Raw genomic sequence first — 55,523 nt, forward strand, 5'->3', positions numbered from 1 at the left:
CAGAACCAGACTGAGGACCATGGGAGATAGGGCTTTCTCTGCTGTTGCCCCATGCATGTGGAATGCCCTCCCTGACACCCTGAGGGCACCACAATCCATACAAATATATTTGATTTGATTTTGATTTTATATATATATATATATATATATATATATATATATATATATATATATATATATATATACACATACACACACACACACACACACACACACACACTCACTCATCTTGGCCATGCCTCTACATGCCTAAATGCTTGTTGCTGCCATGTGATTGGCTGATTCGACATTTGCGTTACATTTTAACATCCATTCTGGCCACTTTATTAGGTACACCTGTCCAACTGCCCGTTGACACAAATTTGATCCTCCTTGAGATGGTTCTACTCCTTCATTAAACTGATTGGACTTGATTAGGAAAGGCACACACCTGTCTACATAAGACCTTACAGTTCAAAGTGCATGTCAGACTGTGGAGATGACAGGGGACTTCAGAAGAAATTCCCCACCAATGATTCCCCTCACTATAACCAATAGCAATGTGACGACTGTGGAAACCTTCAATTTCCTAGGAACCACCATCTCCGAGGACCTGAAATGGGAGCTCAACATCAGTTCCATCCTCAAAAACACCCAACAGAGGATGTACTGCCTGCGCCAACTGAGGAATTATGGTCTACCACAGGAGCTACTGAGGCAGTTTTACCTGTTTTGTGCTCTTCTATTACAATTTGGTTTGGAGCAGCAACAAAACAAGACAGGAATAGACTGCAGAGAACTATTAGAACTGCTGAGAAAATCATTGGTGCTCCTCTGCCCAACCTTCAGTACTTATTCACTTCCAAAACCAGGAAACAGGCAGAGAAAATCATTCATCACAGACTCCGCACACCCTGGACATAGTTTATTTCAGCTCCTTCCATCAGGCAGAAGATACAGATCACTGTACATAAAAACCACCACTCCTCATGCCATCATCAACAGCTGATCAATAACACTCACCTCTATTTATTTATTTATTAATAGCCAATACGTATGTATATTGTATATTGTGTATTTTGTGTGTTTACTGTACAACATTTAAGCTAAACCATAGGTCACTGGATATTACTAGACACACCATCAACTGGAACTAAATTCCTTGTGTGTGCAACATACTTGGCCAAATAAACCTGATTCTGATTCTTTAGGACCTCTCTTTTGGTTTAAATCTCGCTCCTTTCATCGTTTGAGTCTGCCTCTCCTTGACACACTCATTTACATCCTGATCTACACCCAATTTGAGAGGCCTGAAAATGGCTGTCCACCAACATTCACCATCCAACCTGACTGAACTGGAGAGGATCTGCAAGGAAGAATGTCAGAGGATTATTACAACTATTACTTGTTCCCTTTTTGTGTTACCTTAGAATGTTTATTGAACAGTCAGCAATAATGGCCTATCATCTGTAAAGCCTGTTGATGGCCGATTCCTACTTTCAGGTAAAGTAGTTTCTTAATCATTGCCATTGTTACGTTTCTTCATGGATGTGATTACCATCTTTTGTTTAAATTGAGGAATAGCTAATCGATTGTAGATTACTATGGCAAAAACCACTACATTTCCCTCTCAAAATCAGTTAAATAATAACTTTGAAAATGAATTTGAATAAACTGTATTGATCCCATGAGTGGGAAATTCAGTTCTCCCAGGGCCACGATGTAAAGCACCGAAATCCCAGAGTGGCCACTGCATCAAGAGATGCGCCGCCGTTCACAGATTGGGGGGAGAAACATGGAGAGTGACAAACCTTAGAAGGAGACAAAAAAAAATGACTACAGATTATTCTCGCAACAGAACAACAGTCTGTGAGCACGCAAAAAATCCTCATAGCACTTACAAGCATTGATAACACAGACAGTCAAGTAGTGAGAGGTGTGATTCATCTAGACGGGAGAGGGGAGCCAGAAGCCTGGCACACAGTTTTTGTGTTAAAGTTTGCAGTGGGGAGCGAGGGCCGTCCTCTGAAAATCTCTGTGGAAGACGACCTTCAGGGAGAATTTTGTTTGGCGCCAATGTAGATAAATGAGACTGCAGAATTTAGTAAGGAGTCTGTCCTTGAGCATGTGAAACTCCTCTTAAGTCAGTGGTCTCCCAACTTATTTAATTTCGCACGTAGAGCAGTGAGACCCTCCATGATCTAATCCAAGCCTTACTGACAGTCCCAGTCATTTTGAGAGCTCTACCCATCGCATCAATCAAACTGGACAATTTTTGTGGGTGTTCAATAACTGACCTCACTCTTTTAATTTCCCGATACTCCAGGGCAACGCCTAATCCAATCAGCAGAAACCCAGTGATCAAAGTTCCAAATAGATACACATCCTCAACATCTTCCATGAAGAGAGGCGCAAAACACAAACCTCAGCTGGATATGTGTTTGACTCGTGGGGGATGTGGGTTATCTCACACCATGACTCTTCGTGAAAAAAATACTATCAATTGGATTGAGAGACCACTTATTCAGTTCCATTTTCTTTGCTTAAAATTCGAAGAGCAGGAATTAACCTATTATCTCATACACTTTACACATGAATAAATGTGACTCCATAGTTCCAATTTTATCCCTAACTATTCTATTTTAAATTAGGAACAAAATCTTGCACTACTAAATATGCATTAGTATGTCACAAAGTGAATGAGGGAGTAGGAGGCGAGGCAGGTAAAGGCACATCTTTACTGTCCACAAAGTCACATAGTGAGAATCATAACAAAGGATAACACAGTGGCGGTAGCCTCTCATGATGCATTTCCATCCATCTTTTTTTATTATTAAAAAATGCATTTAGTCTGGAATGTTCAAACCTTTGACTGGTAGTGAAATTAAACAGCTAAACATTTTCAAGAGCACAGTCAGAAAAATGTAAACAGTGCCTGGGAGTAGATGAACCGGTAACATGACACTGACTGGTGGTGGTCCTATTTCATTAAACATAAAACACTAAAATCTTGGTTCTATGCAGCAAGTCACTGGACCCTCGAGGAAACTGGCAAAGTTTACATTAGAGCACTCAGTAAGCAAAAATACATATGGTATGGTACTTTTCCTCCTTGCTAACACCATTTTGTTATACAGATGCATGCTCATTTACAGCAGTCAAGACACCCAAAAAGAATAATAAGTTGAAGCCTAAACAACAGAGGTGTTTTTTTTTTTGTTATTAATTAAAGGTGTGAATTCTCTGTTACACAGCTCATGGAAAACCAATGACTGCAACAATAAGACAGCTGAGTGATTATTGAAGGTGTTAAAACTATATATATATATATATAAACTGAAGTCACTGTGGAAGAGATTTTCTTTGCAGCTCAAGGACGTGAGCAGTGTGAATTAGGGGGCCTTTTAAGGTTGTTCACACAGGGCAGGATGGGATACCTCAGGATTTTTTATCTATCTGCATGTTCCATTTTACTCACAGGTAATCATTATACCTTTAACACTCAAAATGTCAAATACTTCAAATATGTACTTCTAAACCAAATGGTGATTTCATATTACACTTGTTTTCAAATATGTTTTAGCTTCAGTTCAACTGCTTCATTATATGTTTTCCTTTTAGCTTTTAGATGATTATGTATGTTTGTCTTTTAAAATGCCATTCAAAATGCTGTTCAAACAGCTGTATCCATCTGTTGATATGGATGTATTCATGAAACCATGATCAATCCATAAAATAATAATCATAATGGACTGTTGGTTAGAGGTTTTTAGTGACAGAACAATATTTTAATGATACCATAAAAAAACTGTACTTACAGATCATTGCTAATATTTGGAATCACAAATGGGCAAAAGATGGGTCATGTAACACCTATATACATATACACCTGCTTATAGAACATATGGAAAAACCTGCTTTTGCACTCAGCTACTACACTCAGCTACTCCGAACAGCAGATACATGTATCCATTACTCCAAATAGCTCTTACTGACTGCTCTCCATTTCTGTTTTGTAGCATCACTGAGTCTGTGTGAGCTAACCTGCCAAAAGGGACACAGTGGGCCCACGTATGAGTCTCTACAGGAAGTGTTTGACAGAAAGCCATTCAGACCAGCTGTGAACCTCAGCAACCCCACGACTGCAAACATCTCATTCACTCTATATGCTGTGCTTGGGGTGGTGAGTTGCCACAGGACCGCCGGGACCATTAAATGTATGAGAGTTGTATGTGGGTCATGTTGAAACCTGCTTGATTTCTTCCACAGAATGAAAAAACGCAGATTCTTACAACTTTCCTTTGGCTACGGCTGGTAAGAGTCCAAGTTGACCTCAGAAGGTGGTGTCATAGCATTGTCATGACCTGATGTGTTTTCTCTTACTACAGTACTGGTTTGATGAGTTTCTTATCTGGAATCCTGAGTCCTGTGATGGAATTAGTAAAATCTCCCTCCCTGTGAACAACCTGTGGTCACCTGACATTATTGTTTATGAGTTGTGAGTGAACACCATGGAAATCGATTCAGCAAGCAGTTCTAGGAATTAGGCAGAAAAACCCATCCAGTCTGACTTCTGTCCAACTCTCTTAATTTTTCTCAGCGTTGATGATGACGTGTCGCAGGCTTGTCCTTATGTGTACGTTAACCACACTGGGTTCATCCGATATGACAGGATGCTCCGGCTCGTCACCGCCTGCAACCTGCAGATCTTCAGTTTCCCCTTTGATGTTCAGAACTGCACTTTCACCTTTGGATCCTACATGCACACCAGTAACTCATAACCCTGCTTCATTTAGTGCACTTTTTCTACATTATCACCTTTAACACCAACTTAATTGAGTCACTTTGGCTCTGAGTGGCCAGGTACTGTCTTGCAGACACTTAGGCCTTAGCATGCATACCACAGGCATGTTGAGATTTTAAAATAGCCTTTTCTCTTGTTTCTGCAGTCAGAGATGTTAGAGTTAAAACTGCTCTGCCTTTCGAGGAGATGTCTGAGAATTCAAAGCGCTATCTGGAGGCCAGTGGAGAGTGGGAACTGGTGGTTATTTTAGGAGAAGAAGGAATTCTCAGATTTGGCATTGATGAATGGGACATCATTACGTTCTGGGTGAGAATGCAAAACTGCTTTTTTTGGTATCATGGGGCTGGACTATTTGTGGCCCCAATATCCCACTGCAAATGCTTCTCTCATTCAGACATGCACCACAAACATGTTATAGCTTTAAAAATAATGTGCATATGGTGCAATAATGTAATATCCGTTATTGTTACCTGTTGCAATGTTCTTGTGCAAGATAACACTCTAAGTGTTAAGATTTAATTTAAGATTCTTTTCCGTGTTTATTTTCTAGGTGGTAATAAAGAGGCGTCCAATTCTCTATGTGGTCAACCTCCTCATACCCAGTTCTTTTCTTATGATTATTGACATCCTGTCTTTTTACCTGCCGCCACATAGCGTTGACCGTGCCTCTTTCAAAATGACCTTGATCCTAGGCTACACAGTGTTTCTACTAATCATGAATGACCTTCTACCCAGCACAGCAAATGGCACCCCTATCATAGGTAAACTACAGCAGAAACCCATGTAAAAATCAAAAGTATTGCTTGAGGTTCTATATCTCCAAAGAACAGGACTGAGTGACTTACTGAAAGGGTATTGTCTTTTTAGTAAATATTATTGTTTCCCCATGTGTTCAGGTATCTATTTCTCCGTGTGCCTGGCTCTCATGGTAATTAGTCTGCTGGAGACAGTCATCATTACCAGTGTGCTCCACCACAACTCTAGGAAGCATAAGGAGGTTCCATATTGGGTCCAAGTGATTGTGCTGCGCTACATCGCTTGCCTCATCTGCTACAGGTGGCCTGATGATCCTTCAGCTGGCACAATAACAAAAGACGGCAGTGTCGCCTGGACCATCCCGCCCACGAACACAACCTCCAAACCACCCGCAGCCAGCTGCAGTGAGACTCCCAGCATACCAGAACTTACGAATACCTACATACTCAAGCTCTAGATTACAGCCATTTCAAAACCATTTCAAAGATGTTAAAATCAGGAGAGCATGAAAGTGCAAAGTGTAATTAGTATCAGATTAATATTATCTCTCCCCCCCCCCCTCTATCTATTATATATATATATATATATATATATATATATATATATATATATATATCTGCAAGCGAGTTAAATTTAATTAGTGGTGGGCCGTTATCGGCGTTAACGCCATTAACAGCACACCACTAATGAATATATTTGTTTAAAGGTACACAATTATATACTCATAGAACAGTAAGAAAGGCAGAAACCTGCACTTTCCTTTAACTTATACTACTGTTCTACTAATCCCGATTTACCATAAGCTTGACACTGCTTCATAATTGCATCAAAATCAGAAATAAGAAGCACTAGAAAATGAAATAATTGGCCACATTTGAAACTTATTATTTAAACGCAAACTGTTTCTAACTTAATTCACTAGTTTCTGGAACATGAGAATATCAATACAAAATGCAGTATTGGCATCCTGGGTAGCCACGGTTAAACAAACTACTTGCATTAGTAATTGTATTACTAATCTAAATATAATCCTAAAAACGCTGCTAAGACACTTTGCTCTCTAATCTCAGCATCTGGGAGCAGTGGCCTGACCGTACCTGAGCTCACAGAAATCTGTCACGACCTGAAAGCAATGCGAGCCCACCTGACTCTCCTCCAGACTGAGGCTGAACTGCAGGACCAGTGGTGCCATGTTGGATACATCCTGGATTTCTTGCTCTTCCGCATCTACCTGCTGCTCATCACCTGTTATGCCTTTGTCATCATCTCCATGTGGTGCATCTGGATATACCACTGAGTTTTTGTTCACTGTGCAGGCACAACAAATGCAGCTATGTAGGAAAATAGGTACAGAATGTTCCTCTTTTGTTTCCAACGAGTAGGCATTTAATTTTCATAACAGCAAAGTAGATTTCCTTGTTAATATATTAATAAATATGAGTACATTTGACGTGACTGAAATTACTTGGTTTTGTTGATTATAAGAATAAGTATAAGCACTAAAGCATAAGCACCAAATCAAAAGTTTAGTTACCAAAATGCTTAATTTTTTGGTTATTCAATTTAAAATGCAGTACTTATTCTTAAATGTATTTCAAATTTATTTTATATAACAGAGTAAATTTTATTTACATTTTCTCAGTAGTGCATTTTTATACAACCACAAACCTCTACACAAGGTCATTGCAGGCATCTGACACACCCAATCAAAGAGATTATCAGAAATTGTCAACAGGTTTTTAAGAAATCCATTAACAGCCACTTCAAAGCAGGTCTGTCCTTTCATTTCCTTTTGTCACACTGGGTCAGTGCATTCAGGTTCTATTTTCTTAGTGGCAAAAGAGACAAAGTGCATGCACACTTATTGCTGAAAACCCAACCCAAGAAACAGGTTTGAAAACTATATTTTTTAAAGTTCAGGGTTAATTTATGTGACATCTGAAACAAAACTGATTTAGATTTATGGGGTGTTGCTGTTAAACTTGTACACGGAATCTGAAGCAGTTTGAATCTGTACACATGAAGCTGGCTCGCTAATGCAGTTTATAAAATAAAAAAAAGTGATGGCCAGGTTGACAGTCAAAATTAGCAAATTTAGCAAAGTCCAGTATCAAAGCAGTGCTTAATAAAGTAATGCAGGCTAATGAGAAGTGCAGCAAAGAGGCAGCATTATAAAAGTATTTCTGCACTGTAAAAAGATACTCCTTCAAAAGACTGCAATTAGTAATGCTCTAATTTAGCAAAATGTACATAAAAAAAAAAACATTTCTACTAGCAAATGGTCCTTTTTTCCAGTTTGTCATGTTAATTGATAGGTTCCATTTCATTTATTTTAAGAACATGACAAACAGCTGTATAAAAATTTATAGAAGTATGTACCTGAATCTGTTTTATCAATCACACCTGGCAAGAATTACGTCGATCTGAATGTTACTAAATATGACTGCAACAGTGTCCTATATATCAACATTAAAACTAAGATTAAGAGTCAACCACCTCCTAACACACAGGATACATTGGTGCAGCCAGATCACATATGAATACGCACAAGAGAGAAGTGCTATTTCAGGGGGTGAGGAGGGTGAAACTTGGTTTCTTACCCGATTAAACTGACACTCTTCTTATGAGCAACACCACAGAGGTGCAAACGAAATAATTATCCCAAAAGGACAAACATGGTCATTTTGAAACAGAAACACAAAGTGCCGATTTAGTTTGGTATAAAAACAATTCAAGGACATTTCTCCACCACATCTCATATGGTCTTAAAGCACCTGGCTTCTCTATCTAGCTGTCTTGCTGCCTGTAGGCAGGCATTACCTTATACACCATCTGCAAACACAGATACTGTGCAAAACAAATATGTTCAGTCCCATGAGTTCCAAACATCATCATGAGTAGTGGGCATGACAGAGGCACACAGGTGTTAAAAATATATAAAAATTAACAACTACATTTACAAATAAATATCTTCAGTAGTTTAACAATCATTTCTAACTTTTCAATGACCCACGCAATCTCCAAGGTTCCTGTCAAAAAAATAATACACAGGCAGAATACAACTTCTGCAATACCACAACTTCAGTGACACAATGATTCATATTTCAAAAGATAAATCACACACAAAATTTTTGCATTTAAATAAGCCATTAAGGAGACAGACCTTTTGTTTTACTGCATATCTCATAGTCTGTACAGTCACTATGTGCTCTCCCTGTTGCTCTGTGTTTATAATTCTCCCTCATCCTCCTGCTGCTCCTCCATGTTCCTGCGGGCCATCCTCTCCCTTCTCTCTGCTAGCCGCCGGCAGCGTGGACACTCTTTACCATTTCTAAAACAGGCTCTGTGGTAGCATGCACTGCACTCTGAAAGACAAAAAGACAAATAGGCCACCTTGAGGGCCTCAAAAGAACAACAGTTTTTAACTTTGGGCCGCAGAGGGCAGCAGGACTGCTTTGATTTAGAACCAGGTAGTTTATTTAATTCATAACATTTACATTGAACCTTTTGAGCTTATTTATTTTATGACGACAATTTTATTTATTGAATTGTCTATTTTTGTTATGTTTAAAAAAGCTATTTTTGTGTTGATAAGCCTGAGTGGTCTGTTTAATGACCATTGTATTTGTTCAAATAATTGTTTTGGGCAGGTTACAATATAAAAAAATGTTTGTTATAATATAATCATGTCTTGTGATTAATTTAACAGGAGTTTTACTTTTAAACTGTAAGTGTATTTAATTTAGTTATAATGCAAATACAATACAAACTAAACCAACATTTAGAATAATTATCATTTTGATTCGTACATTGTAATATCTGCCAGGGCCTTGTGCCACTTTATGTTCAACAAATTGGGCCCCGAGCTCAAAAAGAACCCCTGGTGTAGAATACATTTGCTTCCAATCTAAGCTGCTCTATGTTACTCTGAGTAGAAAACTCCAACAGCCCTGTACTCTCTCTTCACTGCTTTACTCTACCCTCTGACTGACAGCACTGTTGGGCTGTTCTTAAAGAGTTGCCAAGGCATATACTACAGGATTAGAACACGAGCAGTGGCTCAGAGTGGCCGCAGAACCAGAGGACCCTCACCTTCACAGCGCTGGCACTTGGTGAGCTCATAGGCAAAGATGATGTCCTTGTCATTGCCACAGAATTCACACACAAACCCCTTGGCCTGACATAGCTGGGGAGAAGGCAGAAAAAGGAGTGAATTTGGTTGAGCATGATCAATTTGTCCCCCTTTTAACATTTAAAACAAAGCAGAGGATTATAAAGAGCAAGCTCACAGTACATAACCAAATATCTGCTCACCACACAGTGAGCAACATGTGTAGATCCTACGCGAAGAAGCTCTCGTAGCTTGGGGGTCATGTCACCAGAGCGCACTGCTATGAGGTCATTGAGGGAGAAGAGGTGCAGGTCTTCAGTCAGGTGACCAGGGATGGTGTCAAACTGTTCCAGCACCCTGACACAACACCAGAAATAGAGAAAAATCTGAATTTGCATCTCTCCCTCTCTCACACACACACACACACACACACACACACACACACACACACACACACACACACACACACACACACACACACACACACACACACACACACACACGTTGACGCACTTGATTTATTTATTTTTTTATATTTTCTACATTCAAGAAAAACAGTGAATGTAACAACACAAGACTATGCTATGTAAAGCCAAAACAGATGGTGTAGTGTATATATACACACACACGCACATATATAAAAAATGCACACAAATCACTCACACACACAGCCCAGCAAGAGTGCACCTACTCTTTAGCCAAGCGACAAGTTTTAAAAAGATTCTTCATATGGAACAGCTGGACTCTCAAGACCTGTAACAAAATAAAAGTTTTTATTATTATGTGCAATGAACATGTGAGTAGTACAACTAACTGGTTCTCAAATACTTCTGCCAAAGGATTATGCATATTTATAGTCTACCCCTCCACCCTGTTCATCAGAGGCTGAGAGCAAAAGAGAGCAAGAAGCCTTAAAAGATGTATATCAAAGACTGGAACAGCAACAACATAACAGCCAGCAGTATGTTTTGATCACACATTATGGGAGATCTGTATTAGCCCTGATATTAATGATCAAGTTGTAACTATATTTGATCATATACATTTCTGTGCAGACTCAGCTTTAGGTATCGTACAAATTAATGAACTGTATAATTTAGAAGACAGAAATCATGATGGAACAGCTAGAAGGGACATACAGAGATATTAAAAGACAAATTGCAGGACAAGTACAGCTACAAAAAAGACAGGCCACTCTGGCATCTAGTGATCATATCACTAGACCCTTAAATCTAGAATTAATGGCTCTTAACTGAACACTTGATTAAATAGGTGAGACTTAAGTCAACTACTATTAGAAAAATGTATTATTTTTTCACAAATGGCAGCTCATTAGTAAGTCTAATTTTTCATTTGGATATCTAGAATGGCTCCTGGTCTATGCTGTGAGCTAGTTCTCCATTCCACCACTGTAGTAAGCCTACACAAATTGAAAGATATTTCACCGGTGATGACTGTGCGCATTATCATTTTATTGGAAACATTATATATTCTTGTTTTACTCAATTGTTTGTTTATTTTCTGTTTAATGTTTAAGCTATGCCACTGCAATGCAAATCTACACAAATTGAATGATATGTGTTTTTAATAAAAGTAAAATGACTGTCTTACTGCATCCCACCTCAGCAGTAATGGCCTGCTTTGAGAGACCTTGCTTATGCAGCTCAACAAATCTACCATGTTCAAAGTCGGTGAGCTTTGCCTTCACAAGGTCTTGACAGTGTGAATACTCGACAGACAATGACACGGAATCCAATTTTTTGTGCAGATTTTGACTTTTAAAAGGTACACTTGTTGTTTTAAAAAAATTGACTACTCAAAATCTTTTGTCTGTTGCTCTCATTTTTTCTTTTAGCCTTTTGAAGCTCTACTTACGTGCAAAATTTAAATTCTTTAACTGTAAATTTAAATTGGTGTTAAGATTTTGATCAGGAGTGTGTATTAATATGATTAATAATTACAATAAACTATGGAAAACAGTCAGAACACTCCAGGCAGTCTGCTTTAGGAGAGGGAGTGAGTATTGCTTCACCTGAACTGGGACTTTCCGGCTATACAGACACAGTCCAAATCACTAGGTTATCTGACCTCATGTCAGAGTGTGTGGTCCATCGTGTTTCCAAGAAACTCAAAAGGCAAATAACTTAAGATAGTAGGTAAAATAGACATCTAGATATAATCCAACTCAGAGTCTCTTGCAGAGATCTGGAACAACTTGAGGACAAGGCTAGGGACACCACCCAGGAGTACATGGGGAGGAAAAAGGCAGCCTTAGAAAAACAGGTTGAGCAAGAGATCACTGAAGCAACTGAGCTCCTTACCTAATCTGACTTAATTACAATAGCTAATGGTGCAGCAAGAAAGCACCAAGGAAGAAATAGCAAGAGGCAAATATTAGTTAGGTGTGTCCCAACAACAGTTGAAGGCAGAAAGCAAGTTAGTGGAAGACAAAACAGTGGGGATGTCCACAACAAATGAGACAAACTCAGAAAAAAACTGATCAGTATCAACATAGAACTACTGCACTTAAATTGTAGTTTATTTTGGATAAAAGTGTTGGATAATGGGAAATTTAAATAAGTTGGCTTTCACTTTAGGTAGGCAGTGTGACTTCACACAGTTCTCATCTGGTTATGACAGTTTACCAGCATCTTCCTGAATCCTGGCGTGTCCTGACACTTATGAATGCAGAACCCTTATTTATGTGAATGACAGCCTGATGCAAAATCCTAATAATGCAGCACACTAGTTAGTGTTTTTAACTGAAATTCAATAGGAACTGCAGAAAAGCAGAGCTGTTTTGTATAAATTGCATTTGAGAAATTCTGACATAACCATATTAGAAACAAGACAGAAGATTTGCAGTGAAGCTTACCCGCACCACCTCTAGGGCTTTGACCTTCTTGTACAGGCCACTGTTTATGTCGCTGGGGTTGAAGAGAGGGTCTCCTGCTATCTTACCAAGCAGGTCCCGTGCAAAGTTACTGACAGTGTACTTGCTGAAGTCCCACTTCCTGAGGATGCGGCTCGGAACTACAGCAACAGCATTCTCATGGCAGCACTGGCAGAAGTAGCGACCCAGATATTCACAATACCGCAGTCTCTTTATATAGTCTGTAAAAGCAACAGAGCATATTAGGGTCCATATACATTTTGACCATTCACAATGGTGTGCATGGGGTTAATGGTTCAACGCAGATACATATAATGTACCTGGATCAATGCGTGTTCCACATCCTGCACACCTATAGTTCTGCTTGGCCACCACCACTTTCTTCCTGAGGTACAAATAACAGATACAGTAAGAAAACAAAACACACAAACAAAACAATAAATCAATCATACTATATAGAGCTCTGATCATCAAAAACACCATATTTACTCAAGCATGGCACAGTTTAGAACTGCAGTACAGCTGATATCCTGGCGTTGTACTGTATCCCCCCCTATAAATATGCAAATTCATTTAAATTTGCCCTGCACCAGAGGAGTTTCCTCTCTGATCTATCACAAACCATGTCTAAACGGGGAAAGAAGAGGAACTTCACCGAATGTGAAGTGGAAACGCACCTGAATGAGGTAGAGGCACGCAAAAAAATGTTTGTTTACCACGTTGTCCTCTAGCATTATGGCAAAGCGCAAAAGGTCTGAGTGGGACAGCGTGTGTGAAGCTATAAATGCTGTGGGGTCAGAACAATGCACACTGATATTTTTAGGTGCATTATATAATTCTGCCAGTGATGGGCTAACTAGCATCAGCAACTCAATAAAAGAATTGGTTAAAATTTGAATGCTGTCTTTTACCTTTTTATATTGTAGCTATGATATGTTGCATTGCTTGGATGGCACCTGGATTAGGCTGCGCATTATTTTGTCCTGGATCTGGGTCCGCTTGGTTGCTCCACCACCTCTAACAATGGCACGGCATACCTGTGCTCAACATTGTGCAGGACCCCACATGCCCTCACAATACGACACCACTTCTCTGGCAGATACAGAAGCATTCCCCCGGTCCTGTCCAGACAGCGCCACCAGCTTTTCAGCTGCCCAATCGCCCTCTCCATGACTGACCGGGTGCGAGAATGAAGAGAATTTTATCTCCGTTCCCGGTCAGTCTGTGGATTACAAAGGGTCATCAGCCACGTCTTGAGCGCGTAGCCAATGTTTCCAAAGTAATTTAACAATGAATTATTCTAAGCTGGAAATGTCAAATGCTTTTATTTAAATGCTTTAAATTTGTTGCTTACCAAGAAGCCACCCATCACGCACTCTGCTAGCTTGTAATCTTATCCCAAACATGCTGTTTGTAAGGATATACGAATCATGGGTTGAACCAGGCCAACGTACCACTACATTAGTAAGGAACATTTTTGCATCACAGATTATTTGCACGTTTATGGAATTAAAGTGCTTTCTATTCACATAAGCAAATTCCTCCTCAGATGGTGCCTTTATAGAAATGTGTGTGCAGTCGATCGCTCCGATTACATGAGGAAATTGGCTGTCGCTGCAAATTGTGCTTTAATGTTTGCCTGGTCAACCGCTTCATATGGGTACTTTAGATAACTAGCTGGCATGCAGATGTTCCCATCCAAAACAGCTGGCATGGCACGGCTCAAAGATGACTGGGATATCCCCGACCTGTCAGTTCTCTTTGAAACGAGCCAGTCGCCAGGAAGACTTAAACTTAGACAATCTTTATTGTCATTCATTGTACACAGGTGTACGCAGAACGAAATTCTGCTGCTGTGCACTCTTAACCAGAGACGTGGTGTTGGCAGACCAGGTGAGGTTGTCTGTTATGTGCACCCCCAGGAACTTCACGCTGTTGACAACTTCCACAGCCTTGGAGTCGATGCAAAGTGGAGCGTGGCTGGGCTGGTTCTTCCTGAAGTCAATGATGATCTCCTTGGTGTTGTCCACGCTCAGGATCAAATTATTGGCCCTGCACCAACCCACTAACCACTTGACTTCCTCTCTGTAGGCCAGGTCATCATCATCCTTGATGAGGCCCACCACTGTAGTGTCGTCCGCGAACTTCACAAAGTGATTAGTGTTAGAACTGGGGACACAGTAGTGCGTCATCAAGGTGAACAGTAGGGGGCACAGTACGCATCCTTGAGAGGATCCTGTGCTGAGGGTGATGACACCGGACATGTTCTGACCAACCCTTACTGACTGTGGTCGTTCAGTGAGGAAGTCTAGCAGCCAGTTCCTCAGGGGAATGCTGAATCCCAGGGATTCAAGTTTGTATACCAGATGTTGCGGAATTATGGTGTTAAATGCTGAACTGAAGTCTAGAAACAGCATCCGCACATGCGTATTCTTCTCCACCAGATGTTCAAGGCTCAGGTGAAGAGCAGAGGAGATGGCGTCCTCCGTGGAACGGTTTGGCCTGTAGGGAAACTGGAAGGGGTCAAAAGTGGTGGGTAGTCTGGAGGTGATGTGCTTCTTGACCAACCTCTCAAAGCACTTCATCACGATTGGAGTCAGTGCAACAGGCCGGTAGTCATTTAGAGATGAGATCTGGGGTTTTTTTGGCACAGGAATGATAACAGCGGACTTGAAACATGCTGGGACTTTGGCTAGATCCAGTGAGATGTTGAAAATGTCAGCTAGAACATATGCCAACTGGTCTGCACATTCCCTAAGCACCAGACCTGGTATGTTATCAGGGCCTTCCGTGTGTTTACTCTCCTCAGAGTCCTGCATACCTCATCACAATCAAGGAAGAGCCTCTCTTCATCTTGATGGGAAACAGCTCTTACTGCAGGGGTGTTGTTCAATGCCTCAAATCTTCCAAAGAAGTTGTTTAGACCATTTAAGAAGTCCACGTCGTCATCACTCACCGAGGGGGCTGCTTTGTAATTTGTGATGGTTCATATGCCGTGACACATTCCTTTGGTGTCAGTGGAATTTTGGGAGAGGTGCTGAATTTTTTTCCAGTGAGCACGCTTTGCTAATTTGATAGCCCAGTTTAGGCTGGCTCTCGCTGATCTCAGTGCCTCTTAGTCACTGGACTTAAAGGCTGCGTTCCTAGCTTTCAACATTCTGCGTACTTCATTGGTCATCCATGGTTTTTGGTTGGCATGGGTGGTGATGGTCTTTGTGGTGCTGACGTCTTCCATGCATTTGTTTATGTAGGCTGACACAGTCATGGCGTACTCATCCAAGTTGACGTGGTCACTGTAAGTGGCAGCTACCTTGAACACATCCCACTTAGTGCGTTCAAAACAGTCCTGTAATGCCTCCATAGCCCCCTCAGGCCACACCCTCACCTGCCTCACAGTAGGTTTTTCTCTGATTAGCAGGGGCTTATATGCAGGAATTAGCAGAACGTTGTCAGCATCAGTAAAGGAACTGGCAATGTGCGACTCCTCGTGTTTCTCTCTCCAAAAATGGACCCAACTTAGCACACAGAGTTCCAGCTTTTGGAAATCTGGAACGGCTTATAAGCCAGTCATCATCATGGGCCAAACAATCATTAAGGTCACGAAAAACACACTCTCAGCAAATTCGGCCATTAGCAATATCTTCCAGTAATGCAACATTTAATGCATGTTTATATAATCTAGGCTAAGTGGAAACACGTTGAATGATTATTTCAGTAAGGCAATGAAAATGTCTGATTAATTTATTTTACACAATAAGGGCATACTACAATGTGTGCGTAAAGGATATTTTGTAATTTCAATACATCACCTCCAAGTGTCGCTAAATGACAAAAACACATTAGAAATATGCGTACGCTTGAAGTGAAAGTGTTGTGGGGGTACGTACTTTCTCACGTTCAAATCACATTTAGTACATCTGACCGTTTGCGTGAAACATAGCGTATGCGATGTTTTTGTACATACACACCGTTCGTACATGAGGCCCCAAGTAACCATGAAGACGACCTTCAGGGAGAATTTTATTTGGGCGCCAATGCAGATAAGCAAGAATGAAAAATTTAGCAAAGAGCCCGTCCTTGAGCACACGAAACTCCTCTTAAGTCAGCGTCTCCCAACTGATCCATCTTCGCAAGTAGAGCATTGATACCCTCCACAATCGAATCCAAGCTTTTACTAACAGTCACAGTCTGCATTCTGACAGCTCTACCCACCACATCAATTATGTTGGGCAATTTTCATGGGCATTCGATAACTGACCCCACTCCTTTAAATCCTAATCCAATCAGCAGAGCCACAGCGATCAAAGTTCTAAATAAGAACACAACATCTCAACATCTTGCAGGGAGAGAGGCGCGAGATACAAACCACGCCACGTCCCCCACGAGTCGAAAACATATCTAGCTGAGAACATTCTGTGCCGACATGTGGGTACTCCCACACCATGAATCCTCGTGTCAATTGCGTTGAGAGTAGGCTTGTCCCAATCCGATATTTGCAAAAAATTCGTATCGGTATCAGATCGGCAGTCACGAGAAAATGCCGATCCAGACTCCCGATCCAGTTTTTTTTTTTTTTTTTTTGAAAGTCCGATCCAGGTTTTTCAGCGCACCCATTTGGATAATCCATTCCAGTTTTTGCTGTGTTTTCGTCAGGGAGGGTAAAATCTGGTCCGCATTTCCCAGCACACCTTCAGCATACGAGCATAGCATCTCCCCAATTTAGCTAAGTGGCATCTCCTAAACAGATGGCCATGTAAATTTGAAGTTATCAGTAAAAATGTCAGTTGTGTAAATTGTGGTAAAGCTGTAAGAACTTTTAATACAACCAATCTAATCAAGCATTTAGCGAAATACCACCATAAACAACATGAAGAGTTTCTAAAGAAAACCGAAGACAAAAAGAAAGGTCCTACACAACTAACACTGGCAGAAACGTTTCCGAAGCATGACAAAAAAAAAATGCAATTTACAATATTATTTGCACTTATGGCTTTTAAGCCTTGGTTTACTGATGCAATTTCTGTTTGTTATTTATTATTTTGTCTATTTTGAGTTTATTAATTGCTAAATAAACAGGTCAGTTTATCCTTACCAACCATTTTGTATTATTCAAACACACCTAATTCAGCTGGCTACTTGTTATCAAGAGTAAAACGCTTTTCAACATGAGTTTGACAACAAAGTAAGTTGGCTAAATAACTTTAAACTTGAATACATGCCGATCGGATCGGCCGATATCGGTATCAGATCGGAAGTGCAAATAAATATCAGTATTGGAAGTTCAAAAAGCTGGATTGGGACATCCCTAGTTGAGAGACCACCTAATCAAATCCATTTTCTTTGTTCAAATTTGAAGAGCAGCATCAGGGTACCAAGACGAGACAGAAGCTGAGCAAAAACCAGGGAAGGGAGTGAGCAGGAGCAAGAGAAAGTGTGACCGCCTCTCGTGAAAGCTGGAAGAAAAAAAAACAAAAAAAGGTAGGTAGGTGTAGGTTGGTATATTGTAGTGCAGGGGTCTCAAAGTGCTGGCCCAGGGGCCACATCACGCACGCAACGCAATTTCATACGGCCCTTCACCGGTTAACAAAATAAGCATAAATCTGGCCCGCAATTCAATAAACTTTTTAATGCTTAATTTTTATATTTTATTTAACTTGTTATATTTGTGGGTGTGTGTGTGTTGTTGTTTTTTTGTTTGGCTTATGCAGTGTTGCGTTGCGGTGCTAGTCAAAAAAAAGAAGCCCAGTCCACTCGTAGGCTGCACAAGTACGCATGTGCTCACCGGCAAAAACATTGTGAGCCAAAATAAAAGAAAGGTTGACCTGGAGCACAGACAGTTTCAAGAGAGGAATAGAGGAATAAACCACCAGTTTGAGATGACCGAAGAACTGCTATCTTTATGTCCAATGCGCAGGAAGACCACCGCTAATGATATATTCCAGCAGTTGTGCGACATTATGGATTGCCCTGAAATTAAGTGGTTGGAATAACGATGGATGGTGCCCCTTTAATGACGGAGAAAAAAATGGCCTTGTGGTGCCGATTCAGAGAATACTGGAGGAACGTAGTAGATCCTGTGATTGTTTTGCATTGTAAAATTCATCAGCAGGCACTCTGCAGTAAGTGCTTAAAATGTTGTGGTGAAATGCATAAACTTCAAAATATGTTGCATCAATATCCTCCAAAAAAGCTCGAAATTCACGGTACTGTACTCTTGATGTGATGTCTTGTACTTCATCGAAGTGCGCTGGCTGAGCAGATGAAGCATCCTAAAAAAGTTATTTTAGCTGAGAGAGGAAATCAAGGCATTTATGAATGAAGGCAGGCTGCATGTTCCTGAGTTTGATGATCCTAAATGGGTGATGGATCTTGCATTTCGTTGACATCACCGAAGAACTGAATTCACTCAATCTAAAGTTGCAGGGACCAAACTAGCTTGTTACAGTGGCTTATGACAGTGTGGAAAGCTTTCTACATAAATCGAAGACTGTGGATTGCACAGGTTGCTGAGAAAAACTTCACTCACTTGCCAAAATGCAAATCTGTTTTCAAGGAGGGTTCCACATTCAGTACTGATGAATATGTTGCTGCTCTTGAGAACCCGCAGCAGGAATTCAACCAGCGATTTGCTGACTTCAAGACTTAGTGACATTTTTCAGATATTTGCAGATCCCTTTACTTATAATGTGGGCAGAGCTCCAGTAATGCTACAGATGGAGCTTACAGATCTGCAGTGCAGCATTGATCTCAAAACAAAATTTAAGGAAGCACAAGGAAAACAGGATATTGTTGGACAGTTTCTAAGAGAGAGCTACTCCCATCCTTCCCAAAGCTGTTGAAGTTAATCAATTATCAATTTTCTGGTAGCAAGCACTGAGCAAACACAAAGCAAGCACTGAGCAAACCCTGACCTAAATGTATTTGAATTACTGTATGTGTTCAGTTTTTATTATATATTAAACTAGTTTATTTTCCCTTTTCCCACTGCTGTTTGTCACGATCCTTTAATCTGGCCCCTCATAAAAAACACAGCCTGGTTAGTGGCCCCCAGGTAATTTGAGTTTGAGACCCCTGTTGTAGTGGGTAACAATGCTGCCCCTCCACGGGGACTAGAGCTTAAACCCAATCCAGTCAAGTCCTCAATGCGGATTCACTATGGATAATGGTGCCTACCAAATGCAAACAATGTAAGGCAATATTTATCTTATATATTTTATCTGCCAATAAATTCCATAAGAATATTTGGATGGATAACATAAAACAACAAAAAAAACTATTTCTTAATTAACTAACCCTAAACGTGTGATCAACAACTGCAGCAACAGATTCACCAAATTACTGTCCAACAAGCTTGCGAAGGCAGTCATGCGGCCTGAAACAAAGAATCAATTCTCTCATTAAACTGCAGACAAAACCTATTCCTGGACTTTAGTTCAAGAAGGAGCACACCTGGACGACATCTTACTACATCAACAAGGAACCAGTGGTGGAAATCCCCTTGAAATTCTAGAGGAATTCAGTGAGGATGACAAGCTGAGATAACAAAACCACACGAGAGTTTCACATTTGGGCAGTTTGTTGACAGGACATAGTTAAACAAAGTTTAATTACTAACATGGATCTAATAATTGAACACTATTTGTGCTTGGTGTTTAAAACATTTTGTTTAGATAATCTTAATCAAGACTAGGGCTGCCATGATTAGTCGACTAGTCACGATTATGTCGGCAATTAAAATAGTTGATGACTAGTCGGTTTTTTGTTTTTTTAATTTATACTTTTTTCTCTCAAAACTGCTGCGGCAGTTTCCACTGCTGCGTCTGCCTTTCTGTCCTTGACGCACAAGCGCAGTAGTGGAAACCGGGGTAGGCAGTGGACGACATCCCAGGACGTTATACAGACAGGCTCTGGTATCGTGGCTACCCAGCTATGGATCTCAAAAGTGTGGGATCACTTTAATAAAATGAAAGAGAAACGCGTACAATGCAATATCTGCAAGGGAGAACTTGCCTTCCATGGCAGCACAACCACGATACACGAGCACCTGAAAAGGTTGTGGCTGATTGTGACAATGATGAAGAGGGACCGTCATCTCTGTAATCTAAATTGCTAGATAGCTGCTAAAACTAGCATAAACCGAGCGTTAACTTTTACAGCTATCAAGATGAGTAAGTTCTAAGTTAACATTAGCGATGAAGATTTGTTTCATTAGCCTTAGCATGCATTCATGTGTTTTCTGTAATGTCAGTGAGACCAAAACTTTATTTTTGTGAATTATTTCTTAGTTTCAGGTACCTACTTAATTTGATTTAAATGTAAGTTTGATGACAGAGACAAATGAAAGAAAGCTAATTTCCTTATTAATGTATTTATTTTTGTGTTGTTTAAGCCAGTGGCCTGTCCTTATTTTAATAATTGTTTGTTGCAACAAGCTGCATATTTCATTAAAGGTTTAATGAACTATGATATAAATTGTTTTTATTTTTAGTTAGCATATAGCTGAAATCCAATGATGGTTACATAATAGCAGCTGCATTCTAGTGCGATAAGCTGTATGTTTTATAGTCAATTAACATATGATCCAATCAGTCGACTAATCATAAAAATTAATCAGTGATTAGTCGACTACAAAAATAATCATTTGTGGCAGCCCTAATCAAGATTGGTACATACTGGTAGCACAGACTTCACTTTGCATGCTACAGCTCTTAACTAGCAAACAGCTCTTCCAACTATTTCGTTGTCATTTCGCCTTCCCCAGGCTCACGCACACCACTTTATTGTTGGTTGGTTGATCACATTGGTTGGTTGATCACGTTGTTGGTTGATCACATTGTTAATCACAAGTTAAGCTGAGCTCAATAACCTGCCGCCTGCTATTCAAACTCTGTACATTTGATTTGCTTTGTTCTGCACAGGAGGACTAAGGTAGCAAGCAGTGCAAGCATGCATGCACACACACACACACACACACACACACACTTAATTTCAAATTCTTTTCTACACACACATTTTCATTGTTTCACTGATTGCTGATGCTGTTTGTGACTTAGGGTAGTTCTGTTCATCTTTATATCATTCATATTGTGGTTGTTGCTAATATCAAGGAAATCATGGTTATTTAAATCCTTCAGAGATCAAATAATCAAATGTTACATTAAATAAAAATTTATAGATTGTGAATCTGATTGGAATACAAGACTGAAATTAAGATTGATTTAATTAATGAAACTGATTAATAGATGATGCATAATACATTGCATGTATTGTCAAGGGTTAGTAGGTGAAACCCTTATATTGCTTAACCATTACATAGAGACTCACTGGCCACTTTATGAGGTACACCTGTCCAACGACTCATTAACGCAAATGTCAAATCAGCCAAATCACATGGCAGCAACTCGATGCATTTAGGCATGTAGACAAAGCCAAGACGACCTGCTGCAGTTCATACTGAGCATAGGAATAGGGATGAAAAGTGATTTAAGTGACTTTGAACGTGGCATGGTTGTTGGTGCCAAAAGGACTGGTCTGAATATTTCAGAAACTGCTGATCTACTGGGATTTTCACGCACAACCATCTCTAGGGTTTACAGAGAATGGTCTGAAAAAGAGAAAATTTCAAGTGAGCAGCAGGTTGATACCGGAGGTCAGAGGAGAATGGCCAGACGAGCTGATAGAACGGCAACAGTACATCAGATACAACCGAGGCATGCAGAATAGCATCTCTGAATGCACAACACGTCAAACCTTGAGGTGGATGGGCTAAAGCAGCAGAAAACCACACCAGGTGCTACTCCTGTCAGCTAAGAACAGGAAGGTGTGGCTACAATTCGCATAGGCTCACCAAAAATGGACAACAGAAGATTGGAAAAATGTTGCCTGGTCTGATGAGTCTATTTCTGCTGCGACATTGGGATGGTAGGGTCAGAATTGAAAGCATGGATATATCCTGCCTTGTATCAACGGTTCAGGCTGCTGCTGGTGGTGCAATGATGTAGGCAGGGCTTAATTTGAGCCGGATCCTGCCGGAACAGGTTCCGGGAACTCTTTAATTTTGAAGGGTGCGTTCCGGGAACGGTCTGCCTCGATCCGGTAACTTTTGAGCTAATTATAAATTATGAAGAAATCTGTCTGTGTTGAACCAATTAATTGAACAAAAATTTTTTATAAAAGCCATTTTGTAAACACAAGATTCAGGCTTCCTAAATCACATAAGAGCTCTCCCTTTTAGAGACGCCTTTCCATGTCTCCCCCATAAAGCATCCGCCTACCTAATGCTGGGCGGTATACCGATTCGCACCGAAAACTGGTGTTTATTTTTGTTATCATAACAATTTTTCATAAACTGGCCACATCGGTTTAAATACCCATCACGTGTCCGGAACGCAGCACGGTCGTTAATTGTTTCTCACGGGACGCTTTTTATTGCTGCGCCGCTAAGCACACATGCAAGAGAGCGCAAATCTAGTTTGCTGAAAACGAGGGACACAAATTCTACCAAATATTGAAGTTAAAGATGATGCCCCAAAGGAACTTTTGCCAAAGAAGGGAGCCGTGTCTGTTGTCAGGAAGTACTGTATTTTCTCGACTATACAGCACACCTCAATATAAGCTGCACCTACAATGTTTAAAAAAAAAAAAGGAAAATGTTTTATAAGCAAAAAAGCCACTAAGCTATAAGCCGCATATATCTACTGAACTGAATACATTTAACTGAAGTGATCATTTTCTGAATGGTGCCTGTAGCATTTCATGTGCGACAGTTTTGGCTTTCAGCTGGTGTTGTGGCGAATTCCGACTCTCCTCGTTTATCCGCATAAAGACGCTACAGATGATATTGTCGATTTACGTTTCTATGCATAAATAAGAGCTAGACTTTAATTATCCATCACAGCAAACGGCATTATTTGGACCCATAGTATTGTTAACCTTGTAAATCCTGTAAAGCGCTTTGTGACAACATATGTTGTGAAAAGCGCTATACAAATATATTTGATTATCTATGTCCAAAGACACACTGGCTCAAGGATGTTAATTATTTTAAATAAAAAACACACTGGCTATACCGAAGTTCACCTCTGACCACATGACTTTGCAGTATTACAGTAGTCTAAATATCTAGTTAGGACAAAACTCAATGAGTGCTCAATGAACCAAGTTATAATCACTGTAACTCCCTAATATCATCTGTAGCGTCTTTATACATTTGCAAACGAGGGGAGTAAGAATTCGGCACAACACACGTTCATTTGAAAAAAATTCTCCGTCGTGCCTGCTGCTTGCATGTGCTAAATCAAATTGAGCACTTTCTTATTTGATTTATTTGGAAATGGTTCCAGTCATATCTTGAAGACTGTTCCTATCAGGTAACATGGAAAGGATCTACATCCAATCCATGTAAACTTTCCACTGGAGTCCCCCAAGACTCAGTCCTAGGCCCTCTTCTCTTCTCTTTATATACTCGTTCCTTTGGTGACATTATTTTGTCTCATGGTTTCTCTCATCATTGCTATGCTGATGACACCCAGTTAATTCTTTCCTTCTCTTCCATTCTGACACAGATTTCTAGGCGTATCTCGGCATGCTTAGCAGATATTGCTTCATGGATGACTGCTCACAACTTGAAGCTCAACCCTAGCAAAACTGAGCTTCTGTACATTCCAGGAACCTCAAACCCACACAATGACCTCACAGTTTCCTTTGAGAACACCATCAGAAACTGCTCGATGCCTGGGTGTAACATTGGACAACGAGTTGTCCTTCTCAACACGTTTCAAAACTGACCAGATCCTGCAGATTTCTCCTCTGCAACATATGGAGAATACAACCCTTCCTTTCACAGGAAGCTACTCAAGTGCTTGTGCAGTCTCTAGTAATCTCTAAGCTGTACTACTGCAATTCCCTACTTGCAGGTTTTCCTCTACGGGTCATCAGACCTCTACAACTAATTCAGAATGCTGTAGCACAACTGGTCTTCAATCTACCCAAGTTCTCACATGTGACTCCCCTGCTACGCTCTCTTCACTGGCTTCCAGTAGCGGCACGCATCAGATATAAAATCTTGATGCATGCTTACAAAGCCAAAAATGGACTGGCCCCTCCCTACATGATGTCCATGGTAAAAAGCCGATCCATACAGCGAACACTCAGAACCTCAAGCTTGGCTCGACTTGAAACTCCATACTTAAAGTCTCATGGAAGACAAAGCTCCAGACTATTCTTCTTCGATCTTCCATTAGCTGCTAGGACTGCAGAGTCTATTGCTATCTTCAAGCGTAGACTGAAGACTCACCTGTTTGTTGAGTTCTTACCACAGCACTAACTCAGCTGATACCACTTGCCGTTGTTTGTAAATTGTATGTCTGTCTATGGTTATTTGCGCTTCTTGGCAAACGTCTAACTTGCAAAACACTTATGACATTGACTCCTGTGGTGTAGTAGTAGTCTGACTCAATGGTGTCTTGAATTCTGGCCTATCCGTACTATTACCTAGGATGTATTCTGTGATCAGAAGCAAAGCACTTTGTAAGTCGCTCTGGACAAGAGCATCTGCTAAATGCCACAAATGTAAATGTAAAATGTAAATTTTCAAATTTTGTCCTACCACCTGATTAACTTTCTGCTCCACCTCTGACGGGTGAAGAAACATCTACAGAAAAGCCATACCTCATTATAAGTTGCATTGTTCAAAGTGTGAGGGAATAGGTAGCAGCTTATAATCTAGAAAATATGGGTAGCAATCGCGGGGTCTCCACTGTCGCGAGGTCGCGTTCCGCTCTTCAGTGCTGTGTTTGCAGGGTTCATCCACCTTTACAAGGTGGAATTCAAGCACTTGTACGGCACTTTCAAGGTCCATTTTCAATATTTTCCAGCACCTTCAGCTTAATTAATTTACATATTTATACAAATACACATATGGTCGAAATGATTAGAAATAATTCACTTTTTATCACATTAAGAGATAAAAAAAATAATAAAAGGTTTTGTATTTTTACTGCAACTGTCATGCTATATGATTCATTCACTACTTTAGTGCTACCATTTGAAAACTGATCATGTGAGGCCATGCAAATCTGTATTACATGTAATATTGTAGCGTTGGTCCAAAGGGGGACGGCACTATTTCCCATGAGACCCTACGGCTCCGGTATTGGTGCGTTTTATGTGTAATGTTGGTGCATGTATTTATTAGTTATGTGCAGCCCCATCGACAGGGGGGGGACAACCGGGTCTGTTGTCCCGGGCCCTAGGGCCAGGGGGGCCCATCAAAGAGCCCAGCAATTTAATTTTTATTTAAAGTCTATAATTTTTAAATAATCTTGAAATCTTTCATTAATATAAAATTATATACTCATAATAAGCTCAATGGCTCAAATATATATGTTTTTTACCTATCTGCATATTTTCCATTAAGTGCATACACCCCCGCCTCCCACTGGAAAATGGTTTGATCGAGCACCGACCGTAGCCGGCTGGTACTGGCCCAACAGCGGGAAATACAGTGGTGGATAGTTAAAGTAAATACAGAAATCTGGAGCGCAGAAAAGAAAGGAAAAACATTTACCTGACGAATTTTAAAGTTGCATTGTGTTTCAGGTTTGAAAAGTGCTGGAATTTAGGCTAAAGTACTTGAAAATGCTTGAAATTGTAACTACTTCGTTTCACAACAAATAGCTGTCTGACTGAACAGTTCTCGTGAAGACGTTAAGATTGGGCGTTTTGAAAATAAACAACCATTAAATAATGTGATAAAAAGCGAATTATTTCGAATCATTTCGAGTATATGTATAAATATTTAACTTAATTAAGTTTAACGTGCTGGAAAATATTGAAATGGACATTTAAAGTGACGTACACGTGCTTGAATTCCACCTTGTAAAGGTGTATGAACCCTGCAAATATGACTTTGTTCATGGCGCTGAAGCGCGGCGCGCGCGAAGTTACAAAATTCGAGAGGTGCACGACCTCGCGAACCGACAGCGCGCGAGGCCCTCCCGTACGGGCGGAGCCACTGCGATTACGTCATTTTGGCCAAGCCGCGAACCCTCGCGCCGCTGGCGACGCCAAGTATAAACCAGTCAGCTGTCAGAAACAGCTTTGATGTGTGGCTATATTATATACTATATGACCTAACAGAAGGATTGTCTGCTACAGAGGAAATTCAAATGACGTGCGCAGGGGGGGGGGAAACTTTCTTGTCCCGGGCCCCAGCAAGACTGTCAACGGGCCTGGTTATGTATTTGCTTATGTCAGGCATGAAAATGGGTCAGGGGTTAAAAAGGTGAGAAGACCGGGGGCGGGGCATGTTGTGACGTCATGGGGATACGGCGACGGGGCGTTGACATGTGGGGGGGGGGCGTTGACATGTGACGTCATGGGTATACTGCGACGGGGGGGGGGGGGGGGGGGGGGTTGGGGTGGCTGCTGGTGTACGGGGATACAGCGACAGGTGATGCCAAATATTACGGAGCTTGTAAGGTGACATCATGTAAAAAATATAATAACGCGTGGCCACGACTTACTAACGCATGCGAACGACTTACTAACGCGTGCGAACAAGATAATCAAGTATTACTTTATATAAAGCCAGGTTTACCTTCCTTGGGCAGTCAGTTCGCGAACATCCCTGGGATCTGCTTGCTTTGCTGTGAAAAAATAAACTTTGTTGCCGCGTGTGAAAGGCGACGTTAGTATCTCGTTCCCACGCGTTAATAAGTCGTGGCCACGCATTATTTATTTATTTTTTACATGATGTCACCTTACGGGCTCCGTAAAATATAGTAAAATCCATAAAAAATTTTTTTTTGACTGTCATGTCAATGGATTCAATGTAAACGCAATCCGTAAACGCAAGAAGCCGCTTTCGCCATTCCGGATGGCTCAATCAAAACCATTACGTCTTAATGAACCAATAAATACATCAGCGGCGAAAATTATTGTAAAAATACCAGGGTTCACGTGTTTTTATTTTATAACATGTGATAAAGCACAGGGTAGACTCAAACGACAAGCGTTTACAACTTCATCTTCAACCTTTTCAGCCCTGGTGCGAATGTTATCACACGTCCCTGGATTCACCAGTTACAACTACAGACATACTAGAAAAAAATCTTGAACTTAATAGGCCCATCTATCTACCTATTTATCACAAGAGCTTGTGGTTAGATCTGACAGTGTTCAACGCTGTAGCGAACGGCAGTAACTTTGTTTTACCGCAAAATATGAAAATGATTGACCATTAATAACCCAATTAAAATGTACGATCTGGTAAATGTACGATCTGGTAAATGTAGTGGTAAATGTACGCTCTTCTGACTTGTCCGCGGTGTAGCACTAGGTCCTGCTTCTCGTCCCGCTTAGCAGTAAATGAATAACATGAATGAAGAACGTTCGTATGATTGAAACGCTATTTGGCCTCTATGAAGGTTCTGGGCGGAAACTACTGTTCACCGTCATTGAAATAGCCGATTTCGGAAGTGCTCTGTTTGCTTATTAAGTCAATATGATAATTAAAATATATACATATAATCTCCCGACCCCCCCCCCCCCAAACAAAAAACTCATCGGATCTACACGATTCACGTAGGTCACCCTTTTCAACTTCAAAACGGCGAATTTCACCGAAAGGTGACAGATTTTCATGCCTGTTATGTGTGTTATGTAGCTTGAGTCTTCCCTTATTGGTTTATGTAGTTGTTTTTTTTTTCCTAACAGTGGAATAGGGTACTCTTAACCATTCTACTGCAGTAATTATTTTCATAATCAATGCAGTTAACACATCACGCATGAGGGGAAAAACCGTCAAATACCGTGAAACCGATATAATTTTGAAAAATACTGTGATATAGAATTTTGGTCATACCGCCCAGCACTACGCCCACCCCTCATACGGCCCTAGTCCAAAGTCATGGGCATTTTTATTATTATACACAAAAATATAATAAAACAAAATAATTGCAAATCGTTTTACAGTTTATGTGGGTCATTAATAAAAAAATAAAATTATTTATTACATATCACAATAAAAAATAGAAATGGTTGATGGGAAATATTTTGTGTTACTTAGATATCAGACAAAGGCAACAATTTGTCAAAATAACAGCGATCAATATGTCAAAAAGACAGTCAAACTTGCTTTCTTTTTACAAAAAAAGCATCTGATTGTATTACTAAACAACTTGAAGACTTGAAGCAAATGAAGTCAGCGGCAGTGGAGATGTTATTGGGGCAGGTGCGAGTGAGTCCCAAGCTATACACTAAACAACTAATATGGTAAGAAACAATTCTGCACTTAAAACACTTATAAAACACACATAAATCATTTAAAAGTAATTTATGTAAACAAAATGGCTTGTTATTTTGACATTTGTGTGCCTAAGTGTTTTGTGTGCGATCTGGTGACCTTGTTGGCCTCAGCGACCCCTTGTCTCATGCTGCTGTTTGCGTTCCGGCATCGTTTGATTTACTTTATTAAGCACTGGGCATAGGGAATATTTTCCTGGCACACTTTGAGCACATTAGTACCAATTTAGCATCGTATCAATGCCACAGCCTACCTAAGTACTGTTGCTGACCATGTCCATCCCTTTATGACCACAGTGGCTACTTCCAGCATGATAGTGCGCCTTGTCATAAAGCGTGAATCATATCAGACTGGTTTTTGAACACAACAATGAGCTCACTGTACTCACTGCACACTGTACATTGAGATACTGTACTCCCCAATATCCAGATCTCAATGCAATAAAGCACCTTTAGGATGTGGTTGTACGGCAGATTCATCATGGATGTGCAGCCAACTAATCTGCAGCAACTGCGTGATGCCATCATGGCAATATAGACCAGATTCTCAGGAATGTTTCCAGTACCTTGTTAAATCTATGCCATGAAGGATTAAGGCAGTTCTGAAGGCAAAAGGGGGTCCAACCCGGTACTAGCAAGGTGTACCTAATAAAGTGGCTGGTGAGTGCATTTGTAACACAAAAGTAACATAAAAGCAAGCAAAAGCCTATGACAGTGCCTCTGCATTACACATGTTGAAAGTGATGTGTGCGCACCTTTGCAATGGTAATATTTTACTGTTTTTATTTTGTAGTGTGTTAGCTTTTTTCCAGGACAGAGAACTCCCTTATTAGATATGTAACTGATCAGTATGGAAAGAGCACCGGCCTTTAATTGAACTGATAATATTACTCACTTTGGTGCAGGGTGAATATTGAAGATGATTTGAGGTCTAGGAGGAGCCCATTCCAGGTTTCCACGCACTCTAATGCGCAGCTTATAGATGTCCGCATGCTCACCATCATCAGGAGAAATAGGCAGGGAATCAGGTATAGGGAGCAGCTATAGACAAGGAACATGTACATCAATAAGTAAGTGAGAAATCTCATTGTTATACAACAACACACACACACACACACACACACACACACACACACACACACACACACACACAGCTCAAACACTAAAATATCTTCCTAGATATCAACTGCTAAAATCTTTTACTATTACTAAAACAATTACTATTTATGTAAATAAATATTACTATCCCATGGAGGTCCAGATTTGGAATCATACTCAAAATCAAATTGCGTGCTCCTGATCAGGCGTATGATATCCTGAGGAATCGCATCCTAGACCTAGATTAAAGCACCAGTCATCTCCTCGACAGCCTGTGGTGCAACGTGGCATTGGTCCCAGATGTGCTCGATTGGATTCAGGTCTGGGGAACGGGCAGGCCAGTCCATCAATGCCTTCATCATGCAGGAACTGCTGACACACTTCAGCCACGAGGCCTAGCATTGTCATGCATCAGAAGGAACCTAGGGCCCACTGCACCAGCATATGGTCTCATAATGGGTCTGAGGATCTCATCCAGGGACCTAATGGCAGTCAGGATACCTCTGGCTAGCAGCCCTCCAAAGAAATACCTGCCCACACCATTATTGATCCACTGCCAAACTGGTCATGCTGGAGGATGTTGCAGGCAGCAGAACATTCTCCACGACATTGCCAGACTCTGTCATGTGCTCAGTGTGAACCTGCTCTCATCCATGAAGAGCACAGGGCGCCCATGGCGAATCTGCCAATCTTGGTGTTCTCTGACAAATGCCAATCGCTCTGCACGGTGTTGGGCTGTAAGCACAAGCCCCACTTGTGGACGTCGGACCCTCATTCCACCCTCATGGAATCTGTTTCTGATCATTTGAGCAGAAACATGGATATTAGTGACCTGCTGGAGGTCATTTTGCAGGGATCTCGCACTGCTCCTCCTGTTTCTCCTTGCACAAATAAGGAGTTAGTGGTCCTGTTGCTGGGCTGTTGCCCTCCTACAGCTCCCTACATGTCTTCTGGTGTACTGCTCCATGCACTGGACACTGCTGACAGACACAGCAAACCTTGCCACAGCTTGCATTGATGTGCCATCCAGGATGAGCTGCACAACCTGAGCAACTTTGGCTTGTAGACACCACATCATGCTACCTCTATTGTGAGAACTTACAAAATGCCAAAGTGACCAAAACATCAGCCAGAAAGGATGTGGTCACCACCTGCAGAACCACTTCCGAATTTTTTAAAGTATCTTATCGAAGTTTTAATTCTTATCGTGACAACACTAGTTGTAGTTACTAGATACTAGGATTTTTCAGGTGACTGAAAATATTTGTTGTTTCCCCATCTTGGGTTGCATAAAATAACTATATATTTTACAGACTGACTTAATCTGTGCTATCACTTTTCAGGTATTCAAATCAGTTCTATAAAAAAGCGGCAACTTTATTTGTCAACAATTTCCTCAGCTTTAGAGGACATCACAAGTTCACCTTCAGTTTCACTTTTGTACCACTTGCAGGTTCTACTAATTTTTCCTTAGTTTTCAGTGACTGCATCAGTACTAGTAGCACAATACTTTGCAGTAGGAAATAAGTGTGTACTTTGACATAAAATCCAGAACTGACAGACTGGCTGTTAACACGTTTATCTCTGCTGTGTGCTGTTACATCTATCCTTTGCAAGTACAAATGTCAAAAGCTCATCATTGGATATGTCATGACAAATTTTACAAATCTGATCATTATAAATCTACATATACATTTTATTTTACAGTACAGCTCTTAACATTCTAAAATGTGCAAAATCATACATCCCTTACAGCTATTAAGGTTTAATAGGCTGCCAGCAAGAAATACAAGGTCCATCAAAACTGGGACATATAAACGAAAAATCTAAATATATCAGTATTAGTAGATCACAATAAAGCTGGCTCCAAACTGTTCCACAGCATAACATGCAGACCTAGATCTATTATAAAAATAATTAATTTGGTGCTCAGGTATCATCTTAAAAATAAAACAGTGGCTAATTTTTCAACCTAAACACCTGTACAGAGGCCAAATCCCTTAAGAACGCTCCACTAACAGGAGACACAAAAACAAAGGCATGCTTATTAGGAGTGAAATAAATGCTCATTCAGACTGTGGTACTGTAGCCTGCAACTACTCTAGATGTTGTATTTATTAACATAGCCTACAAAATAACCAGCCAAAACAGGGCCAGCTTTTTAACAGCCATTCATCAACATTCAATAGTTTATTCTAGGTCATGAGAAAACCAATCAGAGAAACCAAAAGGTTTGATGATAATTTAATATCTTCAGACCATCAGAATTTTTTTGCAACCCAAAAACAAGATCGGAAAAGTTATTCTGTGTGTGTGTGTATGCGTACCTTCTGAGGAGCATCATGCTCTGGAACAAGCCATTCAAGTTCAGAGGCAGCAGGAAGCTGCATGCCTTTAAACTGACGTAGAAGCCCCATTGCCACTGACTCTGCAGAATTAGACTGAAGGAAGGAGGGAGAGCTGCACAGGAAAAATGTTCAGTACAAGAATAAGTTGTTATACATTAACCTCCAATACAGCCACTTAGAGGATATATTTGCTCCAGTTCCACCATGGTGCTTGTGCAATCACTTACACAGAGTCAGAGCTGAGAAAGGACCTGCTGCAAGAGGTTGTGCTGGCTTTGACATCTGCATCTGAAATGGGTAAGGAGAAATCATGATCCTATGAACACCCATTCTTCATCATAAAAGACGAACCATAAGTCTGTGTGAAGTCCCAGCAGAACTAGCTTGTCACATGGAGCGAACAGTAATCAAGAAGACATGAAGAACTTCATTGTCATTATATCAATACTTCCCAATCCCAATAAAGACACCCTTAGAATTTCAAAAAAAATCATGTCTAAAGAATCCTTAAAAGTGGACATATTACAGTTGTGATCAAATTTATTCAACCCCCAATGCTGCGAAGGGTTTTATGAAATTCAGTGCACATTTGTAATTGTGTTCATAATGAAATCTTACAAGGACTTGTTAAAGAACTAAATGCAACTAAGATAGCATCAATTTTTTTTGTCATAAAGTATTAAATGGCCTTTTTGTGATTTCTTCATTGACACAATTATTCAACCCCTTTACGACTACCACTCCTAAGAACAGAGGTTCATTCCAGTGTTTTCCATCAGGTATTGAAAACATCTGTGGATGTCAACGAGCAGCAGTCAAGCATGATAAGCACCAATTAGGCAGATTTAAAAGGACTGTGATACTCAGCTCCTTCTAGACATCTACTGGTGTGTTTCCAAGCATGGTGAAGGCAAGAGAATGGTCCCAGAAGACAAGAGAAGAGGTTATTGCTCTTCACAAGAATGGCAATGGATATAAAAAGATTGCGAAGTTGTTAAATATTCCAAGAGACACTATCGGAAGTATCATTCGCAAGTTCAAGTTAAAGGGCACAGTGGAAACGTTACCTGGTCGTGGCAGAAAGAAGATCCTGACCGCGACTGCTGTGTGCTACCTGAAGCGTAATGTGGAGAAAAATCCCCGCGTGACTGCTAAGGAACTGAAAAAAGACCTGTCAGATGTGGGCACTGAAGTTTCAGCTCAGACAATAAGGCGCGCACTGCATAACGAAGACCTCCATGCCAGAACGCCCAGACGCACCCCCTTGCTGACTCCAAAGAACAAGAAAAGTCGACTGCAGTATGCCAAAAGTCATGTGGACAAGCCACAAAGGTTTTGGAACAGGTTTTGGAAACTAAATTAGAACTGTTTGGGACAATGGACCAGCGCTATGTTTGGAGAAGGAAGAACCAGGCTTATGAACAAAAGAACACCTTGCCTACTGTGAAGCATGGCGGGGGGTCAATTATGCTTTGGGGCTGTTTTGCTTCTAATGGTACAGGAAAGCTTCAACGTGTGCAGGGTACCATGAATTCCCTTCAGTACCAGGAGATCTTGGAGGAAAATGTGATGGAGTCAGTCACAAACCTGCGGCTTGGGAGACGTTGGACCTTCCAACAGGACAATGATCCGAAGCACACATCCAAGTCCACTAGAGCATGGTTGAACATGAAAGGCTGGAACATTCTAGAGTGGCCATCGCAATCACCAGACTTAAATCCAATTGAGAACCTCTGGTGGGACCTAAAGAAGGCAGTTGCAGTGCGCAAGCCTAAGAATGTGACTGAACTGGAGGCTTTTGCCCATGAAGAATGGGCTAAGATACCCATAGGTCGCTGCAAGACACTTGTGTCAAGCTATGCTTCACGCTTGAAAGCTGTCATAACTGGAAAAGGATGTTGTACTAAGTACTAAAAAATAATGTCACTAGGGGGTTGAATAAAACTGATAATGATGTGAGCACAGTAAAGACATTTGTGGTTATTCCATCATAAATATTATGTTATGTTTGTCTAATTTATAAGTGCCTCTTTGATATAATTGTAAATAAGATGACTGAAATGATCAAAAACAATGTCAAACTGGCCAAAACACTTTATTTCAGTGGGGGTTGAATAAATTTGATCACAACTGTATATCCATCTCAACTTCAATCCAATTGCTTGTGTATATGAGAAATATCAATTATCAGTTACACTAAAATTAATAGGGGTCCAAGCAGCGCAGGTTCGGGAACCCTATTGTAATTTTTGTGATTTTTATTATTGGGGGTCCAAGCACCGAAAGTGCTAGAAACCTATTGTAATCGTTGTGCTTTTTATTAGGGGTCCATGGACCGAATGTGCTAGAAACCTATTGTAATTGTTCTGATGTTTATTTATTCTTAATGTTGATAAACTCTATACTTCAATATTAGCCATGAGGATGGAAACGCTACTATCTAACTTGATAAATGGGGATCAGACAGGATTTATAAAATACTGTCAAACCTCGATGCTGAAAAGGCCTTCGATAGAGTGCGCTGGCCCTTTTTGTTTGCAGTTATGGAAAAAATGGGCTTTAGTGGCAAATTCATAAGGAGCATACAAGCCCTTTACAAGGATCTAACAGCTCGATTAAATATCAATGGCACCCTTTCCACTAGATTCAGTCTCTATTGAGGTACAAGGCAAGGATGCTGCTTAAGCTCCTCACTTTTTGGCCCAAGAAATTAGACAAAACAATTATACTGAAGGCATAAGGATAGCACAACAAGAACATAAAATAGGATTATTCGCAGATCACATATGCCCAAAATCCGGACTCATCCCTTCCTAAGCTCTTTTCAAACCTTAACGAATTCGGAGAGAAATCTGGTTATAAACTAAATATTACAAAAACACAGGTACAATGGCCATTAATGCCTATGGACTTTAGCTCAAGAATATAAGTGATAAAATACTCCCCGGATTGTTATACCTGGTTAGCTCTCTGCCAGTCCAAATACCAGACTCTCGTAGGAAGTATTAGAAGTTCCATTGATCTTGAAAATGGTGCTTTATCCATTATATGTTATACATGTTAGTAACACTTCACCAAAAATTTTTATTTTTCCTCTAAATCGGCTTTAAAATCCACTTTTCGTGCTTGTGCTGAAATTAAAAATCAACCAATCAATATTTCACACCATTGTTTCTAGGTAAAACAGAGAAAGGACCTCCCCCAGGACCTTCTGATTATCTGTCACATACCCTTGCCTTTTACATTAAGAGAGCTTTTATTATGGATTGGCAGTTTAATCAACCAATCATATTTTGAATTATAATTGTGGGGGCGTGCTCCAATGGTCTTGGGGTATTCTTGTTGGTCCTCGTACATCAGTTCTGCGTGGTTGGTGCCTCGTGAGCTTTTAGCTCGTGTGCTAGCTAGTTAGCTAGCTCCTAGCCAGCACTACCGTGAGGTTTTCCAAGCGGAAAGGATGGAATCGCAGGACATTGTCAGCGAATTGCTAGGTATGTTTATAATAAATAAGTGTTCAGCTATTAATAATTTGCTGACATTTGTGAACAAATTGTGATGTCTGGACTACTAACTGACTGGCATTTGGTGGTTAAATGATGCAGAAGTTGTGTAGGCAATACGTTGCACATAGTACACGTGTTTTTAATACTACAGTCATTTTTTCATTTGGCTACGTCTACTGAAGGCCCATGGTTCTCCACTGGAAGTTACACAAGCCTAATAACATATTTATATTATAATAATTATTATATTATAATATTATATATATATATATATATAGTTGTGATCAAATTTATTCAACCCCCACTGAAATAAAGTGTTTTGGCCAGTTTGACATTGATTTTGATCATTTCAGTCATCTTATTTACAATTATATCAAAGAGGCACTTATAAATTAGACAAACATAACATAATATTTATGATGGAATAACCACAAATGTCTTTACTGTGCTCACATCATTATCAGTTTTATTCAACCCCCTAGTGACATTATTTTTTAGTACTTAGTACAACATCCTTTTCCAGTTATGACAGCTTTCAAGCGTGAAGCATAGCTTGACACAAGTGTCTTGCAGCGACCTATGGGTATCTTAGCCCATTCTTCATGGGCAAAAGCCTCCAGTTCAGTCACATTCTTAGGCTTGCGCACTGCAACTGCCTTCTTTAGGTCCCACCAGAGGTTCTCAATTGGATTTAAGTCTGGTGATTGCGATGGCCACTCTAGAATGTTCCAGCCTTTCATGTTCAACCATGCTCTAGTGGACTTGGATGTGTGCTTCGGATCATTGTCCTGTTGGAAGGTCCAACGTCTCCCAAGCCGCAGGTTTGTGACTGACTCCATCACATTTTCCTCCAAGATCTCCTGGTACTGAAGGGAATTCATGGTACCCTGCACACGTTGAAGCTTTCCTGTACCATTAGAAGCAAAACAGCCCCAAAGCATAATTGACCCCCCGCCATGCTTCACAGTAGGCAAGGTGTTCTTTTGTTCATAAGCCTGGTTCTTCCTTCTCCAAACATAGCGCTGGTCCATTGTCCCAAACAGTTCTAATTTAGTTTCATCTGACCACAGTACACTGTTCCAAAACCTTTGTGGCTTGTCCACATGACTTTTGGCATACTGCAGTCGACTTTTCTTGTTCTTTGGAGTCAGCAAGGGGGTGCGTCTGGGCGTTCTGGCATGGAGGTCTTCGTTACGCAGTGCGCGCCTTATTGTCTGAGCTGAAACTTCAGTGCCCACATCTGACAGGTCTTTTTTCAGTTCCTTAGCAGTCACGCGGGGATTTTTCTCCACATTACGCTTCAGGTAGCGCACAGCAGTCGCGGTCAGGATCTTCTTTCTGCCACGACCAGGTAACGTTTCCACTGTGCCCTTTAACTTGAACTTGCGAATGATACTTCCGATAGTGTCTCTTGGAATATTTAACAACTTCGCAATCTTTTTATATCCATTGCCATTCTTGTGAAGAGCAATAACCTCTTCTCTTGTCTTCTGGGACCATTCTCTTGCCTTCACCATGCTTGGAAACACACCAGTAGATGTCTAGAAGGAGCTGAGTATCACAGTCCTTTTAAATCTGCCTAATTGGTGCTTATCATGCTTGATTGCTGCTCGTTGACATCCACAATGTTTTCAATACCTGATGGAAAACACTGGAATGAACCTCTGTTCTTAGGAGTGGTAGTCGTAAAGGGGTTGAATAATTGTGTCAATGAAGAAATCACAAAAAGGCCATTTAATACTTTATGACAAAAAAAATTGATGCTATCTTAGTTGCATTTAGTTCTTTAACAAGTCCTTGTAAGATTTCATTATGAACACAATTACAAATGTGCACTGAATTCCATAAAACCCTTCGCAGCATTGGGGGTTGAATAAATTTGATCACAACTGTATATATATATATATATATATATAATTATTATTATTATATTTATAATATAGGGCTGCCACAAACGATTATTTTAATAGTCGACTAATCACCGATTAATTTTTACGATTAGTCAACTAGTTGGATTGTACGTTAATTGAATATAAAACATACACTAGAATGCAACTGCTATTACATAACCATCATTAGATTTCAGCTATAACTAAAAATAAAAACAATTAAGATAATAGTTCATTAAACCTTTAATGAAATGTGCAGCTTGTTGCAACAAACAATTATTAAAATAAGGATAAGGCACTGCCTTAAAAAAACACAAAAATAAATAGGCCTACATTAATAAAGAATTTTTTTTTAGGTTTTTCTTTCTTTCATTAGTCTCTGGCATCAAACTTCGCTACATTTAAATAAAATTAGGTAGGGACCTGAAACTAAGGAGTTATTCACAAAAATAAAGTTTTGGTCTCACTGACGTTACAGAAAATACACGAATGCTTGCTAAGGCTAATGAAACAAATCGCCATCACTGATGTTAACTTTTACAGCTACAGCGATAAGCAGGGTTGCCAACTCTCACGCATTGAGAGTGAGACACATGCATTTGACCGTCTTCACACGCTCACACACCCGATTTCTCACGCCGAAAAAAAATCTAGTTTATTTACCTCTGATCCACATCTATGATTCAATGAGTTACTAGTTCGCTCTGGCGACAACCACTGGCAATCGTGATATAATACTTAATTTGTGTCCATTTTACCCCCCCCAAAAGATCAAATCTCACTCCAAGTGATCTTGAAAAGTTGGCAACCCTGCGATAAGTAAGTACTAAGTTAACGCTCTGTTTATGGTAACTTTAGCAGCTAACTAGCAATTTAGATTACAGAGATGACGGTCCCTATTCATCATTGTTGTCACAATTAGCCACAACATGCTTCAGGTACATGCTCGTACATCGCAGTTGTGCTGCCGTGGAAGGCAAGTTCTGCCTTGCAGATATTGCACGCGTTTCGGAACCCGACTACGGAAAATGATCCCGCACTTTTGAGTTCCGTAGCCGGGTAGCCACGATACCAGAACCTGTCTGTATAACGTCTTGGGATGTCGTCAACTGTCTACCCCGGTTTCCACTACTGCGCATGTGCGTCAAGGACAAAAACGCAGACGCAGCAGTGGAAACTGTCGCAGCAGTTTGGAGAGGGAAAAAAACGACGCATCGACTAATAAATTAGTCGTCGACTATTTTAGTAGTCGACATAGTCGTGACTAGTCGACTAATCATGGCAGCCCTATTATAATATCATATATATATATTAGTGGTGGGTCTTTAACGCGTTAATTTCGATTAATTAATTACAGGAAAATTAACGCACTAAAAAAATTAACGCATTTAACGCATGAGACACTTTTGCACCGTGAATGTTTCTCAGTGCACGAGTTCCAGACATACAGATTATATGGACGCACAATAAGATGAGCATGATGGAGATGAGTGAAGACGTTACGCTGGTGGATGGGAAATATAAATATAAGAAACGTCCAGATGGAAGTAAAAATAAATATAGTGTTATTTGCATTTTATGTAGGAAGGAGTTCGCTTATCACACGAGCACTTCCACCCTTCGTTACCGCCTCAACGCAAAACATGTTGGTACTAATGCGCAGGTCAGTAATGATCACTGATAAATGTATTCCTAGTACGATAGGGTGAACAAACGTCCGTATTTCACATCCTGTCCCGGGGTTTTTTTAAGTGAGGAAATGTCCTGGTTTTTAAATTACCTTCATTGGACCAACTGATTAACTGACCAAAACTGATTAAACCTAATCAAGACTGGATTAAACTTTCGCTAGTGACGCGCGCGACTCCGCACACTTCGCACGAGCGGTGGAGGCGTTTATACTGTAACGTTGGTTAAATACCAGGACAGTTTACTGTTGACAACTCGTCTCTTTTATTTAAACATTAATACAAGCGAACTCACTCAAGAAAAATAACCGAATCCTCTCTCTCTCTCTCACTCTCGCTCCTCGCGCACTTGCACACACAACTTAACTTAAAGAAACAGTAACCCAATAATCCCTTAAGGATCATTACAATACTTTACGCATCACATTATTTGGTTATTGTGAAGAGTGCCCTAAATGTGGCTCTGACTGGGGATCACTGGACCTCTGTTAGCAACAAGAATTATCTTGGTGTGACAGCTCATATTATAGATGATGAATGAAAGATCCAGTCATTTGCTTTGAGCATGCAGAAGATCACTAGGCACTATGGAGATGCCTGTGTAAGAGGCCTGGGAAATTAAAGAAAAAGTCTACCATCTAAAATGGTATTAAAAAACATCTGATTTACTTCACTTCTTCTTATTCTTCCAATATCATGAGCAAAGCTCCCAAAATTAAATATTTTTGGTCAGAATTTCCAGTGTTCTGAAAACTGTTTGCTCTGTTTTCTGCACTCATCTATTGGTCTGTGTAGTAGACTGGTGGAAAAATAAACAAGATGTTGAAGTTTATGCTTATGTTCATTGATTCATTCATCATTCAAACTTAAATTAATATTTCTCACGTTAAATATTGAAATGCGATTAAAATGCGATTAATTTCGATTAATTAATTACAACGCTTGTAATTAATTCGATTAATTTTTTTGATCGCGTCCCACCCCTAATATATATATAATAATTATTATATTATAATATTATATATATATTATAATATAATAATTATATAATTATAATATAAATATATTTATAATAAATATAATTTTTATTTATATATTTATTTATAATAAATTATTTTCATTATCATTAAAAGTAATTGTTTTCTAAATTACATCATGTTTTCCATGAGACAGTACTCTGCATTTACTCATTACTTGAGTAGCTTATTATCAAAGTACTTTTTTCCTTTTACTCAAGTAAATATTTGGATGCATACTTTTACTTGAGTAAAATTTGGTTCAAGTAACAGTACTTTTACTTGAGTAAAATTGTTAAATACTCTACCCACCTATGATGAACCTTGACAGATTCACACGACCATTGTGATATTTGCCGAGTTTGAGCCAAATCTGTTCCCAAACAGCTCTACAGTAAATATTTTCATTTTCCACACTGAGCAGTAAGGGAGTAACAGAGACTGAAATATCACACATGCTCTCATTCTCACACACACATACTGCCCCCTCATCCACTCACCCCACACCCCCATTCTTCTAACACTTAACAGTCCATGGTATGTCTCCCTTCATCTCTCTCTCTATTTCTCTCTATATATAGGTTTTACATAAACACTGCCCTAGCCATACCCATCCATTCTTCAGTGAATAACAGACAGACAAACTGCCATTTAGCTTCAGTTTTTGAGCAGATTCCTCATTCATGGATTCCCTTCATATACCTTCATATGCCATCATGCCAGGCATGCTAGTGGGTGCCCATGCATTCGTGCTTGGACCCCATAAATATTTTTATTTATAGTTAAATTATTTAGTTATGTTAAAGTCTAGAAATGTGAGATAGCTTTTTTTTAGAAATGTGAGAGCTTTTTACCACCTGATTGCAAATACACTTAAAAATCAGCATTAATATCTGAATAACAGAGACAAGTACAAACAAAAACATACCAATTAGCACAACAGAAAACCCTGAAAAATACCAAACATACATACTCTAACCCTGCGCCCTTCTCGAATATACACTTCATATTGTCCCTTACATACAACAACCTACCTCTAAGCTCACACTTCAAAATCCTCTTACATACAAATGCCCCACTCTCAGCTCACATATTGCCCCTATACTGCCCCTATATAGGGGCAGTCATGGCCTGGTGGTAGGGAACTGGTCTTGTGACCAGAGGGTTGTGGGTTCGATTCCCAGACCTGAGGCCATGACCGAGGTGCCCTCGAGCAAGAGCAAGGCACCTAACCCCAACTGCTGCCCGGGCGCCAGGCTAGGGCTGCCCACCGCTCTGGGCATGTGTGATCCACAGCCCCCTAGTAATCAGTAGTGTGTGTGTGTGTGTGTGTGTGTGTGTGTGTTCTAACTGCACAGATGGGTTAAAAGCGGAGGACAAATTTTGATTGCAGTGTAAAAATCACAATTGACAAAATACTGCACATTTTTTTACATTTTAATGTCATACCTCTAAGCTCACACACTAACTCTACCCACCTGTCAACTTGCAAAACTACACACTCACTACACACCCAACTCCCACCTCTTTGCTCAAAGTCCTCCACATCATCAGCTGAGCCAAAGTCAGAGTGGTAAATGGAATCCTGGGAGCTCCTCTGTGAACCACCACTGTCTGTGGAAGGGATCCCTATGCAGATGGCAGAGAAATCTTTACATGTCAACTTAACCCACTTTTTTCTCAAATTCATCCAGAACATCAAACATCTAAGACCTAATCAGCATTATTCACATTAATAATGGGAATAACAACCATCAAATGTAAATTATGTAAACAGCTTTAGCACAGTATAATACAGCATAGTACTAGCATAGTATAGTAATGCTGTTTTTACTCTACCCTGCTGGCATGGGCCAGGCAGTTGCAGCCGGCTGTGGCGGATCTGTTGTCGGCGCAAACGGATCTTTTGCTTGAGCTGCTGGATCTCACTGTCACTGTCTTCATCCTCTTCAGCTTCCTCAGCCCTTCGGCACATGTTACACTTCATAAGCTCAATGGCAGCAATGAGCGACTCGGAGATACTGAAGTGGGCATTCTCCTATCGTGAGAACAAAACACAGCTCAGACACAACAGTGAATGAACTTAAGAAAACTGAGGTAGAAGAACCTTCTTACCTTCTCTAGGTCTGCACAACTGCCAAAATCTTGCTCCGAGAGATAGCTGATAAGACTCTGACCTTCCAAGGGCTTCCGGAACATTCCATCTGGGACACTACTGCATTGAAAACCATCTGCACAAACATGTAAATACAGCAGGTAAAATAAGTATTGAACACGTCACCATTTTTCTCAGTAAATATATTACTAGAGGTGCTAATGAAATGAAATTTTCACCAGATGTCGGTAACAACCCAAGTGATCCATACATACAAAGAAATCAAACCATAAATGTCCAGAAATTACGTTATTTGTAATAATGTGAAATGACACAGGGAAAAAGTATTGAACACGCTTACTGAAATGTATCTAATACTTTGTACAAAAGCCTTTGTTGGCAATGACAGCTTCAAGACGCCTCCTGTATGGAGAAACTAGTCGCATGCATTGCTCAGGTGTGATTTTGGCCCATTCTTCCACACAAACAGTCTTCAAATCTTGAAGGTTTCGTGGGCCTCTTCTATGAACTCTGATCTTTAGTTCTTTCCATAGATTTTCTATTGGGTTCAAGTCAGGCGATTGGCTGGGCCATTCCAGCAGCTTTATTTTCTTTCTCTGAAACCAATTGAGAGTTTCCTTGGCTGTGTGTTTGGGGTCATTGTCTTGTTGAAATGTCCAGCCACGTTTCATCTTCATCATCCTGGTAGACGGAAGCATATTTTTCTCAAGAATGTCTCTGTACATTTTTCCATTCATCCTTCCTTCAATTATTTGAAGTTTGCCAGTACCATATGCTGAAAAACAGCCCCATGCCATGATGTTCCCACCTCCAAACTTCACTGTTGGTATGGTGTTCTTGGGGTGATGTGCAGTGCCATTTAACCTCCAAACATGATGTGTATTATGGCATCCAAACAGTTCTATTTTGGTTTCATCTGACCAGACTATATTCTCTCAGTACTTCACAGGCTTGTCTAAATGTTGTGCAGCAAACTTTAAACGAGCTTCAACATGCCTTTTCTTCAGCAATGGAGTCTTGCGTGGTGAGGGTGCATATAGGCCATGGCGGTTGAGTGCATTACTTATTGTTTTCTTTGAAACACTCGTACCTGCTAATTCCAGGTCTTTCTGAAGCTCTCCACAAGTGGTCCTTGGCTCTCGAACAACTCTTCTGATAATTCTTTTCACTCCTCTGTCAGAAATCTTGCGAGGAGCACCTGGTCGTGGTCGGTTTATGGTGAAATGATGTTCTTTCCACTTCCGTAACCGATGCCATCATTATGCTTTGCAACAATAAGGTTGCGAAGGTCTTGAGAGAGCTCTTTACTTTTACCCATCATCAGATGTTTCTTGTGTGATAGCTGGCCATCATTTGGGACTGAACCAGCTGATATTAATTTGCACTGACAAGGGGCAGGCTTGCTTTCTAATTACTGAGAGAGTTCAGCTGGTGTCTTGGCTTTCCATGCCTCTTTACACCTCCCTTACTTCATGTGTTCAATACTTTTTCCCTGTGTCATTTCACATTATTACAAATAACGTCATTTCTGGACATTTATGGTTTGATTTCTTTGTATGTATGGATCACTTGGGTTGTTACCGACATCTGGTGAAAATTTCATTTCATTAGCACCTCTAGTTATATATTTACTGAGAAAAATGGTGACGTGTTCAATACTTATTTTACCCGCTGTATGTGGCCTAGTACATGCTTTTTTAAGAGGATAAGAGCATGTTTAAATGAAAATGAAATACTCACTAGCCTCCATATATAGGGAGCTGTGACTGCTGTCACTGCTCTGAGTGAAAGGACCATAGCTCTTCACACAAGATTCATCCACAGCAGCACATTCTGACAAAACACACACAGTTACAGCATAATTAAGCTACTTCTACACAGACCATTTAATTAATCCATATTATCTGATCCCTGGTTACAGCCATATTGCATAGGAGATATGAATGAAAAGATCTGATTACAGAGGGAAAAAATGCAAAATAAAATGTATTTTAATATACATGCACAACAAAAATTCCTGTTGACTTGTGCTTACTACTGAGGACATAAGCTATGTAACATCCTTCATAAATGCTAAAAATCTAACTCTGCCACCAGACTGCCCAGGTCTGACAATCCATCTTCAATGGCACTTATTAGTGAGAGTGTACTGTTGGCATAGCTCTCTTTGAACATGCACCATTTACTTAATGCGTTCTTTAGGCTGAACTAGTAAACTAGCATTGGAAGTTTACCCCCCCCCCCCCCCCCCCAAATATTCTCATTAGGGTTCAAACACATAGTTAGTTAGGACTTTTTTTCTTATTATTATTATTATTATTATTATTATTCTTTCCCCCCATTTTTCGATATAAAATGCATCATTCAGCCTACACCATATTGCCTATTAACACCAAACTTAGCAAAAAGGTGCAGTATGGTCCAAGGATCACATTCAAGTATAGGGAACAGCATTGGCATAATGGTGCAGCCACAATCTTGGTGTCAAGACGCGTCTTGTGAATAGTTTATCAATACATATGAACAAAATTAATATTTTGGCATATAATCTGTCTGTCAATTTATTTCAGCAGCTATAACCAGAGGTGGGTAGGAACGAGTTACATTTACTCCGTGTGACCAATCAAATGAAGCCGGTCAGTCACGTGATCACATACGCAAACTTTCTCCACCGTAGCAAGAAAGTATGGTGACAGAAAAACCTACCGAGCATCCCTGGCCTCACAGCCAATGTTTATATTACAAACGTATAAAAAGGACATTTATATAACGCGCTGTCAGTTGTGTCTGCCAAAACTGTGGACATTTCAGCCTACAAGAACTCAACGTCAAATTTGAGGAAACACGATGCGATAAGTTTGCCGTATGTATAATTTTGTGTAATGCTATATCTCTGAGGTATAACGTTTGTATGATGTGATTATTAAATGTAACGCAGTGCAATACTCAAAACCAGTTCACACTCTGAGTGTACACACTAGCAATATATGATGATTAAGTTTGCTACAAATTGATTCAGTTGGCGTCAATTTGTAGCTACACGTATTGGCTGACAGTCTCATCAGTTAGTGCCTTTGTGGAACAAATTAAACTTACACAGCCCTAATAATTAGGAACAAACAAAAATACATATTTTAATTTTATAAATTTTATATTTTATTGTATAAAAATACAAATTTTTATATATTATATTTATTTATAATACATTCTTTTTGTTATCATTAAGTCATTGTTTCCAGTAATTCAATTTCCCATGATGTAATTTATTGACACGAGACAGTACTCATGCATTTACTCACTACTTGAGTAGCTTTTAATCAAAGTACTTTTTTACTTTTACTCAAGTAAATTTTTGGATGCATACTTTTACTTTTACTTGAGTAACATTTGGTTCAAGTAACAGTACTTTTACTTGAGTAAAATTGTTGAATACTCTACCCACCTCTGGCTATAACTCAACAATGCTTTGACCCATCTTCATGAAACTTGACAGGTTGATAGGGCACATGATTTTGAGGTCACAGGTCAAAGCTGGCTAAGATTGTCCAATGGGAGCGCCATAACATCAAATGGCTTCTCATCAACCATTGGTCACATCAAGCCAAACCTTTACCGGCATCATTACAGGGTCAAGTTCTATCAGAACACTTAGTGATGATGTCATCACTCAAAAAACACGGCTACCATGAGCCAATTTATTGGCCATTTCATAGGCTTATCATTTGACCAATTGTCATGAAACCTGAAGGATATGCATAAATCCGGACTCTGGGTCAGTGTGTAAAGTTTCAAATAATTCGGCCACTAAGTGGCGCTATTTGTGAAAATCATGCATAACTCCTCCATATTTTCACTTATGAATATAAAACTGGATTCTCTTGATTCCTTGCTGATAGACAACTTTGCTATTGCAAGTCCTATTCAAAATGCACATTTATTTGCAATCCTAAAAACAGCCCTATTCTAACTACTCCTAGATTTGATATTGATATAAAATTGATATGGGTATAATGTATAGACTCTGTAGGTTAATAAATATCAAAAACATTCAGAATGTTACTCGCAGTGGTGTTCACTAAGCAATAAGTCATTGCGGCCTTGCCATGCATGACATATATTGCTTAAACGTATAAACCATTCAAGTGATCGACTCCTAATTTGTGTTCTTGTGAGGTATACCAAGTTTGGTCCAAATGGACCTGTTGGGGGCACTACAGTTCACAAAATCCTCAATCATTAAAAAAAATAATTTTATATATATATATATATATATATATATATATATATATATATATATATATATATATATATATATATATCGCACTGCAATCCTGTTATACATAATACAGACAAGTAATGGGTCGTGTATGATTCAGATCATTGAGCTAAATGACTAAAAAAACGTTGTATTTACATCTATAACAAAAAATACACTGCCTGACCAGTAATAAACATTTTAATTAACTAAAATGTCTTATTTCATTACTGTAATATCAATATGGTAGTACTTGAGCTCTATCTACTGGCCAAATACTATAACTGACTGAAAAGTATTGTTTACATGAACACACAAACCACCCAAGCTAATCTCAGCATCTGATTTAGTTGTATGATCTAAATCATTTTGCCAATACAATTTCTTTTGAGGTTTTTGGGGCTTTAGTGCAATATGCCAATTTGTTTTGTTTCTAGAGTAGGTTTTGTTTGTTGTGTTGGCCTGTGTCACTTCTGAAATTTATATGCAGTGTTGCACTTTTTATAGTCTTTGTGTTGTCTCTATTGTGATATTTTGTAAATACACAATTACTTTTGGTTGTTTATTCATTGCACATTTGTCTGCTGCAATTCCTATCACACAACATAACAATTCACAAAATGAATGCACATCCTGAAGAGAATTTAAGCACCAGATGATCTTGAAATTATATGAATGATGAATCATAAATATGTACTCTCATGAAAACAGGAAAAATATAGCATGCCACAGAAGGTAGAAGAGAGAAATGTCAGGAATAAAGCAGCTTAAAGGAACAGCATCAGCAAAACATGCATGAAGATCATTAAAATAGGAACTGGGGTGCAGGGGAAACTAGGGGTGATGGAGTGCACGCAGAGCACTGCCAACCTGCTACAGGATCCTCTATTATAATGGTGATTTTCCTGTGGGCCCCTCCTTCATGTTGGCAAAAACAGAGAAGAGACAGAAATGTTACCCTGAACCCCACATAGCAGGTGGACCACCAGAAGTTAGTGGTAAGCAGTTAGTGGTAAGATCAGAAGAACAGTGCCTTCAGTACTTTGTAACCTCTATTTTAAACAATGTAATTGTCAGTTCAAAGAAGAGCAGATCCAGAAGCCAGAAGGACAGAAAAGGGAAAAAGAAAGAATGAAAGATTTTACTTTAAATGGGCTAAACAATCCTCTGTTCTCAAAACACCTGACGTCTATGATCATGCTCACCTTCTTTCTGTTTCTGCATGATCCCCGTATCGGACAGTGACCTGTTGTGACCCTTGAAACTCCGCCTCTTGCCACTGTGGGTGTCAGAGAATGAGTTGCGTCGAGGAGGTACTGGGGTAACAGTAGTGTGGCCATGAATCTGAGCATGCTCGCTGCAGGTTACTGAGTTGCTGGAATCTCTCCGGACACGCCCCCCAAGGTTGCCAATGGCCAAGTACTCCGGTCCATCATCTCCATTGCCATCCATGCTGTCTCCAGTCTCATGCTGAGCAGGATACATGGGCTCAGTCAGAGAGATGTAGGGAATTCCCAAGTCCATGGCCCTTTTGTCTCCATGGCCACACTCCCAAGGAACTCCTTCAATACTGCATGCCATGGCCTCTGCAGTAAAATCACAGTGTCAGTATTACTGATATAGGGAATGGATGTTTACTTGATTATAATGGGTTTATCCAAGTAAAGCTGATGTGTTGACAGTAGTGAATATTTAACTATAGCATTACAATGATCACTCCTCCATGACAGGGGATACATTCTGTGATAAATATTCAGACCCTCCAGAAAGTCGCGATGTTGCGATTTGCAACTTCAACGCAACTTCAAGCAAACCCCGCGAATTCAGGGCGGTGTTGCAACTTCAGCCAATCACCGCAACTTTCCCGCAAATTTGACCAATCACTGATGTCGTCTTGATGTGACTCCCACCTTACTTCCGTATATACGTTCAAGAGGAGCAGACTGAAAGCAGCATGAGCGACGAAAATAATGGCAAAAAGATCGGGAAAAGCAGTATCCCGGTACACTACATGAAAGCGGGGATAAACTGTCCAGATCCGACCCGCGAATTGATTATCTATGGCCCCCTGGATGATATTTAATTACTATTAGAACTGGCCCGCAGGCCACAGCCGCCCGATGGTGTTTTGCACGCACAAACACTACATTCCCCACAATGCAACGGTAGCCCACGAAGTCACTGCAGCGCACACAAGTAGCGAGGGTCTGAGATAAAGTTTATAAGTTTAAACTTTAAACTGAGATAAAGTTTAAAGTCAGAGATAAAGTTTATTTATCTCTGATCCATATCTATGAGTTACTAGTTCGCTCTGGCGCCAACCACTGGCGATCGATCTCGATATAATACTTAATTTGTGTCCATTTTACAGGCCGCCCGGTAACAACTTAAGTTCGTCCAGCTAAGCTGAGTCTTACTGTAAAGTTCACCATCCTTTCTGAATAATTACACAGAGCAGCATCACCACCTGTTCTGTATTTCTGTTTTGTGCAATGCAAAGGTTCCGAGTCCAAATCCACATACTGCATATTCACACATTCAAGGATTGATCTTTACCTAACAAGCTGTGCAAGGAAAGTAAGAACATGAGAGACCAAACTGAAGTACATACTAAAATGTGTAAATTTACCATAGTTGTCAATTGTGATTTTCACCCCAATCAAATCTGTTCTCCGCATTTACCCATCTGTGCAGTTAGAACACACACACACACACCAGTGATTACTAGGGGGCTGTGGTGCACACGTGCCCAGAGCAGTGGGCAGCTCTAGCCCGGCACCCGGGGAGCGGTGCCCCCCCCCCCCCCCCCCCCCCCCCAGTCATGGCCTCAGTCCTGGGAATCAAACACACAACCCTCTGGTCACAAGACTGGTTCCCTAACCACCAGACCATGACAGCCTCAAGCTTGGGGCTAATGTACCGGAGACATGACAGCCTCATGCATGACAATCCCAACAATACCATCCTCAGGCATGGCAATTGGAAACAAATCTGTTAAAAAATTACACATCCATCTACCATTCAGTGATAAAACCATCTTCAAGCAACCTACTGACTTTCTTACTGGCTTGCTTTCTATCTTTTAGTTGAGTAAATCTGCAAAGCAAGATTTACTCTGTAGCAATAGAAATGGTTCTCAAAGTATACCACAGACACCAGTAGAGTACCATGTTTTTTCTAAGTACATTGTGTACCACTTGTTTAAATTAGGCTGCTCTTCTGTAACTTATACATGCTTCCTCTTAGTGTATCATCATACTCACTCACACACACACACACACACACACACACACACACACACACACACACCCTTGCTCCATGTTTTACCTAGATATAACTGAATCTATACTTTATAGAGTGCATTGTGTAACGTAGTGAATTGAGCAGAATAAAATGTGTCTGTGCAATGTGAAATGTGCAGTATGTATGGCATAGTGGGCTCTGCCAACACTGCAGACCTGAGCTGCTCTCCGAGTGTTGATAGGTAGAATTGTCTGTGACAGAGTTCTGGGAGGAAGTGACTCTACACACAGAGGCTCCAGGCAGCAGATAGAGGCTCTGGCTTTTGACAAGACCCAGGGGAACCGGCTCCTTCAGATGAGAGAGCTACAAGACAGTGATGTGTTACAGACACCGACCCAAAAATAAAAGTATTTTCAAAGATACAGTGAGCTTTAAGACAAATGATATTCAACTCACCCTGACAGTGTCTATGTGAGCCAGCAGTCGTGGGTTATTTTGCTCCACAGCTTCCAGGCACTGAAACATGGCTGATACATGGGGCTCACTCAGAAGAAAGGCCTCATCTGAAGGAGGAAGCATAGCAATCAGCTGAAGTTACAAAAAGTCTAATAGCTCAATTTCCAAGACAGAGTGAATGCTCAGGAAAGGGTAGGGGCCTTAGGTACCATTGTAGAATTTATGTATGTTGGCTTGATTTCTCAGTAGTGGTTTCAGTTGTGTGGACAGCAGGTGGCCTTGAAGACTGTGAAGAAGCCAACGCTCTGCCTTATAACCCTCTCCATGACCTTGCACCCCACAGCTCAAAACTGGCTCCAGCTGACTAAACTAGAGGTAGACAAAAGAGACACCATCAGTGTTTGAAGTAGTATTATATGGGTGATATCTGCAGTTAATCTCTCTGCAAGTACCTGTTCAACATGTGGGGCAAGCTTGGGGCTAATGTACCGGAGACACCAAACAAATCGCCAATAGTCCTTTTGTTTGTAGTATACCTGTAAACAAGACAATCACTTTCCATAGTAGAAAAACACAGACAGCCTAGCACAATCGAAAAAACTGCATTACATTTAGCCAATTAAAAGTGTTACTATGCATTAAAAAAAGATTTGTACACCTTGTAATTTGATCAGTTTTAATACAGCATGAAAGTTGTATTAATCTCTACTTCCTCATAATTCCTACTGTCATATTTGCTCTCTCATGCTTCACTACCTGTTCATGCTTGAGGCCATGGCAGAGTATGTTGTTCATGTCTTTATGCAGTCGCTGCAGTCCTCCATATCGAGACCACACATTGGGGTTGTTGGTGGAAAGCAACCCTTCAACAGTGATTTTCAGATTGGACAGAAGCTTCCACAGTTCACGCCTACTGACAACAATGACAATCACTACAGCAGGGCAGCTCTGAAAATATATCACATTGTAATATCATATCACAGTATCACTATATTTAGCACCAAATAAATTCTGGATCTGATAGAACTATATCAGTAAACTAGAGTAAAAAAACAAATTACATTGCAAAAACTGAAAACTAGTGCATTTATCACCTCAAAAACAAGCTGAATGCCCCTATTGGAACTAGAACTATTCAGATCAGATATCTAATCTAACATGAGTTTGGAAAAGTAAAAATATTGCTATAAAAGGGATGTACAATACAACCTGGTTTGTTAATACAACCTTGAACCGGGCCACCACAACACAACACATCAGGACAAAGTGCAATAATGATATGCAATAACTTTATTTACTTATACTCTCATAAATATTTTGTTTATATTGTGTGTATATGTATGTATATATTACTATACATTACACAATAAAGTATAAATATAATCTAACCTAATCTAAACCAATTGCCTAGTGTACATCTTTATGGTGGGATGAAAAGATCCCATTAAAAGAAAAAAAAAAGTTTCTATGTGAAAATTGCAATTGGTGCATCTCGTGTGTGTAATATACACTATATTGCTAAAAGGATTCGCTCACCCATCCAAATTCTCAGAATCAGGTGTTCCAATCACTTCCATTGCCACAGGTATATCAAATTAAGCACCTAGGCATGCAGACTGATTTACAAACATTTGTGAAAGAATGGGTCGCTTTCAGGAGCTCAGTGAATTCCAGCATGGAACTGTGATGGGATGCCACCAGTGCAGACATCCAAACTTCATGTGGCCTTCAGATTAGCTCAAGAACAGTGTGCAGAGACCTTCATGGAATGGGTTTCCATGGTCGAATAGCTGCATACAAGCCATACATCAAGTGCAATGCAAAGCGCTGGATGCAGTGGTGTAAAGTACGCAGCCACTGGACTCTAGAGCAGTGGAGGCGCATTCTCTGGAGTGATGAATCGCGCTTCTCCATCTGTCAATCTGATTGAAGAGTTTGGGTTTGGCAGTTGCCAGAAGAATAGCATTTGCTTGACTGCATTGTATAAAGTGTAAAGTTTGGTGGGGGGAAGGGGGGATGATGGTGTGGGGTTGATTTTCAGGAACTGGGACTGGCCCCTTAGTTGAAAAGAACTCCGATTGCTTCAGCATACCAAGATATTTTGGACAATTCCATGCTCCCAACTTTGTGGGAACAGTTTGAAGCTGGTCCCTTCCTCTTCCAACATGTGCACCAGTGCACAAAGCAAGGTCCATAAAGTCATGGATGGCAGAGACTGGTGTGGATGAACTTGACTGGCCTGGACGGAGTCCTGACCTCAAACTGATAGAACACCTTTGGGATGAATTAGAGCGGAGACCGAGAGCCAGTCCTTCTCATCCAACATCAGTACGTGACCTCACAAATGAGCTTCTGGAAGAATGGTCAAAAATCCCCATAAACAAACTCCTAAACCTTGTGGACAGCCTTCCCATAAGAGTTGAAGCTGTTCTAGCTGCAAAGGGTGGAGCAACGTTATATTGAACCCTATGGTTTAGGAATTGGATGTCACTTAAGCTCGTATGTGAGTCAAGGAAGGTGAGCGAATACGTTTGGCAATACAGTGTAGTTACGAAGCAAGCCAAGTTAGTGAATAAGCAACAAATGTACCCTTTATGAACGAACCATTAAGTCTGCTGCTATCGCTCAATGAAACAAACTACAAGATCAAGTACGTAAACCACCAGTCTGCAAAACCAACAAATTAAACCAAATGAGTGTAAGTCTGACTGAATCAAAATACATAGTTGTTCATTTCGGGAAAAAATGACTTCTGTTTTCTGTCTTCTGGCTGTTTAGTGCGGTTGTTGTTTAGTTTAGCTAACCTACCTCGCTGGCTAATCAACTACGGTACTACTGCTAGATAAGTAAGAGGTTAGATCCTTAGCCATTTCGCTATGTAACAAAATATTCTTGCAAAACTACTAGCGTTTTGAGAACCGAGGCTGGCTTAGCAATTAATGACAGCCAAACTCATTTGCTTTGCGGCTACCGGCGGCCAAAGCACACAGTAACCTCGCTAGCTACTGACTGTCTAAGAAACTTAACTTGGTTGCTAAAGCTACACGGCTTGGCTGAACTGTTAGTTCGCTTTGCATGTTAATAATATTTCGTATTATCGACATAACTAGCTTTCTGGAAAAGCTACTTACGTAGATAACATTAGTGCCAAATTACGTGGAAGATCGATATTCAATTGCATTACACTAGTTAGTGCTAACTAGGACGAAACGTTATCTATGTAGCTAGCGAACATTACCTCCGTTCAACGACGTCCATCAGTGTCGATATTTCCATTGATTGCTAAACTGTTCCAGGCAACGTCAACTTTATCGCACTCTTCTTCAGAGTTACACAGTCATTGCTAGTGAAAATACATAAAACAATTATTATATAGCTCGCTAACTAGCTACAGCTAACTGTCGCGTAAACGCCTTCTTCAGGCTGCAGTGGCTAAAGGACGTCCCACATAAGGAGGAGCAGAGAGCAAAATATAAATAAAACTAAAATCGAGGCTTTCCTTTCCCTCCATACTTGGCAAACCAGTGTTGCGCAGAGCAAATTTTCAGTTTTCAGATTATGACCTCAATTACTTCTGAATTAGTAGTAGGAGGAACCAGTTTATAAATGAAAAGTAAATTAAAATAATCACATTTAATCTCTGCCTTAAAAACAACTGGCTATGTAAACAGATATGTCATTGATATAATGTTCATTAGTATTAAATATATATGTGATCATGTGATCTCAATGGGATTTTACTTGGTTAAATAAAGACTTAACAATAATTAATGGTGATATGGTCAATTATTATTATTATTATTATTATGTCTTTGCTGTTTTTGTCATGCATGAATGAGTGTTTTCCTTATTCTTGCACCATGAGAAGAAAGCGGGTTTAACAAACTTTAAACTTAACTCTGAACTCTGAGTTGTCTTATCCTGATCTGACTCAGAGTTTTCGGTTCCAAAACGGCTGATCAATTCTGCTATCTCTGTTGTTACCCACATGCATGTAAGGTTCCTCGTCTGTGGGCATGTCCGAGTTGGTAGGCTGTCACTCTCCCTGGATGGTTGCAATGTTGTGTAATACCACAGATGCCATTATTATGTGGCACGCCCTCTCAGGGGTAACTCTGAGCCCCTTCAGGCACTGGAACCTGGAACCTCTCTTGATGGGATAGAGAATGGTCTGTTACAATAGCTACGTTAATTTTGTGACTATTAAAGATAAGTGCATTATTCACTAAGGGTTATAAAGGTTAGTACCTGTACATTAATGCTTTGGATGGATTTTCTGTTTATGTAATCACCTCCATGTTCTAATGGTGCTGTAATAGGTAGCGTATGTGGGTTCCATCAATGCAGCTAATCACTCTAGGAAATCCTTAAAATGTAAATGGTATTAAGTTTGTTATATATTGCTTCTCCTTTGTTTAATTTTTTAATTGTCCGTGTGAATTAAAGACCTACGATGCTGTAGAATTACTCTTTGATGTCCATAACTGGCTTATGCATAGGAAACACAACAAAACTGGGCACTAGCCGTTTTAAAGCCAGACATACTTTTCGGACAGACCGACATGCAGTGACTTTGCTGACAGGTTCAGCAAAAAAACGAAGAGGGATGTATAAAAATCTGGAGAGAATTGAGGGCTGATCCGCGATGTGTAATATTTGAAATGTGACGCTTAATAATGTTTTGGATGTAAGTAATGAATTGTGCTGAAAAACGATAACGTTCATTAAAAAATAATCCAAAAATGATAGTAGGCCTATGTCTATTCAGGGTTTTATAAGGCGTTCCCAACTAAGAGCTCGGCGAATAAACTGATCTTCAATATCCACATGATCTTCGACGAAAGGACACGTCATGATGATGTGTTTGTAACTCGGGCTTAGGTTCAAGTTAACCTGCCAGTGAGCAGGTTAGCTTCAGAGCACAAGTTGCTATAGTAACTGACTCGGGTTCTCTCTAAGCTTGGTTTCTGGAATGGAAAACCTCAAGCTTCCGTGAATTCTGAGTTAACTTACCCGGTTTTATCGCTTAACCCGTTTTCTTGGAATATCTCCCTGGTCAAGAA

At 40.1% G+C, this 55,523-nt stretch overlaps 2 protein-coding genes across 6 annotated transcripts; one reads left to right on the forward strand and one right to left on the reverse strand.

Annotated features, from left to right (window-relative positions):
• The first annotated feature begins 478 nt into the window (after positions 1 to 478).
• Positions 479 to 6,836, forward strand: LOC143528456 (5-hydroxytryptamine receptor 3A). The gene is made up of 9 exons (XM_077024156.1): positions 479 to 674; positions 3,999 to 4,162; positions 4,249 to 4,293; positions 4,368 to 4,477; positions 4,580 to 4,749; positions 4,929 to 5,089; positions 5,334 to 5,544; positions 5,680 to 5,943; positions 6,610 to 6,836. The coding sequence occupies exons 1-9, from the start codon at positions 479 to 481 to the stop codon at positions 6,834 to 6,836; spliced, it is 1,548 nt and encodes a 515-aa protein (XP_076880271.1).
• A 173-nt stretch (positions 6,837 to 7,009) lies between these two features.
• Positions 7,010 to 53,919, reverse strand: rubcn (rubicon autophagy regulator). 5 transcript variants are annotated; one of them, XM_077023168.1, is made up of 21 exons: positions 53,699 to 53,918; positions 51,217 to 51,323; positions 50,913 to 50,996; positions 50,670 to 50,829; positions 50,461 to 50,567; positions 50,220 to 50,367; positions 47,967 to 48,347; positions 47,632 to 47,679; positions 44,247 to 44,339; positions 42,506 to 42,621; positions 42,230 to 42,428; positions 41,915 to 42,019; positions 32,522 to 32,582; positions 32,274 to 32,406; positions 29,744 to 29,889; positions 12,864 to 12,928; positions 12,526 to 12,764; positions 10,342 to 10,403; positions 9,854 to 10,007; positions 9,632 to 9,725; positions 7,010 to 8,904 (listed from the first exon to the last, which is right to left on the reverse strand). In XM_077023168.1, exons 2-21 carry the CDS (start codon positions 51,253 to 51,255, stop codon positions 8,768 to 8,770), a joined length of 2,571 nt encoding a protein of 856 aa, XP_076879283.1. In that variant the 5' UTR covers positions 51,256 to 51,323; positions 53,699 to 53,918; the 3' UTR covers positions 7,010 to 8,767. The 5 variants fall into 5 exon arrangements, with proteins under 5 accessions (XP_076879283.1, XP_076879280.1, XP_076879282.1 ...); XM_077023165.1 differs by having other exon boundaries at positions 51,217 to 51,370; XM_077023167.1 differs by having other exon boundaries at positions 51,217 to 51,408.
• Positions 53,920 to 55,523: the final 1,604 nt, after the last annotated feature.

Source organism: Brachyhypopomus gauderio, chromosome 12 (genome assembly GCF_052324685.1).
Source record: "Brachyhypopomus gauderio isolate BG-103 chromosome 12, BGAUD_0.2, whole genome shotgun sequence".
NCBI lineage: Eukaryota > Metazoa > Chordata > Actinopteri > Gymnotiformes > Hypopomidae > Brachyhypopomus > Brachyhypopomus gauderio.

Excerpts from the sequence above, each read along its gene's own strand:
- LOC143528456 (XM_077024156.1), top strand. The coding sequence starts at position 479 with ATGACAGGGGACTTCAGAAGAAATTCCCCACCAATGATTCCCCTCACT. Across the intron at positions 675-3,998 it reads GCGCCAACTGAGGAATTATG|CATCACTGAGTCTGTGTGAG; the intron begins GTCTACCACAGG and ends TCTGTTTTGTAG. Across the intron at positions 4,163-4,248 it reads TATATGCTGTGCTTGGGGTG|AATGAAAAAACGCAGATTCT; the intron begins GTGAGTTGCCAC and ends TTTCTTCCACAG.
- rubcn (XM_077023165.1), bottom strand. The coding sequence starts at position 53,736 with ATGGAAATATCGACACTGATGGACGTCGTTGAACGGAG. Across the intron at positions 42,622-44,246 it reads CTCCCTATATATGGAGGCTA|ATGGTTTTCAATGCAGTAGT; the intron begins GTGAGTATTTCA and ends ATGTTTGTGCAG. Across the intron at positions 12,929-29,743 it reads AATATTCACCCTGCACCAAA|GAAGAAAGTGGTGGTGGCCA; the intron begins GTGAGTAATATT and ends TTTGTACCTCAG.